A 72,089-nucleotide genomic window follows, 5' to 3' on the forward strand; every position below is an offset into this window, starting at 1 on the left:
AAACTTTGGAAAATCATAATTAAATAATTACTAGGCAAATGAGGTTGCATTTTGGCATGTGGCAAAGATATGGACATGAAAAGATGTCCAAGGAGTTTGAAGTCAATTGGGCAAAGGAAAATGGCACTTGCTTCACAATGTGCCATTTGGGGCAGAATAGGAAATGAATTATTGGGGAATTATTTTTGAACATGGCAATGAAAGGTTTTGCCATATTTGATCAATATGTGACCCAAACAATTTATGAGAATTATTTGGGAATTTTAGGAATGAGGGAAATATAGGTTGCTTCAGAACCTAGGGCAATTTGAGTTATTCCTTTAAAAAGGAATATTCCCAATAAAAGAATATTGGGATTTGGGCTAGGTTGAAAATGACAGGGTCTAGGGAAATATTTGGGAATGACAAGCCACTCTGGAAACAAAGAAGAGGGCATCTTCTTCACTTTCCAGACCACAAAGCCACGGAAAAAGAAAACTCAAGCAAAAACTTCAGAAAAACAAAAGAAAAAGAAAGGGCCAAAAATCAGGCTGTCACAAACCTTACCCCCTTAAAGAAATCTCATCCTCGAGATTTGGTTGCTCAGGGAACAAGTATGAAGATACTGACTTAAGGAAACCGTTTCCAACTCGGGTATCCTTTTTCTTATTTTTGTTCCGACTAAATTTTTATCTGACTGGCCCTGGGGTGGTTTGCTTTAATATATCCATATTCTGACAGATCTCACCTTGCTTGTTCATGCTTATACAGGCTCCAATTTCTTTTTAGATCTGCTGAATTAACTGACTGTGATTGATCCTCACGGCTGAAATATATGTCGGCCTCACAAATCCAAGAGTGATTTCCGCTGGTTGTGTCATCCGGCACTGACAATCTTTCATGAAGTGGCGATCAGATTTTTCTAGTGGACCCCCAAGATCTAACTCCTTGCATTGGGTTTCTCCACTAAATGCAGGTGCTTCGGATTCCAAACAGTGAGTTAAAACATAATCGTTTCCTGACAGATTCTAACTCATCGCAGAAGTTTCTGAATCATCTTAACCGGTTCCATTGTCGTGAGTATCGGATCCGTACCAAATATTTGATTGTCTCCTGTCGTGGCTAGCATAAGAGTTTGACCTGTAGTATAATATCTGCAGACTTGACTGACGGTGGTTCTGCACCACCCGGGTCTTGCAACAATTTTCATACCCACATCACTGGTCTTGCTCCTTCATTATCGTTTTCTTGGTCTGGATCCTTGGCTGAAAGAGCTGGGTCATATTTCTTCTTTGTATCACCATAGGTACGGTCGGTACAATTTTTCGGCAATCGTAGCCTATCCTCATTTTTCTAACAAGGTACCCCATTTAAATGGAAGTTTCAACTTCCCTCAAGTTCTGACTGATTCTTGCTTCTCACCAAAATGTTGCGGATCTGATTCTTGGGATTCGCTGCCATATGCTGTCAATTCTGAAGGAAATATGCCCTAGAGGCAATAATAAAGTATTATATATTTCCTTATATCATGATAAATGTTTATTATTCATGCTAGAATTTTATTAACCGGAAACATAATACATGTGTGAATACATAGACAAACAAAGTGTCACTAGTATGCCTCTACTTGACTAGCCCGTTAATCAAACATGGTTATGTTTCCTAGCCATAGACATGAGTTGTCATTTGATTAACGGGATCACCTCATTAGGAGAATGACGTGATTGACATGACCCATTACATTAGCTTAGCACCCGATCGTTTAGTATGTTGCTATTGCTTTCTTCATGACTTATACATGTTCCTATGACTATGAGATTATGCAACTCCCGTTTACCGGAGGAACACTTTGTGTGCTACCAAACGTCACAACGTAACTGGGTGATTATAAAGGTGCTCTACAGGTGTCTCCAAAGGTACTTGTTGGGTTGGCGTATTTCGAGATTAGGATTTGTCACTCCGATTGTCGGAGAGGTATCTCTGGGCCCACTCGGTAATGCACATCACTATAAGCCTTGCAAGCATTGTGACTAATGAGTTAGTTACGGGATGATGTATTACGGAACGAGTAAAGAGACTTGCCGGTAACGAGATTGAACTAGGTATCGAGATACCGACGATCGAATCTCGGGCAAGTAACATACCGATGACAAAGGGAACAACGTATGTTGTTATGCGGTCTGACCGATAAAGATCTTCGTAGAATATGTGGGAGCCAATATGGGCATCCAGGTCCCGCTATTGGTTATTGACCGGAGAGGTGTCTCGGTCATGTCTACATAGTTCTCGAACCCGAAGGGTCCGCACGCTTAACGTTACGATGACAGTTTTATTGAGTTTTGATGTACCGAAGGAGTTCGGAGTCCCGGATGAGATCGGAGACATGACGAGGAGTCTCGAAATGGCCGAGACGTAAAGATCGATATATTGGACGACTATATTCGGACTTCGGAAAGGTTCCGAGTGATTCGGGTATTTTTCGGAGTACCGGAGAGTTACGGGAATTCGTATTGGGCCTTAATGGGCCATACGGGAAAGGAGAGAAAGACCCCAAAGGGTGGCCGCACCCCTCCCCATGGGCTAGTCCGAATTGGACTAGGGAAGGGGGGCGCCCCCTTCCTTCTTTCTCCTTCCCCCTTCCCTTCTCCTACTCCCACAAGGAAAGGAGGAGTCCTACTCCCGGTGGGAGTAGGACTCCCCCCTTTGGCGCGCCTCTCCCTTGGCCGGCTGCCTCCTCCTTGCTCCTTTATATACGGGGGCAGGGGGGCACCCCATAGACACAACAATTGATCCTTGAGATCTCTTAGCCGTGTGCGGTGCACCCCTCCACCATATTACACCTCGATAATACCATTGCGGAGCTTAGGCGAAGCCCTGCGTCGGTGGAACATCATCATCGTCACCACGCCGTCGTGCTGACGAAACTCTCCCTCAACACTCGGCTGGATCGGAGTTCGAGGGACGTCATCGAGCTGAACGTGTGTAGAACTCGGAGGTGCCGTGCGTTCGGTACTTGATCGGTCGGATCGTGAAGACGTACGACTACATCAACCGCGTTGTGATAACGCTTCCGCTATCGGTCTACGAGGGTACGTGGACAACACTCTCCCCTCTCGTTGCTATGCATCACCATGATCTTGTGTGTGCGCAGGAATTTTTTTGAAATTACTACGTTCCCCAACAGTGGCATCCGAGCCTGGTTTTATGCGTTGATGCTATGCACGAGTAGAACACAAGTGAGTTGTGGGCGATATAAGTCATACTGCTTACCAGCATGTCATACTTTGGTTCAGCGGTATTGTGAGATGAAGCGTCCCGGACCGACATTACGCGTACGCTTACGCGAGACTGGTTTCACCGTTCGGAGCACTCGTTGCTTAAAGGTGACTGGCGGGTGTCTCTCTCACTTTAGTTGAACCGAGTGTGGCTACGCCCAGTCCTTGCGAAGGTTAAAACAGCACCAACTTGACAAACTATCGTTGTGGTTTTGATGCGTAGGTAAGAACGGTTCTTGCTAAGCCCGTAGCAGCCACGTAAAACATGCAACAACAAAGTAGAGGACGTCTAACTTGTTTTTGCAGGGCATGTTGTGATGTGATATGGTCAAGACATGATGTGATATAATGTGTTGTATGAGATGATCATGTTTTGTAACCGAGTTATCGGCAACTGGCAGGAGCCATATGGTTGTCGCTTTATTGTATGAAATGCAATCGCCATGTAATAGTTTTACTTTATCACTAAGCGGTAGCGATAGTCGTAAAAGCAATAAGTTGGCGAGACGACAACGATGCTACGATGGAGATCAAGGTGTCGCGCCGGTGACGATGGTGATCATGACGGTGCTTCGGAGATGGAGATCACAAGCACAAAATGATGATGGCCATATCATATCACTTATATTGATTGCATGTGATGTTAATCCTTTATGCATCTTATCTTGCTTTGTTTGACGGTAGCATTATAAGATGATCTCTCACTAAAATTTCAAGACAAAAGTGTTCTCCCTGAGTATGCACCGTTGCGAAAGTTCTTCGTGCTGAGACACTACGTGTTAATCGGGTGTGATAGGCTCTACGTTCAAATACAACGGGTGCAAAACAGTTGCACACGCGGAATACTCAGGTTAAACTTGACGAGCCTAGCATATGTACAGAAATGGCCTCGGAACACAGAGACCGAAAGGTCGAGCGTGAATCATATAGTAGATATGATCAACATAGTGATGTTCACCATTGAAACTACTCCATCTCACGTGTTAATCGGACATGGTTTAGTTGCTTTGGATCACGTAATCACTTAGATGATTAGAGAGATGTCTATCTAAGTGGGAGTTCTTAAGTAATATGATTAATTGAACTTAAATTTATCATGAACTTAGTCCTGATAGTATTTTGCAAATTATGTTATAGATCAATAGCTCGCGTTGTTGCTTCCCTGTGTTTATTTTTGATATGTTCCTAGAGAAAAATTATGTTGAAAGATGTTAGTAGCAATGATGCGGATTGGATCTGTGATCTGAGGATTATCCTCATTGCTGCACAGAAAAAATTATGTCCTTGATGCACCGCTAGGTGACAGACCTATTGCAGGAGCAGATGCAGACGTTATGAACGTTTGGCTAGCTCAATATGACTACTTGATAGTTTAGTGCACCATGCTTAACAGCTTAGAATCAGGAATTCAAAGACGTTTTGAACGTCATGGACCATATGAGATGTTCCAGGAGTTGAAGTTAATATTTCAAGCAAATACCCGAGTTGAGAGATATGAAGTCTCCAACAAGTTCTATAGCTAAAAGATGGAGGAGAATCGCTCAACTAGTGAGCATGTGCTCAGATTGTCTGGGTACTACAATCGCTTGAATCAAGTGGGAGTTAATCTTCCAGATAAAATAGTGATTGACAGAATTCTCTAGTCACCATCACCAAGTTAGTAGAACTTCGTGATGAACTATAGTATGCAAGGGATGACGAAAGTAATTCCCGAGCTCTTCGTGATGCTGAAATCGACGAAGGTAGAAATCAAGAAAAACATCAAGTGTTGGTGGTTGACGAGACCACTAGTTTCAAGAAAAGGGCAAAGGGAAGAAAGGGAACTTCAAGAAGAACGGCAAGCAAGTTGCTGCTCAAGTGAAGAAGCCTAAGTCTGGTCCTAAGCCTGAGACTAAGTGCTTGTACTGCAAAGGAACTGGTCACTGGAAGCGGAACTACCCCAACTATTTGGTGGATAAGAAGGATGGCAAAGTGAACAAAGGTATATTTGATATACAGATTATTGATGTGTACTTTACTAGTGTTTATAGCAACCCCTCGGTAATTGATACTGGTTCAGTTGCTAAAGAGTAGTAACTCGAAAATGGGAGTTGCAGAATAAACAGAGACTAGTAAAAGGCGAGGTGACGATATGTGTTGGAAGTAGTTCCAAAATTGATATGATCATCATCGCACACTCCCTGTACTTTCGGGATTAGTGTTGAAACTAAATAAGTGTTATTTGGTGTTTGCGTTGAGCATGAATATGATTTGATCATGTTTATTGCAATACGGTTATTCATTTAAGTTAGAGAACAATTGTTGTTCTGTTTACATGAATAAAACCTTCTATGGTCATACACACCAACGAAAATGGTTTGTTGGATCTCGATCGTAGTGATACACACATTCATAATATTGAAGCCAAAAGATGCAAAGTTAATAATGATAGTGCAACTTATTTGTGGCACTGCCATTTAGGTCATATTGGTGTAAAGCGCATGAAGAAACTCCATACTGATGGGATTTTGGAATCACTTGATTATGAATCACTTGATGCTTGCGAACCGTGCCTCATGGGCAAGATGACTAAAACGCCGTTCTCTGGAACTATGGAGAGAGCAACAAATTTGTTGGAAATCATACATACAGATGTATGTGGTCCGATGAATATTGAGGCTCGTAGCAGGTATCATTATTTTCTGACCTTCACAGATGATTTGAGCAGATATGGGTATATCTACTTAATGAAACAGAAGTCTGAAACATTTGAAAAGTTCATATAATTTCAGAGTGAAGCGAAAATCATCGTAACAAGAAAATAAAGTTTCTACGATTTGATCATGGAGAAGAGTATCTTAGTTACGAGTTTGGCCTTCAGTTAAAACAATGTGAAATAGTTTCACTACTCACGCCACCTGGAACACCACAGCATAATGGTGTGTCCGAAACGTCATAACCGTACTTTATTGGATATAGTGCAATCTATGATGTCTCTTACCAATTTACCACTATCGTTTTGGGGTTATGCATTAGAGACAGCTACATTCACGTTAAATAGGGCACCATCAAAATCCGTTGAGACGACGCCTTATGAACTGTGGTTTGGCAAGAAACCAAAGTTGTCGTTTCTTAAAGTTTGGGGTTGTGATGCTTATGTGAAAAAGTTTCATCCTGATAAGCTCAAACCCAAATCGGAGAAATGTATCTTCATAGGATACCCAAAGGAGACAGTTGGGTACACCTTCTATCACAGATCCGAAGGCAAGACATTCGTTGCTTAGTATGGATCCTTTCTGGAGAAGGAGTTTCTCTCGAAAGATGTGAGTGGGAGGAAAGTAGAACTTGATGAGGTAACTGTACCTGCTCCCTTATTGGAAAGTAGTTCATCACAGAAATCTGTTCCTGTGACTCCTACACCAATTAGTGAGGAAGTTAATGATGATGATCATGTAACTTCAGATCAAGTTACTACCAAACATCGTAGGTAAAGCAGAGTAAGATCCGCACCAGAGTGGTACAGTAATCCTCTTCTGGAGGTTATGTTACTAGACCATGTCGAACCTACGAACTATGAGGAAGCGATGATGAGCCCAGATTCCGCAAAATGGCTTGAGGCCATGAAATCTGAGATGAGATCCATGTACAAGAACAAAGTATGGACTTTGATTGACTTGCCCAATGATCGGCGAGTCATTGAGAATAAATGGATCTTCAAGAGGAAGACGGATGTTGATAGTAGTGTCACTATCTACAAAGCTAGAATTGTCGCAAAAAGGTTTTCGACAAGTTCAAGATGTTGACTACGATGGGAGTTTCTCACTCGTATCTATGCTTAAGTCTATCTGAATCATGTTAGCAATTGCCGCATTTTATGAAATATGGCAAATGGATAAACAAAACTACATTTCTTAATGGATTTATTAAAGAAGAGTTGTATATGATGCAACCAGAAGGTTTTGTCAATCCTAAAGGTGCTAACAAAATATGCAAGCTCCACCGATCCATCTATGGACTGGTGCAAGCATCTCGGAGTTGGAATATATACTTTGATAAGTTTATCAAAGAATATAGTGTTATACAGACTTGCGGTGAAGCCTGTATTTACAAGAAAGTGAGTGGGAGCACTACAACATTTCTGATAAGTATATGTGAATGACATATTGTTGATCAGAAATAATGTAGAATTATTCTGCAAAGCATAAAGGAGTGTTTGAAAGAAGTTTTTCAAAGATAGACCTCGGTGAAGCTGCTTACATATTGAGCATCAAGATCTATAGAGATAGATCAAAACGCTTGATAAGTTTTTTCAATGAGTACATACCTTAACAAGATTTTGAAGTAGTTCAAAATAGAACAGTCAAAGAAAGAGTTCTTGCCTGTGTTACAAGGTGTGAAATTGAGTAAGACTCAAAGCCCGACCACGGCAGAAGATAGAAAGAGAATGAAAGTCATTCCCTATGCCTTGGCCATAGGTTCTATAAAGTATGCCATGCTGTGTACCAGATCTATTGTATACCCTACACTGATTTTGGCAAGGGAGTACAATAGTGATCTAGGAGTAGATCACTGGACAACGGTCAAAATTATCCTTAGTGGAATAAGGATATGTTTCTCGATTATGGAAGTGATAAAAGGTTCGTCGTAAAGGGTTACGTCGATGCAAGTTTTGACACTAATCTAGATGACTCTAAGTCTCGGTCTAGATACATATTGAAAGTGGGAGCAATTAGCTAGAGTAGCTCCGTGCAGAGCATTGTAGACATAGAAATTTGCAAAATACTTACGGATCTGGATGTGACAGACCCGTTGACTAAAATTATCTCACAATCAAAACATGATCACACCTTAGTACTCTTTGGGTGTTAATCACATAGCGATGTGGACTAGATTATTGACTCTAGTAAACCCTTTGAGTGTTGGTCACATAGAGATGTGAACTATGGGTGTTAATCACATGGTGATGTGAATTATTGATGTTAAATCACATGGCGATGTGAACTAGATTATTGACTCTAGTGCAAGTGGGAGACTGAAGGAAATATGCCCTAGAGGCAATAATAAAGTATTATATATTTCCTTATATCATGATAAATGTTTATTATTCATGCTAGAATTGTATTAACCGGAAACATAATACATGTGTGAATACATAGACAAACAAAGTGTCACTAGTATGCCTCTACTTGACTAGCCCGTTAATCAAAGATGGTTATGTTTCCTAGCCATAGACATGAGTTGTCATTTGATTAACGGGATCACCTCATTAGGAGAATGACGTGATTGACATGACCCATTACATTAGCTTAGCACCCGATCGTTTAGTATGTTGCTATTGCTTTCTTCATGACTTATACATGTTCCTATGACTATGAGATTATGCAACTCCCGTTTACCGGAGGAACACTTTGTGTGCTACCAAACGTCACAACGTAACTGGGTGATTATAAAGGTGCTCTACAGGTGTCTCCAAAGGTACTTGTTGGGTTGGCGTATTTCGAGATTAGGATTTGTCACTCCGATTGTCGGAGAGGTATCTCTGGGCACACTCGGTAATGCACATCACTATAAGCCTTGCAAGCATTGTGACTAATGAGTTAGTTACGGGATGATGTATTACGGAACGAGTAAAGAGACTTGCCGGTAACGAGATTGAACTAGGTATCGAGATACCGACGATCGAATCTCGGGCAAGTAACATACCGATGACAAAGGGAACAACGTATGTTGTTATGCGGTCTGACCGATAAAGATCTTCGTAGAATATGTGGGAGCCAATATGGGCATCCAGGTCCCGCTATTGGTTATTGACCGGAGAGGTGTCTCGGTCATGTCTACATAGTTCTCGAACCCGAAGGGTCCGCACGCTTAACGTTACGATGACAGTTTTATTGAGTTTTGATGTACCGAAGGAGTTCGGAGTCCCGGATGAGATCGGGGACATGACGAGGAGTCTCGAAATGGCCGAGACGTAAAGATCGATATATTGGACGACTATATTCGGACTTCGGAAAGGTTCCGAGTGATTCGGGTATTTTTCGGAGTACCGGAGAGTTACGGGAATTCGTGTTGGGCCTTAATGGGCCATACGGGAAAGGAGAGAAAGACCCCAAAGGGTGGCCGCACCCCTCCCCATGGGCTAGTCCGAATTGGACTAGGGAAGGGGGGCGCCCCCTTCCTTCTTTCTCCTTCCCCCTTCCCTTCTCCTACTCCCACAAGGAAAGGAGGAGTCCTACTCCCGGTGGGAGTAGGACTCCCCCCTTTGGCGCGCCTCTCCCTTGGCCGGCTGCCTCCTCCTTGCTCCTTTATATACGGGGGCAGGGGGCACCCCATAGACACAACAATTGATCCTTGAGATCTCTTAGCCGTGTGCGGTGCCCCCTCCACCATATTACACCTCGATAATACCATTGCGGAGCTTAGGCGAAGCCCTGCGTCGGTGGAACATCATCATCGTCACCACGCCGTCGTGCTGATGAAACTCTCCCTCAACACTCGGCTGGATCGGAGTTCGAGGGACGTCATCGAGCTGAACGTGTGTAGAACTCGGAGGTGCCGTGCGTTCGGTACTTGATCGGTCGGATCGTGAAGACGTACGAGTACATCAACCGCGTTGTGATAACGCTTCCGCTGTCGGTCTACGAGGGTACGTGGACAACACTCTCCCCTCTCGTTGCTATGCATCACCATGATCTTGTGTGTGCGCAGGAATTTTTTTGAAATTACTACGTTCCCCAACAAATTCATAGCATACTACCTTGTACCAATGTCTTACTAAGGAAGATTGGCTGGCTTGTGCTTGAAACTTTCATCGGAAAGCTTGCTGAAGAAGACTGGGTATCGTGCTTTAGAAGCTTACCCCCTTAAAGACGTTGCTGGGGAAAAACTCAGTACCTTATGCTGGAATCTTTTGCTGTTGCTTACTGAAGAAGGCAGAGTACCTTGTACGGGAAATCATCCATGTATCATACTGAGGAAGATAGATGAATCTTGCCTTGAAAGCTTTTCGGGTATCTTGCGAGGAAAGATTGGGTTGCTTACACCAGAACCTTCTTATTGAGATATGCGGACCGATTTCCACATATATAACCATCTGAATATTTTTGCTATTGATTTCTTGCATGAAACGGGGTTTTGCAGGACTATCCTCCTTTCTGAGTACATGCCATATTTTTGCTTGCTTCCAGGTACATCGAGTTCCAAAATCATCCTCAATGAAAAATTAAACTTGTATCTGAGCCATACCTTTGATAATATTCTGTCAACCTTGCACACAATTTATCTTCTTGCTGATTTAATCATTTTGTTGTGATGAGTGCACGCTAATGCATACTTGATACTGACGGTCCATCCAGGATTTCTTTTCCATCCAGACAAGATATTCCCAATTTCACTGCAGTCAGCTGATAATTCCATTCTGTTTAGCTGAGTTTCCAAATATATGCATTTCTTGCTGACTCTTCGGGTCCAGTGCCGGCTGACGAGCAACTTTAATAGGGAAAAAATTTGTAACACCGAAGGCCCAAAGAAAGGAACAACAGAAACGACTAAAGCAAAAGCACACAAGCATTCCACTAATATAATTTATCAAGCAATCACCACATATTACTGCTACTCACACAATAATATGTATGCACACCTAAGCACACAAATTTCGTGGAATCTCCGGTACTACGATCTAGCATGCTGTGACGATGTGCACAAGGACGAATAAATGTGTGGAAGGATTGGTGTAAACAGCGCTACACCAAGTGCTAGCTTAGCCAGGTGGCAACCTGAACTAGCTCGAAGGTAAGGACGTACTCGGTAATCATGCAGTAGAACACGAAGTTTGCAGCCACATTATTATCAAGCGGGCGGAAAAAGATCCGTACTCATCCCAGAAATAGGATTGCGGGGGAAAACTGAGTGTCGGGTGGTAGGTGCGACATATGCCAACGGGTGGCTTATCATTGTGGGAGCCAGTAAAACATCGCCGGTGCCTGGAAACGGGATGAGGCGAAGACATGCACGCCGGCGGATCTTACCCAGGTTCGGGGCTCTCCGTGGAGATAACACCCCTAGTCCTGCTCTGCGGTGTCTCCGCATGATCACTAGATCAATACAAGTTGCTACAAGCGCTCCTTGAGCTGTTTGGATAGAGGAAGAGGAAGGGCAAGGCTAGCTCTCCTTTTCTCTCTAGGTGGTGTGTGGAATTCTATTAGATCAACCCTTTGCATGGGCGCCCTGGGGGGTTTATATAGGCCTACCCCCAGGGGTACAATGGTAATTCGGCTGGGCGCGGGTCCCCGCCGTCAGTGTCTAGGCTCGCCGGCTTCTCCGCCGGTCATTGGGGCCCGCCGACTGGTGGGTCCCGCCGGCTGCCGGCCTCTTGGCCGGCAGGCCGGCCCCACCGCTTGGGGGCTTTGTCGGCGGCTGGTTACTGTTGCCTCGCCTCTGATGACGAGGGCTTCGTCGAGGTAAGCGTGGCCACAGTGTCGCCGCCTTGCGAGCTCTCACTATAGCCTTACCTCATCTTGTCCCCTTAATGAGGCGCATGCTTCGAGGGAGGGAGGTAGCCGGCTATTGGAAGCCGGCCACACCCCTGGCCGACTAGGGGAGGCCAGGCCGCCTTCGGATGTCTCTCTGGCGAAGGGGCCCGCCGCCCACGGGCCGTACTGGCGCCTGTCGTGGGTGACATCGAGGCCAACATGGCTATAGTGCCACGCCGGACGGGGGATGGCTAGCCCGTACGGCGCCCTGTGGCCATGCCTGTTCCGGGATTCGGGGGTAGTGGGCTATACGGCGGCCACACCCCATCCTATCGCCGCCATGTGGGTACAGTCTTAGTGGGTGCAGTCTTGGCCGGCTTCTGGGAGTTGGCTTTCCTCGCGGCCGGCTCCTGGGAGCCGGCTTTCTTTATGGCCGGCTTCTGGGAGTCGGTCCTCTCAGGGCCGGCTCCCTGGAGTCGGCTGTCTCGTATCTTTCTTGGAGAAGGTTTCTGAGGCTGGGTCGCCCTCTGGGAGTGTGCCCTCGGCCGGGGAAGGCGATCCTACGCTTTGTATGCTTGAAGGCTCGAATGGCATGGTAATTTTTCGAAGAGCCAGGGGGAGTCGGTTAGGCTACCCGTGGCCATTTACTTCGACAGTAGTCCCCGAAGCTGGTTGGGCTTCGAGGCTGAGAGGAGGTCGAGAAGCTCGGTCAGCTTTTTATCTTGACGAGTTAGCAGCTAGGAGCCGGCTCCGATTGGGCGCGCCATCTTGGCGAATTTTTTTTAAAGTCGGAGGGCGGGAGTCTGTTGGCGCGTGTGCCGGGCTGTGGGTTGGCCGCTCGCCGCCTGCGAACCATGTGGCGTCCCTTGGCTGAAAAGAGCCTGCCAACCCACGCGCGCGACAAGACGTCGCCGCAGGCCGATGGCCCGCCACTCCTACGCCTAGGCCCAGGCGCGGATTCTTTGCGGCCCACAACTGTACGCATGTCTTCCGGCGGTGGTTTCCGTTACTCTGTTTAGGGCGTAATAATCGCGGGTCGTGGGGGAGTGGGTGCAGTTAATCCCACGTTCCTCCCCACGCCTCGCCTCCTCGGCTTCGCCGCACGAGGCTATAAGTAGGGGGAGGAGGGGAAGCGGCAGAGGCTCGCACGCTCCTCTCCTTTCCGCGATGTTCTTCCTCCTGCTTTCCCTCACAGCAGCGACTCGCCGCCGCGCCGTCCCACCAATCTTCACTCCGCCCCGCAGCTTTGCCGCCGCGAGGCCGTGCTTTCTCCGCCGCCGCACTCTTTCTTGCCAGCCTCTTGCCACCATGCAGTACGGCGGGGACTGGGACGGCTCCAACGTCCATATGGACCACATCGAGTTCCTCCGCAAGACGCGGCGGTTGCCCGGCGCGGACCAGGTGCGGGTCCGTCTCGCGCCTGCGAAGGAGATCACGCCGGAGCCGGAGGAAGGCGAGCGGGTAGTCTTCCGCTCGCATTTCCTGCGCGGCATCGGCTTGCCGGCGAGCGCTTTCTTCCGCTCCTTCCTCAACTTCTATCAACTCCAGGCGCACCACCTCACCCCAAACACGGTGGTGCTGCTGTCCGCTCACCTTGTGCGAAGGCTTCCTTGGCATTCTCCCCACCCTCGAGCTCTGGGGGGAGTTCTTCCAATCTAAGCTGGGCACCCACATGCAAGGCGTGCCGGCCCAGAGCGGCGCCTTCATCGCGATGCGGAGGCCGGCGGCCGGCAACCCCTTCCCCGTCATCACGTTAATCCAGTTGTTGAAGCGCTGGCAGAAGTCATATTTCTACGTGAAGAACGTCGCCCCACAAGGCGACTACGTCAACTTGCCGGCTTACGTAGCCGGCCCACCGGCTAGGAGGCGGCCCCTATGGTCCTATCGGGCCGTGACGCTGACGCCGGCTGGAGCCGCGGCCGTCGCCCGACTGCGGGTGATGATCCAGTCGAAGGGCCTGACTGGGTCCGACTTGCTGGCCGCGTTCGTTGCGCGCCGGGTGCTTCCGCTTCAGAGCCGCCCTCCCCTGATCTGTCAGATGAGCGGCCAGCTCGATCCGAGTCGGATGTGCACCAAGGACATGCCGCACGATGAGGTGGCCCACATGGTGAATTACCTTGCGAACTGCAAGCTCTCCGCAGAGTGGCGGTTTGGCAAGGAGCCATATTCCCGTGCACATCCTCCGCCCAAGGTATGTTCTCTTTTTCGTTTTCTTTTCTTAGTTTTGTCGCCGAATTCCTTCTGGCCGTCTCTGACCAGTCGGCACGCCTTGGCAGAGCCCTCTCCTTCGACCTGTAGCCGGGTCGGAGGCGGAGCGCCGATTCCTCCCCGACCGGGCGGAGCATGACCTGGAGGACCATGACTTGGGGGCGGCCGCCATGGATGACAACACCGAGGCGGGTGGCGGCGAAGCCGGCGGCGAAGCAGGCGGCTCCGGGCTTGGAGCCAGTTTCGACGGCTGGCCGGATGACGACGAGGCGGAAATCATCCCACGCCGCCAGCCGGCGTCCGGCCACGGCGCGGGTTCCTCCGCCGCGCCGCCTGCTCGGGGCGGCGGGCAGAAGCGCCGTGCCGCGTCGGGCTTGTTCAGGAGCCGGCCGAAGAAGCCCAAGGGCGGGGCAGCGGCGACCAGGCGGGATGAGGCGGCCGCGAAGGCGGTCCGCTTCCGCAAGGTGGTAAAGAAGCCGCAGATGGTGTCGGCGTAAGTGTATATTCCTTTGTACATTCTTTCTTCTTTTCTTGGTGATTCTGAATCCTTGCCGTTTCTCGAAAAATCAGGGCTCCGCTTTCGCTCAAGCGGGTTGCTGGCGCCTCCGTCGTTGGATCACCGGGGGGATCCGGGAGCACCCGCCGCGTGGACCCCCGCACCGAGCTTCAGGCGGCGATGGAGCGAAACGCGCGGGAGGCGCGGGAGGCGGAGGAGTTGAGGGCGGCTGCCGCCAAGGCGGCACAGGAGGAGGAGGCGGCGAAGGCGTGCGCTGACGCAGCGGCCAAGGCCCAAGCGGAGGCTGCGGCTGTGGCAACAGCGGAGGGGGCCTTGCTCGTCACCCCTCTGCGTGTCGCGGCGCTCGAGGTCCCAGAGCCCCCGCCAGAGGAAGCCGGCGGCGACCAGCCGGGATTGGAGAGGGAAGACGACGTCGTCGTCCCGGAGAGGGAGGCGGCACTCGCCCCGCCGACTGGGGCGGCTCAAGGCGGCCGGCCTAACATGCCGCCTGCGCAATCGGCTGGGGGCGAGCCGGCCGCGAGGACGGACCTGGTGGTCCGGTCGCCATCGCGCCAGTGCACGGGGAAGGCCGCATCGGACCCGCAGAAATCCGCGGGCCCCAGTTCGTCGGGCCAGGACGTGGAGGCGGCCAGCGCCAGCTCGGGGTGGACACCGGGTGGAGGGACGACTGTGGTGAACGTGGCAGCGCAGGACGTCCAGAACCGGCTTCAATCCCAGGCTGCGGCGCTGAGGAATTACAATGACGAGTTCCTTGCGACGTGGGCGGCCATTCGGGTTAGTCTTCCTATTTTTGCTTTTTTTGATCTTGGTTTCTTCCATGGGGGCGCGTTAGCGCACCCACTGGGTGTAGTCCCCGAGTTCCGAGTCGGCTGCTGAGCAGTCGGCTTGGAACTTCTTAGCGGGCTTTGTTTTGCTATCTTGTTCTCATTCGCTCCTCTGCCTGACTTTGTAGGACTATCACAACCTCCGCGCGGCTGCCTTCAACTCCCAGACTCGGGAGCTGACCCAGAAGAATGCTGACCTATCTGAGAGCCGGGGTAAGTGCTTCTTCTTTTATCTTACGTGGGGGCGCGTCAGCGCACCCACTGGGTGTAGTCCCCGAGATTCGGGCCGACTGCTGAGCAGTCGGGTCGGATCTTCCTTGACGACTTCTTCCTTATTGCTTCTTTCTTTTCTGCCATCCCTGTAGCGGCCAACGCCAGTCTGAGGGAGCAGCTGGGCGGGGCTCAGGCCGCCCTCCGTGTTAAGGAGGCCGAGTTTGATGCCTTGGCACAGGAGTGTGACCGCCTGGCCAAGAGGTTGGCCGACCAGGAGAAGAGCCACAAGGCGGCCCTGAAGGCGGTGCAGGACAGCGAGGCCGCCCTCCAAGCCGAGTATGAGATAGAGGCGGCCAGCTGGGCTGAAGCGAAGCAGACGCTGATCAACGGCTATGGCCAGATCGAAGACTTGGTTGACGGTAGGCCGCCTTCTTCTTCGTCCTTGCTTGCCACTTGCCGTTTGGCTCATTTTCTGACTTGGTGTTTTTCTCTTCTTTCTCTTTCTTTCTTGCGCAGAGTACTTCCCTGGCTACTCTACCGCCGCCAACCAGGTCGTCGAGGCCCACCGCGGGGCACGAAGGCAGGCTGGCACCGAGATCGCGCCGAACGCTCGCCGGTCGCTGGAGGAGCAGCTCTTGGCGATTCAGGCCCGCCTTCAGCGGGCTCATCGCATGCTCCGCCGGCTTCAGCGTGTTGGGGCGCAGGTGTTGGCCGCTCTCTGGCCTGGTGAGGTGATTCCCCGCACCCCCAGTCGGACTGCCGACTGGCTGGAGGTGGCGGTCGGCCGCTTCAAGGCCTGGAAGGCTTCTGTGGCTCGGTCCGACGCCAGGCAGGCACTGGAGTTCGCCAAGGCCTGGTATCCCGAGCTGAGTCTGGACCAGCTGGCCACCTGGCGGCAGGAGGCCGACACGGAGCTGGAGCCGGCGCGGCCGGCTATCATCCAGCGGGCTTCGGCGATTGCCGACTACACCGGCACCAGCGCCTTCGCTCCTGAGGTGGACGACAACGGTGTTGCCCAGGCAGAGGAGTGGTTCGGGCTGAACCCGGCAGACGGCGAGGACTCGGCGGAGGAGATGGACTCCAGCGACGAGGGCGAGGATGAGGAGGAGGAGGAGGGTGAAGACACCGCGCCAGATGGTGGAGCGGCTGGTCAGCCTCAGCTTGACCGTGCCTCCAGCAACAAGGCACGCGCGGGTGCACCGCCTGCAGCCGGCGATGATCAAGCCGAGACCCGCCAGCCGGCCACTCCTCCAGCCGGCGGCGCCGTCTCCACCGACCAGCCCGGCTCCCCTGCTGCGCCCATAGTCTAGTCTGCTGCCTCTACTTTCCCGTTTCACCATTCTTGGAATAGTATTTTGTTAAGTTTGCACAATTCCACCCACTGGGGGTGTATTCGAACTATATTGACTGCCGGCCTGTTGGGGGCCTTATGTGTAAATATAATTATGCATGCGTTTGGCTTTCCCTTGTTCTTTGCTTTTCATCCTTCCGCTGTTTCCTTTGCCGCCCTCCCTTGGTTGCCGCCTTCCCAGCCGGACAGCTGCTCTGCAATCTGTGGCTGGGGAAGTGCTTGGGAGGGCAAGTAATCTAGCTTTGTTGGATTATAGCGAAGTGATTGGGAGGCCGGCCAGCCGGCTGTTTTGACAGCCGGTAGGCGTGGTTGGAGGCCATCTTTGCGTTATATAAGTTCGTTGGTCCTTAGCCGTTTTTCGTGTGGGCATCCTTTCTGCCTTTGGCTCTTGCCAGTCGGACAGTCGGTTCTTCGAGCTGCGACTTTCGACAAGAGAGGGCTCGGGTGCCGGCACACTACTTGTCTGACTTCAGGTAGAACTTTTAATATAACTTAAGGCGGCCAGTCCCCGGGCCGACTAGTCGAACCCGGTGCCAGACAAAAAATCAAATGTAATAATACATTCATGAGTATGACACTCGTCATTCATAGATAAAGGAGGGCAGTTCCCGAGTGTGCCTCGGGGGGCCCGTTTGTCTCATATTAAAAAAAGGTAGCATGATACATACTGCTTTCAACTGTAAAATCTTCTCAGGAGGTTTGCGTTCCATGGTCGCTGCGACTCCTTGCCGGAATCATCCCTCTTGCGTGCTCTTGGTTTTTGTGCGTCGATCAAGTAGTAGGAGTCGTTGCCTAGTGCCTTGCTGATGACGAAAGGGCCTTCCCAAGGGGCCGAGAGCTTGTGCTGGCCAGCTGTTCGCTGGATCAGCCGAAGCACAAGGTCGCCCTCTTGGAAGGATCTTGGCTTGACCTTCCGGTTGTGGTAACGGCGCAAACCCTGCTGGTAGATGCCGGACCAGCTGGGTGCTAACAGCCGGCCTTCTTCCAGCAGGTCGACGCCGTCCTCTCGCGCTTCCTTGGCCTCCGCCTCCGTGTACATGGTGACCCGAGGCGAGTCGAACTCGATGTCAGTCGGGATGACAGCCTCGGCACCATATACAAGGAAGAACGGAGTGAAGCCGGTTGACTTGTTTGGGGTAGTACGCAGACTCCAGAGGACAGCCGGCAGCTCGTCGAGCCAGCAGCCGGCCGAGCGCTCCAGTGGTACGACCAGGCGGGGCTTGATGCCAGAGAGGATGAGGCCGTTTGCTCGCTCGACCTGGCCGTTTGACTGTGGGTGGGAAACGGACGCTAAGTCCAGTCGGATGCCTTGTGTCGCGCAGAAACGTGCCAGTGCTCCTTTGGCAAAGTTTGTGCCGTTGTCGGTGATGATGCTGTGCGTCACGCCATACCGAGTAGTGATGTCGACAATAAATGTCACGGCAGTCGGCCCGTTCAGCTTCTTGATCGGCTTCACTTCGATCCACTTGGTAAACTTGTCCATGACGACAAGCAGATGTGTCAAGACGCCGCGGGCTGTCTTGAATGGGCCCACCATGTCCAGCCCCCAGATGGCAAAGGGCCAGGTGAGGGGGATGGTCTTGGGTGCGGAAGCTGGCAGGTGTTGTTTGGAACTGAAGACATGGCATCCTTTGCAGCATTTGACTATCTCTTTGGCATCTCCCAAAGCAGTCGGCCAGAAGAAACCGTGGCGGAAGGCTTTGGCCATAAGTGATCTTGAGGCTGCGTGGTGGCCGCATTCGCCTTGGTGGATATCCTTGAGGATTGCTACACCCCTTTCTGGCTCGACGCAGCGCTGGAAGACCCCAGTGACGCTGCGCTTGACAAGTTCTCTGTTTATTATTGCATATGCTCCGGCTCGGCGTTGCACTAGTCTTGCCGAGATCTCATCAGTCGGTAGCTCTCTGTTGACTAGGAAGTTGAGGATGGGCTGGGCCCATGATGGAGCTGTGACTTCTTCTACTGTTAGTACGGCCACTGTAACTCGGGTGGGTGGGTTGGGTGGTGGAGGGTTGGAGTCGGCCACCGCTTCTTGTGTCGCTGCAATCCCCTGGCCGACTGCTGTAGTCTCTGGGCCGGGTTCTGAAGTCCCCGAGCCGGGTGCGACTACGGCAGTCCCCGGGCCGCTTGTCGAAGTCCCCGAGCAGCCTGCTGGGTTCCTCCAGTCGGATCCGGCTGCATCGGGGGCGGGTGGTACGAAGATAGAGTCCGATTCTGGAGACGGCTTGATAGATGGTTTGAGGAGGCGCTGGAGAGAGACACCGGTTGGTATAGCCTGTCGGGTGGAGCGATCCGTACCAGGGCTTCTGCTTGGTCGTTGCCGGCCCGTGGCACGTGAAGGAACTCGCACCCTTCGAAGTACCCACTGATCTGCTGGACGAGGAATCGATAGCTCGCCATGTTTGCATCCTTGGCGTCCCAGTCGCCAGATGACTGCTGGACTGTTGGGGAACGTAGCAATAATTCAAAATTTTCCTACGTGTCACCAAGATCAGTCTATGGATTAACTAGCAACGAGAGAGAGGGAGTGCATCTTCATACCCTTGAAGATCGCTAAGCGGAAGCGTTACAAGAACGCGGTTGATGGACTCGTACTCGCGGCGATTCAAATCGCGGAAGATCCGATCTAGCGCCGAACGGACGGCGCCTCCGCGTTCAACACACGTACAGCCTGGGGACGTCTCCTCCTTCTTGATCCAGCAAGGGGAGAGGAGAAGTTGAGGGAGAACTCCAGCAGCACGACGACATGGTGGCAATGGAGCTCGTGGTTCTCCGGCAGAGCTTCGCTAAGCACTACGGAGGAGAAGGAGGAGGTGTATGAGGAGGGAGGGCTGCGCCAGGGAAGAGGTGCAGCTGCCCTCCCACCCCTCCACTATATATAGGGGCAAGGGGAGAGGGGAGGCGCCCTAGGGTTTCCCCTAGGGGTGGCGGCCAACCAGATTGGATCTCCCTAGGGAAAATCCTAGGGAGACTTGGCCCCCAAGCCAAGCAGGTGGAGGCTTGCCTCCCAAGCCTGGTGGAGGCGCCCCACCTCCCCAAGTAACGTGGGAAAGGGTGTGGGGGGCGCACCACCCCTTAGTGGGCTGGTTTGCCCCTTCCCCTTTGGCCCATGAGGCCCTCCAACACTTCCCGGGGCTCCCGAAACACCTTTCGGTCATGCTGGCCATAGCCTGGTACCCCCGGAACACTTTCGGACTCCAATACCCTTCGTCCAATATATCGATCTTCACCGCCGGACCATTCCGGAACTCCTCCTGATGTCCGGGATCTCATCCGGCACTCCAAACAACCTTCGGTAACCACATACTATTTCCCATAACAACTCTAGCGTCACCGAACCTTAAGTGTGTAGATCCTACGGGTTCGGGAACCATGCAGACATGACCGAGACACCTCTCCGGCCAATAACCAATAGCGGGATCTGGATACCCATATTGGCTCCCACATGTTCCACGATGATCTCATCGGATGAACCACAATGTCGGCGATTCAATCAATCCCGTATATAATTCCCTTTGTCTATCGGTATGTTACTTGCCCGAGATTCGATCGTCGGTATCCCAATACCTCGTTCAATCTCGTTACCCGCAAGTCACTTTACTCGTTCTGTAATGCATGATCCCGTGGCTAACTCATTAGTCACATTGAGCTCATTATGATGATGCATTACCGAGTGGGCCCAGAGATACCTCTCCGTCATACGGAGTGACAAATCCCAGTCTCGATTCGTGCCAACCCAACAGACACTTTCGGAGATACCTGTAGTGCACCTTTATAGCCACCCAGTTACATTGTGACGTTTGATACACCCAAAGCATTCCTACGGTATCTGAGAGTTGCACAATCTCATGGTCTAAGGAAATGATACTTGACATTAGAAAAGCTCTAGCAAACGAACTACACGATCTTGTGCTATGCTTAGGATTGGGTCTTGTCCATCACATCATTCTCCTAATGATGTGATCCCGTTATCAATGACATCCAATGTCCATGGTCAGGAAACCATAACCATCTATTGATCAACGAGCTAGTCAACTAGAGGCTTACTAGGGACATGTTGTGGTCTATGTATTCACACATGTATTACAGTTTCCAGTTAATACAATTATAGCATGAACAATAGACAATCATCATGAACAAGGAAATACAATAATAACCATTTTATTATTGCCTCTAGGGCATATTTCCAACAGTGTCCCACTTGCACTAGAGTCAATAATCTAGTTCACATCACCATGTGATTAACACTCAAAGTTCACGTCGCCATGTGACTAATACCCAAGAGTTTACTAGAGTCAATAATCTAGTTCACATCACCATGTGATTAACACTCAATGAGTTCTAGGGTTTGATCATGTTATGCTTACGAGAGAGGTTTTAGTCAACGAGTCTGCAACATTCAGATCCGTGTGTGCTTTACAAAACTCTATGTCATCTTGTAGATGCAGCTACCACGCACTACTTGGAGCTGTTCCAAATAACTGCTCTACTATACGAATCCGGTTTACTACTCAGAGTCATCCGGATTAGTGTCAAAGTTTGCATCGTCGTAACCCTTTACGACAAACTCTTTTACCACCTCCATAATCGAGAAAATTCCTTAGTCCACTAGTTACTAAGGATAAGTTCGACCGCTGTCATGTGATCCATTCCAGGATCACTATTGTACCCCTTGACTAACTCATGGCAAGGCACACTTCAGGTGCGGTACACAGCATAACATATTGTAGAGCCTACGTCTAAAGCATAGGGGACGACCTTCGTCCTTTCTCTCTCTTCTGTCGTGGTCAGGTCTTGAGTCTTACTCAATACTCACACCCTGTAACATAGCCAAGAACTCCTTCTTTGCTGATCTATTTTGAACTCCTTCAAAATCTTGTCACGGTATGTATTCATTTGAAAGTACTATTAAGCGTTTTTGATCTATCCTTATAGATCTTGATGCTCAATGTTCAAGTAGCTTAATCCAGGTTTTCCATTGAAAAACACTTTTCAAATAACCCTGTATGCTTTCCAGAAATTCTACATCATTTCTGATCAACAATATGTTAACAACATATACTCATCAAAAATTCTATAGTGCTCCCACTCACTTCTTTGGAAATACAAGTTTCTCATAAACTTTGTAAAAACCCAAAATCTTTGATCAACTCATCAAAGCGTACATTCCAACTCCGAGATGCTTACTCCAGTCCTTAGAAGGATTGCTGGAGCTTTGCATACTTGTTAGCATCTTTCAGGATTGACAAAACCATCTGGTTGTATCACATACAACCTTTTCTCAATAAAATCGTCGAGGAAACAATGTTTTGACATCCTATCTGCAAGATTTCATAAATAATGCAGTAACTGCTAATATAGTTCCAACAGACTCTTAGCATCGCTACGAGTGAGAAAATCTCATCGTAGTCAACTCCTTGAACTTGTCGGAAAACATCTTAACGACAAGTCGAGCTTTCTCAATGGTGATACTTACCATCATTGTCTGTCTTCCCTGTTAAAATCCATCTGCACCCAACAGCCTTACGACCATCAAGTAGTTCTTCCAAAGTCTATACTTTGTTTTCATACATGGATCCTCTCGGTTTTATGGCCTTAAGCCATTCGTCGGAATCCAGGCCCACCATCGCTTCTCCATAGCTCGCAGGTTCATTGTTGTCTAGCAACATGACTTCCAAGACATGATTACGTACCACTCTGAAGTAGTACACATCCTTGTCGTCCTACGAGGTTTGGTAGTGACTTGATCCGAAGTTTCATGATCACTATCATAAGCTTCCACTTCAATTGGTGTAGGTGCCACGGGATCAACTTCTTGTGCCCTGCTACACACTAGTTGAAGTGACGGTTCAATAACCTCATCAAGTCTCCACCATCCTCCCACTCAATTCTTTCGAGAGAAACTTTTCCTCGAGAAAGGAACCGTTTCTAGAAACAATCACTTTTGCTTCTAGATCTGAAATAGGATGTATACCCAACTGTTTTGGGTATTCTATGAAGATGCATTTATCCGCTTTGGGTTCGAGCTTATCAGCCTGAAACTTTTTCACATAAGCGTCACAGCCCCAAACTTTTAATAAACGACAGCTTAGGTTTCTTAAACCATATTTCACACGGTGTCATCTCAACGTAATTACGTGGTGCCCTATTAAAGTGAATGCGCTTGTCTCTAATGCCTAACCCATAAACGATAGTGTAATTCGATAAGAGACATCATGGTATGCACTATATCCAATAGGGTGCAGTTATGATGTTCGGACACACCATCACACTATAGTGTTCCAGGCGGTATTAGTCGTGAAACAATTTCCACAATTTCTCAATTGTGTGCCAAACTCGTAACTCAGATATTCATCTCTATGATCATATCATAGACATTTTTATCCTCTTGTCACGACGATCTTCAACTTCACTCTGAAATTACTTGAACCTTTCAATAATTCAGACTTGTGTTTCATCAAGTAAATATACTTAGCATCTACTCAAATCATCTGTGAAGTAAGAACATAACGATATCCACTGCGTGCCTCAGCACTCATTGGACTGCACACATCAAAATGTATTACCTCCAACAAGTTGCTCTCTTGTTCCATCTCACTGAAAACGAGGCCTTTTAGTCATCTTGCCCATGTGGTATGATTTGCATGTCTCAAGTGATTCAAAATCAAGTGAGTCCAAATGATCCATCTGTATGGACTTTCTTCATGCATATATACTAATAGACATGGTTCGCATGTCTCAATCTTTTCAAAAACGAGTGAGTCAAAATATCCATCAACATGGAGCTTCTTCATGCGTTTTATACCAATATGAATTAAGTGGCAGTGCCACAAGTATGTGGTACTATCTTATATCTTTTGGCATGAACATGTGTATCACTACGATCGAGATTCAACAAACCATTCATTTTAAGTGCAAGACCATTGAAGGTATTATTCAAATAGACAGAGTAACCATTATTCTCTTTAAATGAATAACCGTATTGCAATAAACATAATCCAATCATGTCTATGCTCAACGCAAACACCAAATAACTTTAGGTTTAACACCAATCTCGATGGTAGAGGGAGCATGCGATGCTTGATCACATCAACCTTGGAAACACTTCCAACACATATCGTCATCTCACCTTTAGCTAGTCTCCGTTTATTCCGTATCCTTTTATTTCGAGTTACCAACACTTAGCAACCGAACCGGTATCTAATACCCTAGTGCTACTAGGAGTACTAGTAAAGTACACATTAATATAATGTATATCCAATATAATTCTGTTGACCTTGTCTGCCTTCTCATCTACCAAGTATCTAGGGTAGTTCTGCTTCAGTGACCGTTCCCCTCATTACAGAAGCACTTAGTCTCGGGTTTGGGTTCAACCTTGGGTTTCTTCACTAGAGCAGCAACTGATTTGCCGTTTCATGAAGTATCCCTTCTTTCCCTTGCCCTTCTTGAAACTAGTGGTTTTACTAACCATCAACAATTGATGCTCCTACTTGATTTATAATTTCGCGGTGTCAAACATCGCGAGTTTCTCAAGGATCATCATGTCTATCCCTGATATGTTATAGTTCATCACGAAGCTCTAATAGCTTGGTGGCAGTGACTATGGAGAACCATCACTATCTCATCTGGAAGATTAACTCCCACTCGATTCAAGCGATTGTAGTACTCAGACAGTCTGAGCACATGCTCAACGATTGAGCTTTTCTCCCTTAGTTTGCAGGTTAAGAAACTTGTCAGAGGTCTCATACCTCTTGACGTGGGCACTAGTCTGAAATCCCAATTTCAGTCTTTGGAACATCTCATATTATTTGCGACGTTTCAAAAACGTCTTTGGTGCCACAATTTTAAACCGTTAGCATTACGCACTGAACTATCACGTAGTCATCAAAACGTGTATGTCAGATGTTTCGCAACATCTACAGACGACGCTCGAGGTTCAGCACACCGAGCGGTGCATTAAGGACATAAGCCTTCTGTGCAACAATGAGGACAATCCTTAGTATACGGACCCAGTCCGCATAATTGCTACTGTCAACTTTCAACTAAATTTTCTCTAGGAACATATCTTAAACAGTAGAACTAAAGCGTAAGCTATGACATAATTTGCAAAGACCTTTTGACTATGTTCATGATAATTAAGTTCATCTGATTATTTAATGAAGTCCCACTTAGATAGACATCCCTCTAGTCATCTAAGTGATACATGATCCGAATCGACTAGACCGTGTCCGATCATCACGTGAGACGGACTAGTCATCAACGGTGAACATCTCCATGTTGATCGTATCTACTATACGACTCATGTTCGACCTTTCGGTCTCTTGTGTTCCGAGGCCATGTCTGTACATGCTAGGCTCGTCAAGTCAACCTAAGTGTTTCGCATGTGTAAATCTGGCTTACACCCGTTGTATGCGAACGTTAGAATCTATCACACCCGATCATCACGTGGTGCTTCGAAACAACGAACCTTCGCAACGGTGCACAGTTAGGGGGAACACATCTCTTGAAATTTTAGTGAGGGATCATCTATTTATGCTACAATCGTTCTAAGAAAATAAGATGTAAACATGACAAACATCACATGCAAATCATAAAGTGACATGATATGGCCAATATCATATTGCGCCTTTTGATCTCCATCTTTGAGGCGCGGCATGATCACCTTCGTCACCGGCATGACACCATGATCTCCATCATCATGATCTCCATCATTGTGTCTTCATGAAGTTGTCTCGCCAAATATTACTTCTACTACTACGGCTAACGGTTAGCAATAAAGTAAAGTAATTACATGGCGTTTTTCATTGACACGCAGGTCATACAATAAATTAAGACAACTCCTATGGCTCCTGCCGGTTGTCATACTCATCGACATGCGAGTCGTGATTCCTATTACAAGAACATGATCAATCTCATACATCACATATATAATTCATCACATCCTTTTGGCCATATCACATCACATAGCATACCCTGCAAAAACAAGTTAGACGTCCTCTAATTGTTGTTGCATGTTTTACGTGGCTGCTATGGGTTTCTAGCAAGAACGTTTCTTACCTACGCAAAAGCCACAACGGTGATATGCCAATTGCTATTTACCCTTCATAAGGACCCTCTTCATCGAATCCGATCCGACTAAAGTGGGAGAGACAGACACCCGCTAGCCACCTTATGCATCAAGTGCATGTCAGTTGGTGGAACCTGTCTCACGTAAGAGTACGTGTAAGGTCGGTCCGGGCCGCTTCATCCCACAATGCCGCCGAATCAAGATAAGACTAGTAACGGCAAGCAAATTGAACAAATCATCGCCCACAACTACTATGTGTTCTACTCGTGCATAGAATCTACGCATAGACCTAGCTCATGATGCCACTGTTGGGGAACGTAGCAATAATTCAAAATTTTCCTACGTGTCACCAAGATCAATCTATGGATTAACTAGCAACGAGAGAGAGGGAGTGCATCTTCATACCCTTGAAGATCGCTAAGCGGAAGCGTTACAAGAACGCGGTTGATGGAGTCGTACTCGCGGCGATTCAAATCGCGGAAGATCCGATCTAGCGCCGAACGGACGACGCCTCCGCGTTCAACACACGTACAGCCTGGGGACGTCTCCTCCTTCTTGATCCAGCAAGGGGAGAGGAGAAGTTGAGGGAGAACTCCAGCAGCATGACGGCATGGTGGCAATGGAGCTCGTAGTTCTCCGGCAGAGCTTCGCTAAGCACTACGCAGGAGAAGGAGGAGGTGTATGAGGAGGGAGGGCTGCGCCAGGGAAGAGGTGCAACTGCCCTCCCACCCCTCCACTATATATAGGGGCAAGGGGAGAGGGGAGGCGCCCTAGGGTTTCCCCTAGGGGCGGCGGCCAAGCAGATTGGATCTCCCTAGGGAAAATCCTAGGGAGACTTGCCCCCCAAGCCAAGCAGGTGGAGGCTTGCCTCCCAAGCCAGGTGGAGGCCCCCCACCTCCCCAAGTAACGTGGGAAAGGGTGTGGGGGGCGCACCACCCCTCAGTGGGCTGGTTTGCCCCTTCCCCTTTGGCCCATGAGGCCCTCCAACACTTCCCGGGGCTCCCGAAACACCTTTCGGTCATGCTGGCCATAGCCTGGAACCCCCGGAACACTTCCGGACTCCAATACCCTTCGTCCAATATATCGATCTTCACCGCCGGACCATTCCGGAACTCCTCTTGATGTCCGGGATCTCATCCGGGACTCCGAACAACCTTCGGTAACCACATACTATTTCCCATAACAACTCTAGCGTCACCGAACCTTAAGTGTGTAGACCCTACGGGTTCGGGAACCATGCAGACATGACCGAGACACCTCTCCGGCCAATAACCAATAGCGGGATCTGGATACCCATATTGGCTTCCACATGTTCCACGATGATCTCATCGGATGAACCACGATGTCGGGGATTCAATCAATCCTGTATACAATTCCCTTTGTCTATCGGTATGTTACTTGCCCGAGATTCGATCGTCGGTATCCCAATACCTCGTTCAATCTCGTTACCGGCAAGTTACTTTACTCGTTCTGTAACGCATGATCCCGTGGTTAACTCATTAGTCACATTGAGCTCATTATGATGATGCATTACCGAGTGGGCCCAGAGATACCTCTCCATCATACGGAGTGACAAATCCCAGTCTCGATTCGTGCCAACCCAACAGACACTTTCAGAGATACCTGTAGTGCACCTTTATAGCCACCCAGTTACGTTGTGACGTTTGATACACCCAAAGCATTCCTACGGTATCTGGGAGTTGCACAATCTCATGGTCTAAGGAAATGATACTTGACATTAGAAAAGCTCTAGCAAACGAACTACACGATCTTGTGCTATGCTTAGGATTGGGTCTTGTCCATCACATCATTCTCCTAATGATGTGCTCCCGTTATCAATGACATCCAATGTCCATGGTCAGGAAACCATAACCATCTATTGATCAACGAGCTAGTCAACTAGAGGCTTACTAGGGACATGTTGTGGTCTATGTATTCACGCATGTATTACGGTTTCCAGTTAATACAATTATAGCATGAACAATAGACAATCATCATGAACAAGGAAATACAATAATAACCATTTTATTATTGCCTCTAGGGCATATTTCCAACATGGACCACCAAGTTTGATTCGCCATAACATAGGATCCGGCATATGCCGAGCTCTTTGCCTAGCCGGAGCCCGTATATGAGCGCCTCGTATTTAGCCACGCTGTTGGAGACGGCAAAGTGGATTTGCAGCGTGTATCTGAGCTTGTCGCCTTTGGGAGAGGTGAGGACGATGCTGGCTCCCAAGCCGGTGCGCATCTTGGACCCATCAAAGTGCATCCGCCAATGAGTAGAGTCAGGTGCCGGCGGTAGGTACTGGGTCTCGGCCGAGTCGACGAGGAAGTCGGCCAATGCTTGGGACTTGATGGCAGTACGGGGCTGGTAGAAGATTGTGTAAGGTGCAAGCGCAATGGCCCATTCAGCCACCCGGCCGGATGCATCCCGGCTGCCTATGATCTCGGCAAGCGGGGCGGTGCATACGACCGTGATGGGATGCTCTTAAAAGTAGGGCTTCAGCTTCTTGGCGGCGAGGTACACTCCATAGCACATCTTCTAGTAGTGTGGGTAGTTTTGCTTTGAGCTGGATAGTACTTCGCTTAGATAATATACCGGCCTCTGGACTAGCTGGGCTCGGCCTTTTTCTGGGCGCTGGACCACGACGACTGTACTGACCACTCGGCTAGTTGCAGCAATGTAGAGGAGCATGGGCTCCTTCTCAGTCGGCGCCGCCAGGACAGGTGGAGTGGTCAGCATCTTCTTCAACTCATGGAAGGCTTGGTCTGCTTGGTCATTCCACTCGAAATGAGTGGATTTCTTCATGTGTCGGTACAGGGGGAGAGCCTTCTCTCCTAGCCGGCTGATAAAGTGGTTTAGGGAGGCCAGGCACCCGGTGAACTTCTGTACGCCTCGCAACTTGGTGGGAATCTCCATTCTCTCAATGGCCTTGATCTTCATAGGGTTGCACTCAATGCCGCGTTCGGAGACCAGAAAGCCTAGAAGCTGGCCGGCTGGTACTCCGAACACGCATTTCTCGGGGTTGAGCTTGATCTGGAATCGGCGCAAGTTGGCAAATGTTTCTTTGAGGTCTTCCAGCAGGGTGCCGCGCTTTTCTGTCTTCACCACAATATCGTCTACATAGACGTGGGCATTTCTGCCGAGTTGCTTGAGGAGGCATTTCTGCATGCAACGCTGAAAAGTGGCACCGGCATTCCTCAAGCCGAATGTCATAGTCAGGTAACAGAAAGCTCCGAATGGTGTGATGAAGGCGGTCTGCTGGGTCCGACTTAATCTGGTGGTATCCTGAGTAGGCATCCAAGAAACTCAACAGCTCGCATCCGGCTGTGGAGTCTATTACTTGATCAATCCGTGGCAGAGCAAACGGATCTTTGGGGCAGGCCTTGTTGAGGCTAGTGTAGTCTATACACATACGCCATTTGTTGTTCTTCTTCAACACCAAGACTGGGTTGGCAAGCCACTCTGGGAAAAACACTTCCATAATAAAGCCGGCGGCAAGGAGCCTGGCTATCTCTTCTCCTACGATTCTTCTCTTCTCTTCGGACAGTCGGCGGAGAGGCTGCTTGACCGGCTTTGCGTCCGCTGGGACGTGTAACTTGTGCTTTGCAAAATCCTTCGGAACACCCGGCATGTCCTTTGGGGACCAGGCAAAGGTGTCTCGATTCTCACAGAGGAAGTTGACGAGCTCGCCTTCCTATTTACTGTCCAGGTTTGCACCAATGACTGCAAACCTCTCCGGGTTCTCCGGGTCCAGAGGTATTTTCTTCGTCTCCTTGGCCGGCTGGAAGGAGCCCTGCGCATCATATTCCTTGGGGTTGGGGAACAAAGCCGGCTGTTTGCCGGCCATGACCACAACTCGCTCCAGCATCTTCTTCTCTTCTGCCACTACGAGGGACTCGGCCAGCCGGCTGCTGGCTGTAGCACACTCGATGGACTTTTTGTAGTCGCCGCCTATAGTGATGATCCCCTTCGAGCTCGGCATCTTCATCTTCAGGTAGGCGTAGTGTGGCACAACCATGAACTTGGCCAGAGCAGGTCGGCCAAGCAAGGCGTGGTAAGGGCTTTCCAGATCCACTACCTCGAACCAGATTGCATCTCGGCGAAAGTGATCCTTGTCTCTGAAGAGAACATCCATCTTGATCTTGCCGATCGAGGAACAGGACATGCCGGGTACGATGCCATGGAAAACGGTCCGGCTTGGCATGAGCTGCTTCGCCTTGAGGTTCAACTTCTCCATGGTGTCGCGGTACAGTATGTTGATACTGCTTCCGCCATCAATCAGAACGCGGGAGAATCGGGCAGCCCGCCTCTCTGTTGCGAGGGTGACATCCAACACCAATGCGTAGGAGCCAGGGGACGGCATCACCTCTGGGTGATCGGCCCGGCTCCAATTGATAGGCCTTTCAGACCAATGCATGAACTCGGGGTTGCTGGAGGCGAATGCGTTGACCTCTTGGTGCTGTCGGCGCCGGCTGCGCTTGTCTTCAGCCTAGCTCGTGAAGACGACGTAGGCGGCGTGCTCATCAGGGAACTCATCTTGAATGGCTCCGACTGTTGGTCGAGCAGCCGGCTGCTGGGGGGCTGGAGGCGGAGGCGGCACCAGCCCCTCGCCCTTGGAGATCCGGGTGAGCCAGTGGCACTTTTGGGTCGTGTGGTTGGATGGCTTCGCGCTGCTGTGGAACTTGCAAGGGGCATCGAGAGTCTGCTCGTAGGAGAAGGCCGGCTGCCAGGACGGCCTGCCGCCCTTCTTCTTGGGAGCGGGCCGCTCTTCGGGCTGCTCGTCTTCGACTGTGGCCACCTGCCGACTGGTGGAAGGCGGCATAGGGGCCTTGCGCTTGTGGTCGTTCTGGTAGGGGCGCCGATTGGAGTCGCCAGCCGGCGTCTTAGGAGCCGGAGCGAGCACCTTCCCAGAGGCGTCCACTCGGAGCTCGGTCTTCATCGAGGAGTCGGCTGTGGCGTACTTGTCTGCAATGACCAGCAGCTCGTCGAGGGTAGCCGGCTCATCGCAGAGGAGTCGGTGCTTGAGGAGGGTGCCCTCTCGGCACCAGGCGGTGAAGTATTCGATGGCCTGCACCTCGTGCACCCCTTCGCAGGAGTTGCGGAGCTCGTCCCACCGCGTGAGGTAGTCGCGGGTCGATTCGCTAGGCCCTTAGACGCATAAGGAGAGGTGGCGGGGCTTGGGAGGCCGCTTGTAAGTGCTGGTGAAGTTGCGGACGAAGACTTCCGTGAAGTCCAGCCAGCTGTTGGCGCTGTAGGGCTTGAGGCTGTTGAGCCAGGTGCGTGCCGTGCCTTGCAGCATGAGAGGGACGTACTTCACTGCTACGCGCCTGTTGCCGTTCGCTATACTGACGGCGGTAGAGTAGTCGATGAGCCAATCTTCTGGCTTCACAGAGCCGTTGTACTTGGGCGTGTCTCTGGGGAGCGAGAACCCTTTGGGGAAGGGCTCGTCACGGATGCGGGGGCCAAAGCATGGCGGGCCGACTTCGTCTTCTTCTTCTAGCGCCAGGGATCGAGCTAGGCGGTCGATCCGGTGGCGGGCGTCTGTAACACCCCGGATGTAACTTTCCATATTTGTAACTCCAACTCTTGCCATTTTCGGCTATGTGTTATGATATTCCCTCCATGGTTGGGTTTTGTTTTTCGTTTTGCATTTTGTTCATGTCATGCATCTCATATCATGTCATCATGTGCATCTCTTTTGCATATGTGTTCGTCTCATGCATCCGAGCATTTTCCCCGTTGTCCGTTTTGCAATCCGGCACTCCCACGTGCACCGGCGCACCCCTCTTGCCTCTTTTCGTGAGTGGGTGTTAAACGTTCTCGGAATGGACCGAGGTTTGCCAAGTGGCCTTGGTGTACCACCGGTCGACCACCTGTCAAGTTTCGTTCCATTTGGAGGTCGTTTGATACTCCAACGGTTAACCGGGTAACCGGAAAGTTCCTTTTGTGTGTTGCAGCAAACCCCCTCCAAACAGCCCAAAGCTCATCTAAGTCACTTCCATGCTCTAGGTCGTTCGATCACGATCGTGTGGGCGAAAACCGTGCTCCATTTGGAGTCTCCTAGCTCCCTCTGCCTATAAAAACACCTCCCCCTCCGAAATTTCGGGCAAAACCACCCCTAAACCTAGATCAAATCGCCCCGCCGCCACCGGACACGTCCGCCGCCGCCGGACGCTTCCGCCGCCGCCGCCCGCAGCCAGTCCCGTGGAGCCACGTGGCAGCCGCCGCCCGTACGCCGCCGAAGCCCGCCAGGCCCGGGGCCGGCCCCCGCGGCCCGGTCGCCCGGCGCGCCGTCGCCCGCCTCGTCCCGTGCGGGACCCCGCCCGGCGCCGCCGCCCTCTGCCGCCATCGCCGCCTCGTCGCCGGCCGGCGCCTCGCTGCCCCGACGTCGTCTCCGGCGCTCCGCCACCCGTCCGTGCCCGCGCCTCCTCGCCGAGCTCCTCCGTCCGGCCTCCTCCCACGGCCCCGTGCTCCTCCTCCCCGGCCGCGACGCCGCCGAGCTCCCCCCGCCGCGCCGTCCCTTTCTCTGGCGAGCTCGGATCCGCGCCCGATCCAGATCCCACCGGAGGTTGACTTCTTCCACTCCCCGTTTTTCTCTAAGCCCCGTAATATTTCACAATATGTGGCTCTGTTCATTGCATCATAACTCTCTACATATAGCTCCGTTTTGTGCGTGTAATATATAAAAATGTTCGGCTCGAGATGCTCTTCATTTTGTTCCATTGTGCCATGTTCATTTGAGTCCATCTTGATTCTCAAATCTCTGGTGCAAGAGTGCTATATGGTGTTAACTGCTGTTACTTATCAGATCTTGGTGATTTGTTATTTTTGTTGCTATTGATGTGTGCATCTTATGGGTATGAGCCCTACATGTGTTTTGATGTATGCCATGCCATCTTTGCAGAGGTGTATGCCATGTATTTTTGTGATCTATGTGGTGACTAGCACAAGCATGCAAACTAGGCTTCGTGATGTTTCTGATTTCAGGGACTTCGGATTTTGCCAAGTCTTTGTCTGCTGTTATTTTGCTGCCATGTATCCATGTGTCTACACAGAGATCCATGCTCTTTTTATTGATGTTCAGTAAGGATGTTTTGTAGATATGGTTATGATCTATCCATCCATGCCCCTGTTTGCAATTATGGAGTGCCATAGCATGTCTTAATCTTGCTCTACTTTTGCTATCAAATGTTCCTGGCAGATTGTTTACGTGTTATTCAATTTTGCCAAGCTTGTTGTAGTTGATCCTTTCATGCTTTGAACTTCCTCTTGCCATGGTTAGCTTCATAAACATGCCATCTTGCTGTAGGTATGCTTGTTTTGTCATACATTGCTTTGTGGTGAGTGAATCAAGCTCACCAAGATGCCTTCATAATTCTGTTTCTGCCATGCTCTGTTTTCTGCCAAGTCTGAAACCTGTTAACGAAACTTGCTATGTTTACATGGGTGCCATCATATCTTCTGATCCTTTTGGGCTCATGGTCAGTAAGGGTCTTTTGTTCTAGTTATCTAGTAGATTCATGCCATGCCTTGTTTTACTATGTTAAGTTCCTGTAGCATGTGTTTTTCTTGCTCTCAACATTGCTACCTGATGCTGTTTCTGCCATGTCCAGTAATTTCACCAAGTCTGTGAACCTGATATCTTTTGCACTTTTGCCATGCTTGTTTGAGCCTGTTATGTTGTGATCTAGCCGTAGCTCAGTGTTCATCTTTTGTCAAGCATCTCCTGTAGATTACCTACCATATGCTTTGTTGCTATGTTGGAGTGCTGTAGCATTGTTACTTGTTGCATTCTAAGTGCTATCATGCTGTTAATCGCAGAACAGTGTCATTCTTGTTTTGCTTGCCATTTGCAAACCGTGCATCCGTTTCCGGTGATCTTTATATCGATTTCGACCGTAATCATCTCAGCTTTCCAGTGGCATACTTGGTTTGCCAAGTTACTGCCTTGTTCATCCTTTTGCTTCCGGAGCACGCATACGCATCGCATACCACATCTCGCATATCATACATGTTTTGCATCATGTTGCTTGTGCATTTCCCGTGATTGATTGTGGTTCCTTTGCTTGTATTCTTGCTGTGGGTAGAGCCGGGAGATGAGTTCGTGAACGAGGAACCTGTTGAGTACGCTTACGAGGATCAAGCTTTCGACAACTCTGAGAACCTTGCAGGCAAGATGACCGTACCCTCGAAATCACTTCTATCTTTGCTTTGCTAGTTGTTCGTTCTATTGCCATGCTGCGCTACCTACCACTTGCTATATCATGCCTCCCATATTTCAATCTTAATCCTCTAACCATCCTTTCCTAGCAAACCGTTGTTTGGTTAAGTTACCGCTTTTGCTCAGCCCTTCTTATAGTGTTGCTAGTTGCAGGTGAAGTTGAAGTTGGTTCCATGTTGGAACATGGATATTTTGGAATATCACAATATCTCTTATTTAATTAATGCATCATATATTTGGTAAAGGGTGGAAGGCTTGGCCTTATGCCTAGTGTTTTGTTCCACTCTTGCCGCCCTAGTTTGCGTCATACCGGTATTATGTTCCTTGAGTTTGCGTTCCTTACGCGGTTGGGTGATTTATGGGACCCCCTTGACAGTTCGCCTTGAATAAAACTACTCTAGCAAGGCCCAACCTTGGTTTTACCATTTGCCACCTAAGCCTTTCCCTTGGGTTTTCGCGAGCCCGAGGGTCATCTTTATTTAAACCCCCGGGCCAGTGTTCCTCTGAGTGCTGTTCCAAACTAGAGCACCGTGCGGGACCGTCCCTTGGCAACTTGGGTTACGTTGGTACCTGTACGCTTCGCTTATCCGGTGTGCCCTGAGAACGAGATATGTGCAGCTCCTATCGGGATTTGTCGGCACATCGGGCGGCTTTGCTGGTCTTGTTTTACCATTGTCGAAATGTCTGCTAAACCGGGATTCCGAGACTGATCGGGTCTTCTGGGGAGAAGGTTTATCCTTCGTTGACCGTGAGAGCTTATGATGGGCTAAGTTGGGACACCCCTGCAGGGTTTTATCTTTCGAAAGCCGTGCCCGCGGTTATAAGGCAGATGGGAATTTGTTAATGTCCGGTTGTAGAGAACTTGTCACTTGACTTAATTAAAATACATCAACCGTGTGTGTAGCCGTGATGGTCTCTTCTCGGCGGAGTCCGGGAAGTGAACACGGTTTGAGTTATGCATGAACGTAAGTAGTTTCAGGATCACTTCTTTATCATTTCTAGCTTCGCGACCATTGCGTTGCTTCTCTTCTCGCTCTCATTTGCGTATGTTAGCCACCATATATGCTTAGTACTTGCTGCAGCTCCACCTCATTACACCAACCTTTCCTATAAGCTTAAATAGTCTTGATCTCGCGGGTGTGAGATTGCTGAGTCCTCGTGACTCACAGATTCTACCAAAACAGTTGCAGGTGCCGACGATGCCAGTGCAGATGACGCAACCGAGCTCAAGTGGGAGTTCGATGAGGAACGTGGTCGTTACTATGTTTCTTTTCCTGATGATCAGTAGTGGAGCCCAGTTGGGACGATCGGGGATCTAGCATTTGGGGTTATCTTATTTTCATTTGGATTTTGACCGTAGTCGGTCTATGTGTGGATTTCGGATGATGTATGAATTAATTTATGTATTGTGTGAAGTGGCGATTGTAAGCCAACTCTCGTTATCCCATTCTTGTTCATTACATGGGATTGTGTGAAGATGACCCTTCTTGCGACAAAACCACAATGCGGTTATGCCTCTAAGTCGTGCCTCGACACGTGGGAGATATAGCCGCATCGTGGGCGTTACAAGTTGGTAATCAGAGCCATCCCCGACTTAGGAGCCCCTGCTTGATCGAATCGCTAGCGTTGTTGAGTCTAGAACAAAAATGTTTTGAGTCTTAGGATTATATATATCGGAGAGTAGGATTCTTTTTATTCCTCAGTCCCTTCGTCGCTCTGGTGAGGCCTCCTGATGTAGAAGTTTTGACTCTTCTCTCCTCAAATTTCACTAAAAAAAATTTTAGGATCACGCGGATATCTTGGAATCGTTCCGATGGTTTTGTGACGAGAACATTGTTCTTGGTGCCTCCTGACATTTAGGGGTTGTGGCAGTGTCCCGGGGAGTTGAGCTCCGAGGTGTTGTCGTCACAATTTTATCGTTGCAGTTCTGGAATACCTGAGTTTCGCCGACATCGAAAATCTCTTTTATGCAGTTGTTGGTGAGATCACCTCGACGCCACCCAGTACTGGGGCGGGAGTTCGGGAGTATTGCCATAACTCGTATAACGGATGCTTTTCGAAGGTTGAGGTACACGATTTCCGAAGGTTTCTTGGTTATGTGTTGACGGATGGATACAGCTGGATCTAGGGATTGCTAGTTTGGGTGATATATTTTGTGTCCCCTGTATCCCCAACACCAGATTGCATAACCAGAAAGTTTCGGGAGTTTATAGGTGGGATTCATGTAGCTTTTAGCATTTCTTCCCGCAGATATTTGGTTTGTGATTGGGTAATCCTTACCATTAATTTGTTCCACTCGTACCTTTTTATTTTATTCATCAATCTCTTATCAAGTGGCTTCTCACTTTAATGGAAGTGTGACGATTTACTATGGAATTCATTCGTTCATTCTCGTTCGAATGTGAAGACTATATGTAGCAATTTCTATCCGTTGATTCAACTTGTCTATTTGTCTATCAAGATGCTAACGGATATCACCCTCTTCAGGATGGCTCCGCCAACGCGTCAGAATCCGGAACGCAATGAAGGGAGTCAGGCGAACCCTCCGCCACCACCTTCGCCTCCGGAGGCATGGCAAGCTATCATGGTAGCCACCAACGCCAATGCTCAGATGATTTTGCAACTCTTGCAAGAACGCACCCAAGGGCAAGGCAATCAAGGAAATCAAGGCCAAGGCAACAATCAGCCTCATTTCGCTACCCTCAACCAGTTTCTCGCAAATCAGCCCAAGTCTTTCAGCTACTGTGCCGAGGCCACAGACGCCGATGATTGGCTCGTGGACATCAACAAGCATTTTGAATGTAGCAATGTCAGGCCTAAGGATTTTGTCAAGTTCGCTTCTTTTCAACTCAAGGATCAAGCTGCCGAGTGGTATCAACAATACAAAGATTCCAGAGGAGGTCGTGTGATTACCTGGGATGATTTCCGCCGAGACTTCAAAGCTCACCACATTCCACAAAGTGTTGTTGAGAGCAAGCGTGAGGAGTTCCGCAATCTCAAGCAAGGCAGCATGTCCGTGTACCAATACAATACTCAGTTTCAGAAACTCGCTTGCTTCGCTAAGCAAGACGTTCCTGATGAAAAGAGCATGATCTATCAATTCAGAGGTGGCCTCAGAGAAGATCTGCAATTACCTCTTGTGCTTTTTGAGCCGACCAAGTATGATGATTTCTACAATATGGCACTGAAGCAAGAGGCTACTCAGCTCAAGTGTGAGGCTTCTAAGAAGAGAGTCAGGACGCAGTTTAGTCTTCTTCCTCACTAGTGGCTGCTAAGCAACAGAAGTTCTGGTTGCCTCCTCCTCCTCCGTTTCGTCAGCCTTACCAGCAGAAGAACAAAGGTGGCCATGGATCTTCCCACCCACCCAACCCTGGCTATCAGAACAAGTCTCAGAATCAAGCTTCAAAGTCGAATGCTCCTTATCATCGTCCACTCTCAGAGGTGACTTGCAACAAGTGTCAGCAGAAAGGTCACTATGCTAACAAATGCTTCAACCAAAGGCGCCTTCCGCCTCCTCCTCCTGTGAGATCTTCCAGCAATGCAGTGGTCAAGCATAATCCCAAGTCTGCAAAGGTGAACATGATGAATGCAGCTCAAGCGGAGGAATCTACTGATGTGATAATAGGTAATCTCTCAGTTAATGATATTCCTGCAAAAGTTCTTTTTGATACTGGTGCATCGCTTTGTTTCATGTCAAGATCGTTCTTTGCAAAGAATGATTTTACTTGGTCTTACCTGGATAAACCATTGGGTGTTGTTTCTCCGGGGAAGTCAATGAGAGCCAACTCGATGGTTCCGAATGTCGGTATCAAGATGGGCGACTATAAATTTCTGGCCAAACCAATTGTTCTTGGTGACTCGGATATTGATCTAATTCTCGGGATGGACTGGCTTTCTAAGCATAAAGCTCAACTTGATTGTGCTGCCAGGGAAATTCAATTGACACATTCTTCTGAGTATGTTATCATCTATGCCGCTCATGATGAAACCATTCGGTTGTTTTCTCTCAATGAGAAGGGCGAGTTGGATGCTATCTCTCAAATTCCAGTCGTTTGTGAGTACCAAGATGTCTTTCCAGAAGAGATTCCGGGTATGCCTCCTCACCGGCCAGTTGAGTTCGTTATCGATCTAGAGCCTGGCACGGAACCCGTTTGCAAGCGTCCATACAAGCTTTGACCCAAGGAGCTGAAGGAATTGAAGAAACAACTCGATGAACAAGAGCATCTGGGTTTGATCAGACCGAGTTCATCTCCATGGGGTTGTGGTGTTCTTTTTGTCCAGAAGAAGGATGGCACGGACCGACTTTGTGTCGACTACCGTCCATTGAACAAGAAGACTATCAAGAACAAGTATCCGCTTCCCAACATCAATGAGCTATTCGAGCAACTCAAAGGTGCCAAAGTATTCTCCAAGCTTGACCTTCGTATGGGTTATCATCAGATTCGCATTCGTGAAGAGGATATTCCCAAGACGGCATTCAGAACAAGCTTTGGTTCTTATGAATATACTGTCATGTCTTTCGGCCTTGTCAATGCTCCTCCAACATTCTCTCGGATGATGAATTTCATCTTCAATCCCTATACCAATGAATTCGTCCTGGTGTATCTCGATGATATATTGGTCTTCTCCAAGAATAAGAAGGATCATGCCAAACATTTGCGATTGGTGCTCGACAAGCTCAGAGAGTATCAATTTTATGCGAAGTTTTCCAAATGTGAGTTTTGGCTTGATGAAGTTCTTTACCTTGGTCATATCATCTCGGCTAAGGGCATCGCTGTTAATCCCGAGAAGGTGTCCGCAATTGTGAATTGGGAACCTCCTCAGAATGTCAAGCAGCTCCGCAGTTTTCTTGGTCTTGCAAGCTATTGCCGAAGATTCGTTGAGAATTTCTCTAAGATTGCAAAGCCTCTTTCCAACCTCCTCCAGAAGCATGTGAAGTATGTCTGGACGCCTGAGTGTGACGTTGCTTTCAACACTCTCAAAGAGAAACTCGTCACAGCTCCTATCTTAACTCCTCCTGACGAATCCAAGCCATTTGAAGTTTTCTGTGATGCTTCTCTTCAAGGTCTCGGTGCTGTGTTAATGCAAGAGAAGAAAGTTGTGGCCTATACCTCTCATCAGTTGAAGCCCAACGAAAAGAACTACCCCACTCACGATCTTGAGTTGGCGGCAGTTGTCCATGCATTAATCACATGGAGACATCTCTTGTTGGGAAGGAAAGTGGACATATTCACCGATCACAAGAGTCTCAAGTACATCTTCACTCAGCCCAACCTCAATCTCAGGCAGACTCGATGGGTCGAAATGATTCAAGAGTACAATCCGAGTATTGAATATACTCCAGGCAAAGCCAATGCCATTGCAGATGCTTTGAGCAGGAAGGCTTATTGCAACAGCTTAATTCTCAAGCCATTCCAACCGGATCTTTGTGAAGCTTTCCGCAAGCTGAATCTCCAAGTTATTCCTCAAGTCTTTCTTGCCAACCTCATAGTCTCTCCTACTTTGGAAGATCAAATTCGTGAGGCACAACTTCTGGATGCCATGGTGAAGAAGGTGAAACGTGGTATTGATAAGGGTCTTTCCAAATACAAGTGCTATCGCATTGATGACAGAGACACTTTATTCTTCGAGGACCGGATTGTGGTTCCTAAAGGTGATTTAAGGAAAGTCATTATGAACGAGGCGCACAATTCTCTTCTTTCCATTCATCCTGGAAGTATGAAGATGTACCATGACCTCAAGCAGTCGTATTGGTGGACTCGAATGAAGCGAGAAATCGCGCAATTCGTGAACGAATGTGATGTCTGTCGAAGGGTGAAAGCAGAACACCAACGACCAGCTGGTCTCCTCCAACCTCTTGCTATCCCAGAATGGAAGTTTGATCATATCGAAATGGACTTCGTGACCGGATTTCCCAAGTCCAAGCGCGGAAATGATGATATCTTCGTTGTCATTGACAAGCTCACTAAAGTGGCTCATTTCCTTCCAATCAAAGAATCTATCACAACAGCTCAGTTGGTAGAGCTATACACCTCCAAGATTGTCTCCTTGCACGGCATTCCACAATTGATTTCTTCAGATCGTGGAAGCATCTTCACTTCTAAGTTCTGGGACTCCTTCCAGAAGGCCATGGGTACCAACATTCGCTTCAGCACAGCTTTCCATCCTCAAACTAGTGGCCAAGTCGAGCGAGTAAATCAAATCCTTGAAGATATGCTTAGGGCTTGTGTCATTTCCTTTGGCATGAAGTGGGAAGATTGTCTTCCATATGCCGAATTCTCCTACAACAACAGCTTCCAAGCGAGTTCGGGCAAGGCCCCATTCGAGATTCTATATGGCAGAAAGTGCCGTACTCCTCTCAATTGGTCAGAGACTGGTGAACGCCAACTTCTTGGCAATGACTTAATCACAGAGGCTGAAGAAATGTGTAAAGTCATCCGTGAAAATCTCAAAGCCGCGCAATCGCGCCAGAAGAGTTACTATGATAGTAAGCACCGTGATTTGGCTTTCGAGATCGGAGACCATGTCTACCTCCGCGTCTCTCCAATGAAAGGCACTTGTCGCTTCGGTATCAAAGGGAAGCTTGCCCCTAGATACGTGGGTCCTTTCAAGATCATTGGCAAAAGAGGCGACCTCGCCTATCAACTTGAGCTTCCCTCCAACTTCGCGAACTTGCACGATGTGTTCCACGTGTCACAGCTTCGCAAGTGCTTCAAGACTCCTGAGAGCACCATCAACTTCGAAGATATTGACCTCCAAGAAGATCTGTCTTATCATGAGCACCCCGTTGCTATTCTTGAAGAAACTGAGCGCAAGACCCGCAACAAGTCAATCAAATTCCGCAAAGTGAAGTGGTCGCACCATTCCGACCGAGAAGCCACCTGGGAACGCGAGGACCACCTCCGTTCCGAATGTCTAGATTTCTTTCAGTCCTAGATCTCGGGACGAGATCCTCTCGTAGTGGTGGAGTGTTGTAACACCCCGGATGTAACTTTCCATATTTGTAACTCCAACTCTTGCCATTTTTGGCTATGTGTTATGATATTCCCTCCGTGGTTGGGTTTTGTTTTTCGTTTTGCATTTTGTTCATGTCATGCATCTCATATCATGTCATCATGTGCATCTCTTTTGCATACGTGTTCGTCTCATGCATCCGAGCATTTTCCCCGTTGTCCGTTTTGCAATCCGGCACTCTCACGTGCACCGGCGCACCCCTCTTGTCTCTTTTCGTGAGCGGGTGGTAAACGTTCTCGGAATGGACCGAGGTTTGCCAAGTGGCCTTGGTGTACCACCGGTAGACCACCTGTCAAGTTTCATTCCATTTGGAGGTCGTTTGATACTCCAACGGTTAACCGGGTAACCGAAAAGTTCCTTTTGTCTGTTGCAGCAAACCCCCCTCCAAACAGCCCAAAACCCATCTAAGTCACTACCATGCTCTAGGTCGTTCGATCACGATCGTGTGGGCGAAAACCGTGCTCCATTTGGAGTCTCCTAGCTCCCTCTGCCTATAAAAACACCTCCCCCTCCGAAATTTCGGGCAAAACCACCCCTAACCCTAGATCAAATCGCCCCGCCGCCACCGGACACGTCCGCCGCCGCCGGACGCTTCAGCCGCCGCCGCCCGCAGCCAGTCCCGTGGTGCCATGTGGCAGCCGCCACCCGTACGCCGCCGAAGCCCGCCAGGCCCGGGGCCGGCCCCCGCGGCCCGGTCGCCCGGCGCGCCGCCGCCCGCCTCCTCCCGTGCGGGACCCCGCCCGGCGCCGCCGCCCTCCGCCGCCATCGCCGCCTCGTCGCCGGCCGGCGCCTCGCCGCCCCGACGTCGTCTCCGGCGCTCCGCCGCCCGTCCGCGCCCGTCCGTGCCCGCGCCTCCTCGCCGAGCTCCTCCGTCCGGCCTCCTCCCGCGGCCCCGTGCACCTCCTCCCCGGCCGCGACGCCGCCGAGCTCCCCCCGCCGCGCCGTCCCTTTCTCTGGCGAGCTCTGATCCGTGCCCGATCCAGATCCCACCGGAGGTTGACTTCTTCCACTCCCCGTTTTTCTCTAAGCCCCGTAATATTTCACAATATGTGGCTCTGTTCATTGCATCATAACTCTCTGCATATAGCTCTGTTTTGTGCGTGTAATATATCAAAACGTTCGTCTCGAGATGCTCTTCATTTTGTTCCATTGTGCCATGTTCATTTGAGTCCATATTGATTCTCAAATCTCTAGTGCAAGAGTGTTATATGGTGTTAACTGCTGTTACTTATCAGATCTTGGTGATTTGTTATTTTTGTTGCTATTGATGTGTGCATCTTATGGGCATGAGCCCTACATGTGTTTTGATGTATGCCATGCCATCTTTGCAGAGGTGTATGCCATATATTTTTGTGATCTATGTGGTGACTAGCACAAGCATGCAAACTAGGCTTCGTGATGTTTCTGATTTCAGGGACTTCGGATTTTGCCGTCTTTGTCTGCTGTTATTTTGTTGCCATGTATCCATGTGTCTACACAGAGATCCATGCTCTTTTTATTGATGTTCAGTAAGGATGTTTTGTAGATATGGTTATGATCTATCCATCCATGCCACTGTTTGCAATTATGGAGTGCCATAGCATGTCTTAATCTTGCTCTACTTTTGCTATCAAATGTTCCTGGCAGATTGTTTACGTGTTATTCAATTTTGCCAAGCTTGTTGTAGTTGATCCTTTCATGCTTTGAACTTCCTCTTGCCATGGTTAGCTTCATAAACATGCCATCTTGCTGTAGGTATGCTTGTTTTGTCACGCATTGCTTTGTGGTGAATGAATCAAGCTCACCAAGATGCCATCATAATTCTGTTTCTGCCATGCTCTGTTTTCTGCCAAGTTTGAAACCTGTTAACGAAACTTGCTATGTTTACATGGGTGCCATCATATCTTCTGATCCTTTTGGGCTCATGGTCAGTAAGGGTCTTTTGTTCTAGGTATCTAGTAGATTCATGAAATGCCTTGTTTTGCTATGTTAAGTTCCTGTAGCATGTGTTTTTCTTGCTCTGAACATTGCTACCTGATGCTGTTTCTGCCATGTCCAGTAATTTCACCAAGTCTGTGAACCTGATATCTTTTGCACTTTTGCCATGCTTGTTTGAGTCTGTTATGTTGTGATCTAGCCGTAGCTCAGTGTTCATCTTTTGTCAAGCATCTCCTGTAGATTACCTGCCATATGCTTTGTTGCTATGTTGGAGTGCTGTAGCATTGTTACTTGTTGCATTCTAAGTGCTATCATGCTGTTAATCGCAGAATAGTGTCATTTTTGTTTTGCTTGCCATTTGCAAACCGTGCATCCGTTTCCGGTGATCTTTATATTGATTTCGACCGAAATCATCTCAGCTTTCCAGTGGCATACTTGGTTTGGCAAGTTACTGCCTTGTTCATCCTTTTGCTTCCGGAGCACGCATACGCATCGCATACCACATCTCGCATATCATACATGTTTTGCATCATGTTGCTTGTGCATTTCCCGTGATTGATTGTGATTCCTTTGCTTGTATTCTTGCTGTGGGTAGAGCCGGGAGACGAGTTCGTGAACGAGGAACCTGCTGAGTACGCTTACGAGGATCAAGCTTTCGACAACTCTGAGAACCTTGCAGGCAAGATGACCGTACCCTCGAAATCACTTCTATCTTTGCTTTGCTAGTTGTTCGTTCTATTGCCATGCTGCGCTACCTACCACTTGCTATATCATGCCTCCCATATTGCCATGTTAATCCTCTAACCATCCTTTCCTAGCAAACCGTTGTTTGGCTAAGTTACCGCTTTTGCTCAGCCCTTCTTATAGTGTTGCTAGTTGCAGGTGAAGTTGAAGTTGGTTCCATGTTGGAACATGGATATTTTGGAATATCACAATATCTCTTATTTAATTAATGCATCTATATATTTGGTAAAGGGTGGAAGGTTTGGCCTTATGCCTAGTCTTTTGTTCCACTCTTGCCGCCCTAGTTTCCGTCATACCGGTATTATGTTCCTTGAGTTTGCGTTCCTTACGCAGTTGGGTGATTTATGGGACCCCCTTGACAGTTCGCCTTCAATAAAAATCCTCCAGCAAGGCCCAACCTTGGTTTTATCATTTGCCACCTAAGCCTTTTCCCTTGGGTTTTCGCGAGCCCGAGGGTCATCTTTATTTAAACCCCCGGGCCAGTGTTCCTCTGAGTGCTGGTCCAAACTAGAGCACCGTGCGGGACCATCCCTTGGCAACTTGGGTTACGTTGGTACCTGTACGCTTCGCTTATCCGATGTGCCCTGAGAACGAGATATGTGCAGCTCCTATCGGGATTTGTCGGCACATCGGGCGGCTTTGCTGGTCTTGTTTTACCATTGTCGAAATGTCTGCTAAACCGAGATTCCGAGACTGATCGGGTCTTCTGGGGAGAAGGTTTATCCTTCGTTGACCGTGAGAGCTTATGATGGGCTAAGTTGGGACACCCCTGCAGGGTTTTATCTTTCAAAAGCCGTGCCCGCGGTTATGAGGCAGATGGGAATTTGTTAATGTCCGGTTGTATAGAACTTGTCACTTGACTTAATTAAAATACATCAACCGTGTGTGTAGCCGTGATGGTCTCTTCTCGGCGGAGTCCGGGAAGTGAACACGGTTTGAGTTATGCATGAACGTAAGTAGTTTCAGGATCACTTCTTTATCATTTCTAGCTTCACGACCATTGCGTTGCTTCTCTTCTCGCTCTCATTTGCGTATGTTAGCCACCATATATGCTTAGTGCTTGCTGCAGCTCCACCTCATTACACCAACCTTTCCTTTAAGCTTAAATAGTCTTGATCTCGCGGGTGTGAGATTGCTGAGTCCTCGTGACTCAAAGATTCTACCAAAACAATTGCAGGTGCCGACGATGCCAGTGCAGATGACGCAGCCGAGCTCAAGTGGGAGTTCGATGAGGAACATGGTCGTTACTATGTTTCTTTTCCTGATGATCAGTAGTGGAGCCCAGTTGGGACGATCGGGGATCTAGCATTTGGGGTTATCTTATTTTCATTTGGATTTTGACCGTAGTCAGTCTATGTGTGGATTTTGGATGATGTATGAATTAATTTATGTATTGTGTGAAGTGGCGATTGTAAGCCAACTCTCGATCCCATTCTTGTTCATTACATGGGATTGTGTGAAGATGACCCTTCTTGCGACAAAACCACAATGCGGTTATGCCTCTAAGTCGTGCCTCGACACATGGGAGATATAGCCGCATCGTGGGCGTTACAGCGTCGTTCTCGGCGACTCCCTCGCGGCGGCCTAGTCGGCCACCGAGAGTCAGATGCGTGACAGGCGGCAGGGTGGGACATCTCTCTCCACAAGGCGGGGGAGGAGGCGGATTGCCCTGGCACTCCACCGCTCGGGGGCGGCCTTCCGCGTCGTGCTCGATGGTGATTCGAGTCCGGCTGCGGCTAGCAGCCGGCTCCTTGTCCTTCCTTGCGCGGGCGCCGCTCGCAGTCGACGACCGGGATGTCACGGCGTGCTCTCGGCGTGGGGGAGGACTCTCAGCACAGGCGCCGACTTCATGCCATTCTACGGCCGCATCGATCAGCTGCTGGATGCGCCTTGTCATGTAGGGGAGCTGATCAGCCCCCAGCCCATCTAGCTCTTCTGCGGCCGCCTGAGCAGCTCGCAGACTATCGAGCGGTGTGGCGTAAACGGGGTGGTCCGCCCCCAGCATGCTGGTGATGGCCGCGCCGCGCTTCTTGACGAGGCCGACTCGGCTCGGCCCGCCATGAGGTGGCGTACCAAAGGCGGCGCGGTCGACTTCGCGCTGGTGGGCCACAGTGAGGCGTCTCATGGAGGCTATCTTCTGGCCCTCCGCGATGAGGGCGAGACGACGTGCCTCCAGGGTCTCGGCATTGGCATCGGCCGGGATGGGGACAGACAAGTCATGCATCGCCGCCTGTAGGGCGTCGTGGGCGCTCTCGCCTGAGTCGGCGACGTGGCTGATGACCAGCACCTCAGTGACAGCGCTGCTGCCGCTGTCAGCTCGAGGGAGAGGGTCGTCGAAGACTACCACGTCGGAGGGGTAGGCGTCGAACGATGCCGTGTCGGAGTTGACAAGCATCGGGTCGGTGGAGCCGACCGACTCCAAGTCTATAGCAAGCTCGCTGGAGACGTGAAGCTGGTCGAGGAGGCTGACGAGGCGGCTCTCGGGGTAGTCTGTGCCCGCGTCGGACGCGGGCTCGTCGGAGATGCGAGTCTTGCCAAAAAGATCGGCGAGGCAGCTTGCCGCGCAGGCGTCGTCGACGCCTTGCAGCGCGTCGGGGCAAGCGCCGTCGGGCGTAGCAGGCTGGCTTCTCTCGCGGGGGAGAAAAAGGGTTCCCGTCCATAACAGGTCTCCGGACGACGGTGCACCTGGCCCCACGGTGGGTGCCAAATGTCGGGTGGTAGGTGCGACATATGCCAACGGGTGTCTTATCATTGTGGGAGCCAGTAAAACATCGCCGGTGCCTGGAAATGGGATGAGGCGAAGACATGCACGCCGGCGGATCTTACCCAGGTTCGGGGCTCTCCGTGGAGATAACACCCCTAGTCCTGCTCTGGGGGTCTCCTTGAGCGCTCCTTGAGCTGTTTGGATAGAGGAAGAGGAAGGGCAAGGCTAGCTCTCCTTTTCTCTCTAGGTGGTGTGTGGAATTCTATTAGATCAACCCTTTGCATGGGCGCCCAGGGGGTTTATATAGGCCTGCCCCCAGGGGTACAATGGTAATTCAGCTGGGCGCGGGTCCCCGCCGTCAGTGTCTAGGCTCGCCGGCTTCTCCGCCGGTCATTGGGCCCGCCGACTGGTGGGTCCCGCCGGCTGCCGGCCTCCTGGCCGGCAGGCCGGCCCCGCCGCTTGGGGGCTTTGTCGGCGGCTGGTTACTGTTGCCTCGCCTCTGATGAGGAGGGCTTTGTCGAGGTAAGCATGGCCACAGTGTCGCCGCCTTGCGAGCTCTCACTGTAGCCTTACCTCGTCTTGTCCCCTTAATGAGGCGCATGCTTCGAGGGAGGGAGGTAGCCGGCTATTGGAAGCCGGCCACACCCCTGGCCGACTAGGGGAGGCCAGGCCGCCTTCGGATGTCTCTCTGGCGAAGGGGCCTGCCGCCCACGGGCCGTACTGGTGCCTGTGGTGGGTGACATCAAGGCCAACATGGCTACAGTGCCACGCCGAACGGGGGATGGCTGGCCCGTACGGCGCCCTGTGGCCATGCCTGTTCCGGGATTCGGCGGTAGTGGGTTGTACGGCGGCCACACCCCATCCTATCATCGCCATGTGGGTACAGTCTTAGTGGGCGCAGTCTTGGCCGGCTTCTGGGAGCTGGCTTTCCTCGCGGCCGGCTCCTGGGAGCCGGCTTTCTTTATGGCCGGCTTCTGGGAGTCGGTCCTCTCAGGGCCGGCTCCCTGGAGTCGGCTGTCTCGTATCTTTCTTGGAGAAGGTTTCTGAGGCTGGGTCGCCCTCTGGGAGTCGGCCCTCGGCCGGGGGAAGGCGATCCTACGCTTTGTATGCTTGAAGGCTCGAATGGCCTGGTAATTTTTCGAAGAGCCAGGGGGAGTCAGTTAGGCTACCCGTGGCCATTTACTCCGACACTGAGGCTGCTGACATTGCCCTTTCTTGATAACTAAGATCATTAAGGGTTGCCAACACGACAGAATAAAAGAACGATCCGGGATAGACACATGTCCATCACCGAAATGATAGACGGCACTGAAAGAAAGACATCGGCGCGATGCCTGAGCACCATGTTTGCAAATAGTGTCGGGATCACTTGGCATCACTCTGCTGGGACAGAAATGACACCAAACACCGAAAGAAAAAGGAGCTAGAGAAATGCAAAGGTTGAGCTGTAGTGGATCCGAACCGAGGCCAGCTACACTCACCAGATAAACCGTTAGCGACTAAATAATGATCTACATGCATGCTATGCGACAAACAAATGCAGCAATCAAGTGCAACAACCAACTGGGGTCTATACTACCGCTTTCTAACGTCCACGCAGGCTAAGGCATCCTATAGCCAGACCTGCTCTAATACCAAGCGCTGTGGCACCCCGGCTCAAAGAAAACCGGAACGCCCCGTATTCCAGCCCAGAGATCGAGGAGAAGTCTTCTAGAATACGGCACTGCTTAGCATAGAACAAACCAGCTTTCTATTATATCACGAATATGAATACAAGGTCTCCGATATTACAATGAATAACATCGGCACGGCGACACTACGCCATCCTCAGTTGCTCTATGCAAGCAGCAGAACAACTCGAAGCAGCGGAATAACTCTAGCAGCGGAACAACGATGACGGTGGTGAACTCCAATCCGCGGGGACTCTGGCTGGAACGCTTATCCTAGCTTGCAAACAAAGAATCCATGGCAAACAAGCATGCAATCTAGGCACGACCTACAAGCTAGCATGACACGCCAGGTCAGTACATTGAATGTACTTGCAAGCTCACAATTAACCAGAAGCATTCAAGACAAACAACAGCATGGCAATTACAGGTTAAGCAGGAATTAACATGAGATCCTCATAACAACATGACCTTAACAACATGACACCCAAAGTAATACTCCCAAAATAATACCAGGTACCATCATGAAAATAATCATAATAGCCACTAATAATCCAAAGGCAACATGAACACGATACAGCTAGAACAACATGAGCATAGCATGAGCATATGAGTCTGACGATACTAGCATGCAACATGAATGACACTATATGCATTATTTATTTTGCTCGGGTTACTACGTAACCATCACATGCCTCACTTACCAACCTCGGACATCACACGATTATCTCAGGATCAAATCAAGCTTGGTATAAACAATACCGTAGTAATCATTAAATGACCACAAGGAGCTTGATCTTTACCCATGATTCTCGCACAACATCGCGAATATACAATAACTCGGTATCCTCGATACCACCGTGATCCTTCCGGCGATCACAACCACGACCAACACTTGGTCTCAAACCGTGATCCTTACGGCGATCACAACCACGACCAATATTTGGCCCGTGATCCTTACGGCGATCACAACCAACTTATCTCATCATCAAACCGGGGTTGTTATTAATCAAGTTATTATTAATACTGTTGACTCACGGTGGGACCGACACGAACTGGGCCCTTATCCGCGGGCGCGGCTATCGATAGATTTAATATACACTCTGCAGAGGTTAGCACACTGTACCCACACCACGGAACCCATGGCCTCGCACTCCCATTCGGGTGGACCAACGACGTTCCGACAAAACCGATCTACTGTCGTGACATTCTCCCGGCCACTCCGACCAAATCCCCAACGGGCTAGTCCTGGGTGGCCCCGTGTCTACCAAAGACACCCCGACCACCGTTGTGGTCAAAACACTCCCACTCGGGGACCGGATCCATAAAACTAAAAACAACGAGCACACAAGGTTATGTCTGCCTACCTGATCAGGGTAAGCACGCCCATAACCTTCCCTCGTGGGAGGCACCGGCGAGATGCACGACAATAGACCCAGTTAGGACCTCCCCATAAGGTAAGCGTGGTTGCACTGGTCAGTTTCAATATGGTGGCACCATGACTCAGCCAACAGTTGTTCAACTTCAATTTAATCCGGTTAAACTTGAATGCAATATGCTGAGCCATGATAAAGTAACATGATGCATTTACAATGCATGATCATGATATCAACATAATCATGAGGGTACAACATAACTATCCACCATATCAACAATGAATCATATCCAACTGAACATGGCATAATGACGAGCATAAATATTACAAGTGCAACACTACTCATAACATAACATGACCACTAGCATCAACAATAAATACCATGCAAGAACATATCAACAGTGCTATCATGCAAGCATTTAACCAACTGGATGCAATAGAACATGTATAAGAACAGTACTCGGGATAGATAGCTATCATGCACCGAAGACCATCACCAACATCAACATGTACTACTAGCAAGCATAAGCATATGAAGGAACACTAGCAATGTAACGCCCAGAGACCGACGCTCCAGACGCCTTCCATATATTTCGTGATCGCCGTGTGTTTCTTTTGCTTGCTCTATTTATTTTGCATTGCATCATGTCAGCATGCCATCATGTCATTTAATTTTTAAAACTCAACTAAATAAATTGTATGGATCTTCGATCCATTTAAATCGAGGGAAATGCACATGGTGATTTCTCTTTACATCATTTAAAATCTCCCAATATTATTAGGGAGCTATATTAAAATATTCCATTCTTTGGGAACCACCATTACACACGTGCAAAATTAATCCTATGCCTTTTCTGCTTCGAGTCGATCTCTCTAACCTTGCCAATAATTCTTTTCCCATTTATCGAGGCTCTTCCTAGATTCCCAACATTTTTGGACTCTTCAATACCTTGAACTTATTCAAACCATTTGAATTAAATTCAAATGGATTTGAATTTAGATCTTTCAATCATGGCCTTTTCTATTTTCTCGGAATAAGCACATCTTTGTGAGTCCGGGAAAATTATCCGCACGCTCAAATTCTTTCCCTGACCCCCTCTCCCTTTTTCTTCTCTCTAATGCTTTTCTTTTTAAAGGAATTAAGACAGAGGGAGAAGAGAGCCAAGCCCAGCTGGACCTCCCAGTAGCCCAACCAAATCGGCCCAAGGCCCAGCCGACCCCTCTAACCCTAGCCGCCAGGAGACCGATCCCCTCCTCTCGCTCGCTCCCTCTCGTCCTCCCACTACCGTCGCCACCCACATGCATTGCCAGGGACAAGAGCTCCCCCTCGCCCGCTCTTCCTCCTGCCATCGCCGCGTCCTCCCTCTCCTCCATGTCCGCGCGTTGCCCGGAGCCTCCTTCCTCCTCAAGCTCGTATGGCGAACGTCGGCCTCCTCCTGTGCGCCTCCACCCTGGTTCCAGCCGTGAGGACCCCGCGCACGACCTCCTCCCGCCGCTCTTGGTGCCGCGCCACTGGACCTCCCCGTCGCCCTCGTCGACGACCAGCGCTGCCCCTGCAGCCTCCCCTCCTCCGCGTCGTCGCCTCCCAATGGCGCCGCGCCCGGCCTCCCGCACCACTACCATCTCCAGCCGCGGCCGGCTTTTACGCTGCCCTCCTGTGCTCCGTCTCCGTTGCGCCAAGGCACCCCGGCCATCTCCTGCTCCTCGCTGGCCTTTGCTGTGCGCGCCGCCGCTTCCCTGCTTCAGGCCAAGGCCGACACCGGCCACTCCTTCTAGCCGCGGCTCGGCCATGCACCATCAACCAGCAGCTCGAGCTGCCTCCATGCATCTCCGGTGACCTCCTGAGGCAGAGCCGTGCAAGTCCCTCGATGCCCCTTCAGTTCATCAAGATCGCCAAGTCCAGTGATGCGCCAAGTTCCTCTCCGATGCGTGTACGGCTACCGTTTCTCTGGTTTTGCCAAGTACAACGATGAACCGAGTACCTCTACACACGACATCGGACGTCTACGAACCGTGTACGACTACCGTCGCCAATATAGCAAGTACCTCTACCGTCGTCGTGTACCACTACTTCCACTACCGTCGCCAAGTTCGACTACCGCACGGTTACGCCAAGTTCATCTACGAAACGTGTACAACTACTTCCTTCGACGAACGCGTTCTGCCCCGAATGCATGCTTCGAAGGTATAACCCCGAGACGACACCGTGAACGAATGCATGTGTGTTGTATGAGATGTTCGTGTTAGCACCGTGTCCGAATTGTCACTCGTTTCCATTCCACTATCTCGTGGGAACCCGGTTGCCGGGATCTCCCCACCATCTTGCATGACACGCTCACGCCACGCTTCCTTTTGCACCGGTATCTCCGTGAGCTACCGGAACCGATATGTTGTCGTGGCATCATTTTCGGATTCGTTGTCGTGGCACCCCTCTCTTCCACCACGGTGACAAATGCTTCATAACATGCTCATGTCAATATTTTCATTAAATTGCATAAAAACTTGCATTGTCATCCGCATCATGATAACAACATTTAAAAATGTTTCTTATTGTTGTTTGCTTTAAATTGCTAAATGACATATGGGGATTTTCCAGAATTGTTGTTTGTTGTTCCGGCCTCATTTAAACTTGCCTAAATAGTTAGTCTACTTATGCTTCACCTCTTGCCATGTTAATCAACATTTAATATTGTTGGGTACATAACCGAGAGTTAACTAAATAATTAAATGTGGTGTTTCTGCAATATGCAACTTGTTGCATATTGAGCTTCACTTAATTTGTAGTATTGTTTGTGCATTTTGCCATGCCATGCTCATTAAATCGGACATGCATCATACCTGATTGTGCATCATGTCATGTGTATGTGGTGGTTGTTTACTATGTTGTTTCCTTCTTTCCGGTTGCGCTTCTCCTTGATAGTTCCAATTACGTTGCGATTGTGAGGATTCGTTCGACTACGTCCGTTGGTCTTCTTCATGGACTCGTTCTTCTTCCTTGCGGTATCTCAGGCAAGATGACCATACCCTCGAAATCACTTCTATCTTTGCTTGCTAGTTGTTCGCTCTATCGCTATGTTGCGCTACCTACCACTTGCTATATCATGCCTCCCATATTGCCATGTCAAGCCTCTAACCCACCTTTCCTAGCAAACCGTTGTTTGGCTATGTTTCCGCTATTGCTCAGCCCCTCTTATAGCGTTGCTAGTTGCAGGTGAAGATGAAGATTGCTCCATGTTGGAATATGTTTATGTTGGGATATCACAATATCTCTTATATTATTAATGCATCTATATACTTGGTAAAGGGTGGAAGGCTCGGCCTTATGACTGGTGTTTTGTTCCACTCTTTCCGCCCTAGTTTCCGTCATACCGGTGTTATGTTCCTTGATTTTGTGTTCCTTACGCGGTTGAGTGATTTATGGGACCCCCTTGACAGTTCGCCTTGAATAAAACTCCTCCAGCAAGGCCCAACCTTGGTTTTACCATTTGCTACCACCTATCCCCTTTTCCCTTGGGTTCTGCAGACTCAAGGGTCATCTTTATTTTAGACCCCCCCGGGCCAGTGCTCCTTCGAGTGTTGGTCCGAACCGAGCAGCCTGCGGGGCCACCTCGGGGAAACTCGAGGTCTGGTTTTACTCGTAGCTTGACTTATCCGGTGTGCCCTGAGAACGAGATATGTGCAGCTCCTATCGGGATTTGTCGGCACATCGGGCGGCTTTAATAGTCTTGTTTTACCATTGTTGAAATGTCTTGTAAACTGGGATTCCGAGACTGATCGGGTCTTCCCGGGAGAAGGTTTATCCTTCGTTGACCATGAGAGCTTATAATGGGCTAAGTTGGGACACCCCTGCAGGGTATTATCTTTTGAAAGCCGTGCCCGCGGTTATGTGGCAGATGGGAATTTGTTAATATCCGGTTGTAGAGAATTTGACACTCGACTTAATTAAAATGCATGAACCGTGTGTGTAGCCGTGATGGTCTCTTTTCGGCGGAGTCCGGGAAGTGAACACGGTTTTTGAGTTATGTTTGATGTAAGTAGGAGTTCAGGATCACTTCTTGATCATTGCTAGCTTCACGACCGTTCCGTTGCTTCTCTTCTCGCTCTTATTTGCGTATGTTAGCCACCATATATGCTTAGTGCTTGCTGCAGCTCCACCTCACTACCCCTTTCCTACCCTTAAGCTTAAATAGTCTTGATCTCGCGGGTGTGAGATTGCCGAGTCCTCGTGACTCACAGATACTTCCAAACAGTTGCAGGTGTCGAGGATACCAGTGCAGTTGACGCAACCGAGCTTAGTGGGAGCTCGATGAAGCTCTTGTTCGTTGTGTTGTTTCGTTTCTTGATGATCAGTAGTGGAGCCCAGTTGGGATGATCGGGGATCTAGCATTTGGGGTTGTCTTCTTTTCTTTTGGTTCCGTAGTCGGACCTATGTGTGTACTCTGATTGATGTATGAATTTATTTATGTATTGTGTGAAGTGGCGATCGTAAGCCAACTCTTTATCCCACTCTTGTTCATTACATGGGATTGTGTGAAGATGACCTTTCTTGCGACAAAACCACAATGCGGTTATGCCTCTAAGTCGTGCCTCGACACGTGGGAGGTATAGCCGCATCGTGGGTGTTACAAGCAACTAGCAGGGCATGACAACTAGGTGCATGACAACATAGCAAGAAAGTAAGCACTAACCCAAAAGCATTACCAAAACAACGATAACCATCTTTTAAACAAGCAAATATTTATTCAATATTCAAGTTGAAAACCATGGCACTGCATGACTATCATGCAAGTGGGTATTGTGGCTTGCCTGGGGGTGAAGAAGGCACCGGGGAGAAGTGCGGTGAAGCCGCGGAAAGATTTGCCGGAAACAGTTCTCTCTCGGAGGGGCTGTTTACGTGCAAGGGCAAAAAGGTCATTTTCACAGTGTCAAACCATAGTGAAAATGAGACCAACAGAACGGGCTCGACGAAACGAAGAAGTGGGCTTTGGATTCACCTCATTTGGAGTTGTGGTTAAAAAGATATGAGGGGTTGAACTTCAGGGACTTTTCTGCAAAAATATCATCACAAACAAGTCCCTAAGTGGATAAGACAGAGGCGCAAAGTTAGAAATATGCTTTCTGATTAAGAAAACACATTCTGGGCTGAAACAGAGAGGAAATACGCTTTCAGTAAAAGAAAGCGTACTTTGAGCTGAAGTAGAGGGAAAATTCACTTTCCCGAAGGTGAAAACGTACTCAACGGAGTACGCCTCCACTTAATCAAGTCAGCCGAGGCGGGACCAAGGCGTGTGACGCTGACGTGCGGGTCCCACGGGCGGTGGGGCCCGTCACTTATCCAGCTACGCATGCGGGGTCAACGCCTACCCGCCGACAGGTGGGGCCACTAGGAGATGGGGCCCGCCAGGCTCCTGTCTTCTTCCTCCTCCTCGCTGCGCCCCGATGGAAACAGAGGAGGGAGGCAGGGAGGAGACCAGCGATGGGGCGGGCAGCTCCGGCCGTCCCAGGCTCAGGCGAGAGCACCGGCCGGTTTGGGGTGGAGTGTCGCGCCCACCCAGATGAAAAAAGAGCGCCGGGGAGAACCAGGGGCGACGGGGCTCACGGCGACAGGGAGGCAGCAGAGAGCGGCGGCCGTTCTCGGGGCACGGCCCTAGGGGTGCTCCGGCGAGGTGGAGAGAGGGTAGGGAGGTTCGCCGGACTCCGGGGAAACCGAGGGTGGTGGCTAGGGGAAGAGTAGGGCTCTGGTGGCCGCGAATTTAGGATGAGGAGGCCCGCGGCCATGGCGGTAATGGTGGAGCAGGAGAGCTCCAGAGGCTCAGGCGGATGGATGGGGAGGTTGCTGGGAGTGAGGGGGGCTGGTGGTGAGGTCGAACGGCCTCGGGGTGGGCTTATATAGCCGCGGGGCGCGGTGCCGCGCTGTCGTCGCCGCGGACACGCGGCCGGCGCGCGCGGACGCGTGTGCACGCGCATTAGCTTGGGGAAGGCGACGGAGAGGGAACGGAGGAAGGGCAGGGCTCACGGAGACGAGGCCGAGCTCGTGGACAAGAGGAGAAGAGGCCGAACGCCATAAATGCCCGGTCGGCTACAGGCTTCCCGTGGGCGCGCGGCGACGAGAGCTGACGGAGGGGCTGACGGAGGGGAAGAGGGCTCCATGAGGACGGCGACGATGCAGGCCAGCCGTTGGACATGCTCATGAGCGCGAAGGCGACGAGAGGGAGAGGGGCCCGAGCAAGATGACACCCTGGACGCGGCCAACGCCAGCAGAGCGCGCGCATTGCATGCCAAAGCTCGTGATCACCGCGTGCACTGGTGCACACAGTGGCACACGGCCGGCCAAACAATGTCTGGGGCTTGTCCTTCCTGGGGATGTTGCAACTGTGGTGGTAGTTTGGTTAAAAGTGACATGGTTAAATGGCAGTTAACACCTGGAGTTTACTTCAGTAAACTTGATCGTGTACTGCTGCTCAACAGGGAGGTGATTGGGTCAAATGGAGTTGTCTGGGAGGTTGAGGTAAAGAAGGACTTACATCCTGGTAACTATGGAGGATTTGGATCAAGATTTAACTGAGTTGCTTTGCAACTGCCAAATATGGTCCAGAATCAAGATTTGGATGATGCACTCTGATGAAGCATCAACTTGAGCTCAAATTGGGCAAGGCAGAGTCATTTGGTCCTATGAAGATGCTCAAAAAGTCTCATACCAATTGGCCAAGCCAAACTGGTACTTGCTTCACAAACATCTCCTCTGGACAGAAACTTGCAAAAATTCTAGAGACATAATGGCTTGATGAAACATGCCCAAAATGGGTGGAGGTAAGTTATAAGGACAATAGAAGGCCTAGAAAAATTGGCAGCCATAATGGAGCAAGATAAAATATACTTGCTTCACAAACTGAAATTTTGACCAGAAACTAAGAATTGAGGCTGAGCTCACATGGAGGCATGACATGAGCTCTACTTTGGTGGAGGGCTATGATATGATGATATGAAGGATCTTGCAAAATGGCAACTCATTTGGATATTCCTAGCTTGTACCTCCTTAACAAAGCTTCTTTCTGGACAGAAACTTTGGAAAATCATAATTAAATAATTACTAGGCAAATGAGGTTGCATTTTGGCATGTGGCAAAGATATGGACATGAAAACATGTCCAAGGAGTTTGAGGTCGATTGGGCAAAGGAAAATGGCACTTGCTTCACAATGTGCCATTTGGGGCAGAATAGGAAATGAATTATTGGGAAATTATTTTTGAACATGGCAATGAAAGGTTTTGCCATATTTGATCAAGATATGAGCCAAACAATTTATGAGAATTATTTGGGAATTTTAGGAATGAGGGAAATATAGGTTGCTACACAACCTAGGGCAATTTGAGTTATTCCTTTAAAAAGGAATATTCCTAATAAAGAATATTGGGATTTGGGCTAGGATGAAAATGACAGGGTCTAGGGAAAGATTTGGGAATGACAAGCCACTCTGGAAGCAAAGAAGAGGGCATCTTCTTCACTTTCCAGACCACAAAGCCATGGAAAAAGAAAACTCAAGCAAAAACCTCAGAAAAACAAAAGAAAAAGAAAGGGCCAAAAATCAGGCTGTCACATTAGCTCATGCATTTTTAAGATCAATTCAGCACGTTGTTTAGCATCAAAATTAACCTTCTCCGAAGATGGAAGAGGCAAAAATCAATAGGTGCACGAGGAAGGAAACCATACACAATTTCAAAAGGGCGCATCTTAGTAGTAGAATGCAATGAACGATTATAAGCAAATTCAATATGAGGCAAGCATTCTTCCCACATTTTCTTGTTATTCTTCAAAACAGCCCTAAGCATAGTAGACAATGTTCTATTGACTACTTCAGTTTGTCCATCGGTTTGGGGGTGACATGTAGTACTAAAAAGCAGTTTAGTCCCCGACTTAGCCCATAAACATCTCCAAAAGTGGCTAAGAAATTTAGTATCACGATCTGAAACAATTGTATTTGGCTCACCATGCAAGCGAATAATTTCACGAAAGAACAAATCAGCAACATTAACAGCATCATCGCTTTTATGACATGGTATAAAGTGTGCCATTTTTTAGAACCTATCCACAACAACAAATATGCTATCCCTCACCTTCTTTGTTCGAGGTAAACCTAAAACAAAGTCCATAGACATATCCTCCCAAGGAACACTACGTACAGGAAAAGGCATATATAAAACCATGAGGATTGAATCCTAACTTAGTTTTTGACATGTAGTGTAGCGAGCAGCAAAACGGTCAACATCCCATCTCATCTTTGGCCAAAAGAAATGTTAAGCAAGTATGTCCTCCGTCTTCTTCACGCCAAAGTGTCCCATTTAATCCTCCTCCATGTGCCTCCTGCAACAACAAAAGACGAATTGAGCTAGCTGGAATGCATAGCTTGTTAGCACGAAACACAAATCCATCGTTAACGACGAACTTGTTTCATGTTCTCCCTTCCTTACAATTCTGCAATACATCTTTAAATTCAACATCATGCAAATATTGATCTTTGATGGTCTCCAAACCAAATATTTTAAAGTCAAGTTGTGAAAGCATAGTATAACGACGAGACAATGCATCAGCAATAACATTTTCTTTACCCTTCTTGTGTTTAATGACATAAGGGAAAGTCTCAATGAATTCAACCCATTTAGCATGTCTACGGTTCAGTTTTGCCTGACTTTTAATGTGTTTCAAAGATTCATGATCAGAATGTATAACAAACTCTTTGGGCCATAAATAATGTTGCCATGTTTCTAAGTTCCGAACAAGAGCATATAATTCTTTATCGAGGTAATATCATCGGGAGTCATAGAACTTGCGTTGCATGTTTAGTTTGGTGCTAGAACTTCGAAAATACGGTTTTATGGTCATCTAACTTGTCTCAAGCGTGCAGATACAGTCACAATACATGTATGCGGGTGTATCCATGCGTAGGCCCCATTTGTCAGTGAGTGATGGCGTCCGGTGCGTCATATTTTACACAGAACACCCTCATATTTTTTTCTATTTGTGTAAAAAGTCAAACACAGTGACAAATGTTTTGCACAGAACCCCCTAACATTTTTTATTTACAACAAAAATCTGGCCACAGTCTTGCACGTATATAAGCGAAAATAAACACCAAAAAGGTGCGCCAGGATTCCAATCTGGATGCATTGTTTTAAGGCGCGATGGACTAGCCAATAGTAGTTTGACCTCCAGATTTTTTTCGAGAACTGTTTGAACTCCAGATGACAAATATTGATAATGAACATATGTTTTTTTAGAAGAGATAACAAATGTATGTGTACTAAAGAACTCATGTGGAGTTTAATTGGGATGCAGATACTGCGGCCCATTTTGCGAGACCTATTTTTGAAGGATATCTGTAAAATGTAAGTACTATAGTTATGCTCAAATATTTCTGTGTTAACAATATTATATATACAGATAATGATTAGTAAATAAAAACATTTAAATATAAACATGTGTATTGTATATAAAATATTTAGTACAACATAAGTAATATAAACCTTTGTATTATATATAAAATATTTAGGAAAACATAAGTAATAAACTTATGTACAAATATTTCTGCGTTAAATATACTATACATGCAAACAATGAGTAGTAAAAAAAAATTTAAACATAAACCTGTGTATTATATAAAAAATATTTAATTAATACGAACACCGAAAATGTTTATTAAATAAATATGTTTATTGAATCCAAAAAACACTTGCGGTTTATATTTAAATTATACAAAATGATGAATACAAAGATGTACTAAATATATATGAATATTCGGTTGCGTATAATTATTACTCACGACTTATATTCAAAATAATTATATAATTTAAATTTTAGCTAAGGTTTATTCACATTAACAGTTTAAATTTCAAACTATATAAACATTGTACTACAAATGTGCGTATAATTATTGAAACGTTTGTATAATTAAATTAATATTTTTGAATTGAAATTTTGAAAAACAAATATGTAGTGCACATTTATAAAACACATATATTTATATAATACTCAGGTTTATAAAATATTTTACCAAATATTTTTCATATAATACACAGGTTTATATTTATTTACTAATCATCGCATGTATGTATAATATTTTTAACACGCAAATATTTGACCATAACACTATTGCTTATGTTTTACTAAATATTATATATATAATACACAGGTTTATATTGAAATGTTTTTATTACTAATCATCGTCTATATGTATAATATGTTTTTTTCGAGAGTATGCGTAACTTTTTAACACACAAATATGTGGACATAACTTTATTACTTATGTTTTACATTTCTTTTAGTCTACTTACATTTTACAAAGATCTAAAAAAACAGCGCCTGCCAAATGAGCCGCAGTATCCGCAGCCATTTAATTTCCACCTGGATCCTCGTTTAATACGTATAGGTAAGTTGTTCATTACACATCCTCTGCTGAATTGTTGAGGTGGCTGGAGCGTCTCATGTTACAGTATGTGGTAGAGGGTTCGAATCTTACATTTTACGTATTATACGCCCGCATATGTGTATTGTGACCGTATCTGCACGCTTGAGTCAAGTTAGATGATCAGAAAACCGTATTTTCAAAGTTTTAGCACCAAACTGAACATGCGGCGCAAGTTCTATGACTCCCGATGATATTACCTCTTCTTTATCATAAGTAGAATAGTTCAAACTAGGCCCACTCAACTTTTAAAAAAAGTATGCAACAGGTTTGCCATCTTGTAATAACACACCTCCTAATCCAATTCCACTAGCATCACATTCAAGCTCAAAAGTCTTACTGAAATCAGGAAGTTGGAGTAAAGGAGCATGTGTCAACTTATCTTTCAATACCGTGAAGGCTTCTTCATGTGTGGTACCCCAAACAGAAGGCACATCCTTCTTTGTAAGCTCATTGAGAGGTGCAGCAATGGTGCTGAAATCTCTCACAAAACGCCTATAGAAACTAGCGAGTCCAAGAAAACTCCTCACTTGTGTTACCGTTTTGGGCTGCGGCCAACTCTCAATAGCTTCAATCTTGGCTTTATCAACTTCAATTCCCTATGGAGTAACAACATAGCCAAGAAAAGATACTCGGTCAGTGCAAAAGGTGCACTTCCCAAGGTTACCAAACAAACATGCATCACGTAAAGCAATAAAAACAACACGTAAATGTTCCAAATGTTCCTCCAGAGATCTGCTATAAATCAGTATATCATCAAAATAGACTACCACAAATCGTCCAATGAAAGGATGTAAAACTTCATTCATTAATCTCATGAAAGTACTAGGTGCATTAGTTAACCCAAAAGGCATGACTAATCACTCATATAATCCAAACTTAGTTTTAAATGTTCGAGCCTAGGAATAGGATGATGATAACGAATAGTAATATTATTAATGCCTCTACAATCAACACAGATACGCGATGTACCATCCTTTTTCGGCACTAGAATAATAGGAACAACACAAGGACTAACAGATTCACGTATATATACCCATAAAAATCATCATGGAGTTTTGTGGCATTTGGACTCCGTCTGGTATTGATTTTCTGCGATGTAAAAAACATGGAAAAACAACAACTGGCACTTGGCACTATGTCAATAGGTTAGTACCAAAAAATGATATAAAGTGACTATAAAATGATTATGAAACATCCAAGAGTGATAATAAAACAACATGGAACCATCAAAAATTATTGATACGTTGGAGACGTATCAGCATCCCCAACCTTAACTCCTACTCGTCCTCGAGTAGGTAAGTGATAAAAATAGAATTTTTGATGTGGAGTGATGTTCATCATGTCATATCATATTCTTGTCTTTATAGCATGGACATTTGGACTTTTATGTGATTCAAAGCAATAGTCTAGTTTTGACATAATAATTTAGATACTCAAGCATACCAACAAGCAACCATGTCTTTCAAAATATCAATGCTAAAATAAGTTATGCCTAGCCCATCACGCTCAAACATTGATCCATTCATGAAACACACTCGAATATTAGCTACACCCAATACTTAAGTACGATCATATTGCCTCCTAGTTGGTGCTTTTATGAGAGAAGATGGAGACTCAAATTTCAAAATAAAAATTGCATAAAGTAAAAGAAAGGCCCTTCGCAGATGGAAGTAGGGATTTGTAGAGGTGCCAGAGCTCAAAGCAAAAAATTAGAGATAAAAACATTTTGGGAGGTGTATCCATTCCACCAATGAAAACGACTCAGAGTTCCGAACACTTTCCATGCTAGATATGCCATAGGCGGTTCCCAAACAGAAAATAAAGTTTATTCCTTTTTCCACCATTCTTTCACTTTCCATGGCTAACCGTATCCACGGGTGCCCTCCATACCAACACTTTCCAAGGAATTTATTATTTGACAACATAAAGTAAATTCATTTTTGCATTTCGGGATTGGGCATCCCTAAAACTTTTGCCTTACTATCGTGCAATGACAAGTGAATAAACACTCATCTGGAGAATAACACATCCAACATGGAAAATATTAGCCACCCGTTACTGTTCCGTGAGCGAAACAAACACACAAAAGAGAAGTTTTTAAAAAATTAGAGATGGCACATGCAAATTTGCTTAGAACGGCAAAAGAATACCGCATATAGGTAGATATAGTGGACTCATGTGGCAAAACTGGTTTAAATGATTTTGGATGCACAAGTAGAGATCATACTTGGTACAAAATGAAGGCTAGCAAAAGATTGACACTACAAAAAAAGACACATCCGTGACATTTTGGGCCGAACGAATTTTTTTCTGTCATACATATGACACTTCTATGACGATAATTGTGATAAAACCCGGTATCATCATAGATGTGGTGGGTCCTACTTCTATGACAAAAAATCATGACAGAAAATGGGCTTTTCGTCCTGGGCGGGCCGGAGACGTAGCTGCATGACATTCTTTGGGCCGTCCATGACGGAAAAACCCGTGGTAGAAGCGAGGGGGAGGAAAATTTCGGGGAGTTCCCGGTTACGGTGGGAGGTCGGGGGCCGAGCGATGCGCGTTTCTCTCGTACACGTACGCGCGTGTGTGCGAGGCGTTGGCTCTAACTGAACCCGAGCGAGGCGTTGGGCTCTAACTGAACCCGAGCGAGGCGTTGGGCTCTAACTGAACCCGAGCGATTGCACTGCAGGCTACACGTTACTGAACCCGAGCGATCGATCGATGGCTGTTAACTGAACCCGATCAAGCGATTCCTTCGCTACTGCTGCTAACTGAAGCCGATCAATTGGATGAACAGTGAGCATTGCGGGGGGGGTGGATGAACAGTGAGCGGCGGCGTTGCCTCTGGATGAACAGGACCCCGTGGTGTGGTGGAGGGCTGGATGAACAGTAGACGGTGGAGGGGTGCCCGTGGAGGGGTGGTTGAACAGGACCCCATGGTGTGGAGGGCTGGATGAACAGTAGATGGGGGAGGGGTGGTTGAACAGTAGCCGGTGGAGTAGCGCGCGGTGGAGGCTGGATGAACAGGAGCCCGTGGAGGCTGGAGGAGGTCGACGGTAGCCCATGGAGGCTGGAGGAGGTCGACGGTGGAGATGAACAATATCCCGTGGAGTCCCGTTTTGTGGTACGCCACACCCCTCCCGATGAACAGGACCCCCGTTTCGACCATAGGAGGTCCGTTTCGTCCGTTTTGCGGTACGCCACACCCCTCCCGATCAACAGGACCTCCGTTTCGACCGTAGGAGGTCCGTTTCGTCCGTTTTGCGGTACGCCACACCCCTCCCGATCAACAGGACCCCCGTTTCGACCATAGGAGGTCCGTTTCCTCCGTTTTGCGGTACGCCACACCCCTCCCGATCAACAGGACCCCCTTCCGAGCGTAGGAGGTCCGTTTCCTCCGTTGTGCGGTACGCCAGGCCTCGTTTCCATCGCCTGTTCCGTCCAAGCCCTCCCGATGAACACGACCACGCATTCCGTTCCAACCCAGCCGGTTGGCTCCCACGCGTTCCGTTGCCTCCCGATGAACACGACGCATTCCGTTGCCTCCCCATGAACTCGACGCATTCCGTTGCCTCCCCATGAACACGACGACGACGCTGTTTCTCCATTCCGACCCAGCCATGTACACGAGCCCTGGCCATACGTATGCGCGAGTAGGCATTCGAGACCCCGCCCGTATGTACACATACGTGGTCGTATTTTCTTTCTTGCACCCTGGCCGCTGTACGTACGTGTACATGCTACGTGCGCGCCTCTACTACGACACGTACGCGCCTCTACTACGACACATGCACGCCTCTACATCCACCAGTATATATGTACGTACACGTTCGCGACCAGAATGACAACGCTACGTACGCTTCGACCAGGTGGGTCCCGACTGTCAGGCACTTCCTTGCCTGCGAAGATGTAGCTGGTGGGTTCCAGCAGTCAGGGGGCGAATCATTTTTTTTGCCCGGACGCACTTCCTTGCGTGCGAAGATGTAGTTGGTGGGTCCCAGCAGTCAGGGGAAACATTTTTCTCATGAAATACAGTGGCCCGTCCGGTGGGTCCCAGCTGTCAGGTGGAGGAATCATTATTTTCCGTGTAATAAGGAGGCACTTCCTTGCTGCGGCCGTGGACCCAGCTGTCAGCCTCTCCACGTACAGTCCACGTCCGATGGAAGTCGTTCCTTGACCACGTTGACCACGCCGCGCCGAGAGCACCAGGGCGGTGGACGACGGCGAGGCCTAGGAAGGGGACGACGGGGAGCCGGGGAAGACGCGGCAGTGGAAGCCCGCGCGGAGAGGAGTACGAGGGTTCACTGGTTCGGCTGCGGTGTGAGGCTGCCGTCGCCGCAGGGCCTGGCTAGCAGTGGGAATAGTAGGGGGCGGTGAGGCCTCCGCGGCAGCACAGCCGGCCACGGGAGGCAGGAGCATGCGGCACAACCGGCGCTGCTTTGGGCGGCTGGAGCAAGAAGACCAGAGGTTGAAGAAGCACTACGGCCGTTCGATGGACATCATACGGTCACTGGAGCTAGAATCGTTCATATTGACTAAAGTTGACAAAGGCCCCCGTCCCAGTCAACTTAGTAGGCCCACAAGTCAGCTTCCCACGATGGTGGGTCCCAGCTAGCAGGGGGAGTATTCATTTTTTTGTGCGTAATAAGGAGGCACTTCCGGTGGGTCCGAGCTGACAGCGGGGGGACCGTTTTTTTCACGAAATATGCTGGCCCGTCCGGTGGGTCCCAGCAGTCAGGGGTGAAACGTTTTTTTCACGAAATAAGGTGGCCCGTCCGGTGCGTCCCTGCTGTCAGGTGGAGGAATAATTATTTTGCACATAATAAGGAGGCACTTCCTTGCGGCCGCCTGGACCTAGCTGTCGGCCTCTCCACGTACAGTACTCTTCCGATGGAAGTCGGTCGTTGACCATGTTGACCACGCCGTGCTGAGAGCACCAGGGCGGTGGTCTGGACGACGTTGAGGCCTAGGAAGGGGATGACACGGAGCCGGGGAAGACGCAGCAGTGGAAGCCCGCGCGGAGAGGAGTACGAGGGTTCACTGGTTCGGCTGTGGTGTGAGGCTGCCATCGCCGCAGAATAACAGGGGGTGTGGGTGAGTAGAGGGATGGCTTGGCCAGCGGTGGGAGTAGTACGGGGCGGTGAGGCCTCCGCGGCATCACAGCCGGCCACGGGAGGCAGGAGCACGCGACACGACCGGCGCTGCTTTGGGCGGCTGGAGCAAGAAGACCAGAGGTTGAAGAAGCACTACGGCCGTTGGATGGACATCGTACGATCACTGCAGCTAGAATCGTTTATACTGACTAAGTTGACAAAGCCCTTGGTACGCGTCAACTTAGTAGGCCCACAGCTCGGATTGGGCAGAGAACATATAGCCCATTTTCGATTTGTAAGAATGTACAGCCCATTTTTTAATTCTAATGGAGTTTACTACAACCCATTTACAATTTGTTAAAAGTACAGCCCAACTTCTAGCTAGAACAATGATTAATAATTTCAAACAACCGCTCAAAACAGAATTCAAAAAAAAAATCCCGCATTTTGATGGGATCCGAAAAAATTTTATTCGAAATTTCTAGTTAGGTTAAATATAATTTCAAAATAAAGTTGTATTACGCTGAAATCCAACGAAATATTGCGCGTGCAACAAGTAATGAAATTAAAATTTTCAAATTCCAAAAATAATATATTTTTCAAACTAATTACGTGTTTGGTGCATAGTAACTGTCCAGTTATTATAATTACATCCCATTTATTATTTCTTAAAGTCCATTTTCTTGTTAAGCCTAATGCATACCTCCTAGGAAAGTTTGCAGCCCAGCGGGGCGGAGAATAACAAGTTGACCCGGATATTGTGTATAACTGTCGGCCCAGTTGCATTGCTGATGTTGAAAAAAGGCCTGTGTAGTACAGTACAACCTAACATGGTTACTCAGCCCACATTCAGCGACGCCGGAAAGGCCCAAACAAGGCTTCTGTACAACTTTTTGAAGTCACTAAGCTCAATTAATAACTTAAGAAAAAAGTTAGATTACAGTGGAACCTAATTAAAAGCTGTCACGAGCAAATAAATAATTCAACGGGTCCCATTTGTGCGTGTGCGCGTGTGTGTGCACGCGTGTGTGTGTGTGTGAGAGAGAGAGAGAGAGATAGAGAGAGAGACCCATCGGTCGATGCTCGTAAATACATCTTTCAGCCATCTGCATTGCTGATGCTCAGTAAAAACTTATAGAGTTGACACAATCATATAGAACATCATAGCACACTGAACTTGCATACAAAAATTTCACGCAGGCGGCACAATCAGGATGGAAGCAGTGGATCGCTACGGGAAGGGCTATGTTGAAACCAACGAAGTCGTACATAACGGTTCATCGTCTTTATCAATGACGGGGAAATATCTTGAATGTTGTGCAAAGAAAATAGACAGACAACACAATAAGTTCTGCTAGCACATTAAGTTGACGTACAACCCTTTCTAAAAAAAGTTCAGGTACAAAATTAGAACAGGTCACAATCAAATGTACTGGCATATCATTGCTTCACACCCATAGCTCGGATTTAACTAGTATCTGACAAGATTCAGTTGTTACCTCAAATTAGAGCACATCCAGGCAGCCAGCCCTGCCTCTTCTCCCAAAGAAGCAGTGGCCTCCGCCGCACGATGGAGTAGGCCCTGTGCCATCCATCGTTCCGAGCAACACGGGGAAAGTCTGACGTTGACTCCTGTAATGGACGTCGGCGATGGACCCTGGCACCAGCGGCGGCGGTAGGACTTCGATTGATGGATTGACCACTTCTTCGACATGCACGAACACTCGATACAGGTACATCCCTAACATGGTCCGGGGCGGCCTTGGTGGCGACGAATAGTACAACCCCGGTTCCTGCACCGGTATCTCAACACCAATCACCTTCGGTATGGTGGACGGCTTCTTCATCCATGCCATAACCATCAGAGCCCAGCTGTCTGGAGGAACAAACATACTTACGAGCTCACCTCCAAGGTCGTTGATAAGCTCGTTCATGGACTCGCTGTTCCAAGCACGTCGAGGCATGCCGTGGAAGGTAAGCTTTGTTAAAAACTCAAGCTCAGAGGGCACCGAGCCCCATCCTGGGTGCCACCGATCAAAGCTCACCAGCGCGCCATCGCAGAACAAACGCCGGGAAGATTCGAACACACGACTGTAGTCGAAAGTTGTCCCGAACCTGAAGAAGAAATCAGCCGGTGGCGGACAGACTTCGACGAGCAAGTCACTTATTTGGATGCCGTGCGCAATGCCAAGAGCTTTGACAAGGTCGCCCGGCGAGACGGAAGGCCGGTCGCCGTTGATGGTTACCATCAGCACTTTGCCGGCAAACTGGTCGTCAAGCGCCGCCATGCCACTGTTGAGCGGCAGCACGCAGCGACCGAAGGCAGGACGGACCTCAGGATCTCCGGCTCGGAGATCCATGTTGACCGGCGACATGATAGTGTGCTTGAGTATAGGGAGTACAGGAGGGGGATTTGGGGGAACTGGAGTAGGAATCGAGATTCCAGAGGTGGGGGAGGGGCGGGAGACTGGGGATGAAAAGGTAGCATGAATTTCGAGCACGCGCCAATATTCTCTCGGCGCGCAAGCGCGCGAAAACACCGGTGGTGCCCACATGTCGGCCTAAGAGTCCTTATTCTTTCTTTTTTGGAGAGCCCGACCTTTTTTTTCAAGATCTTTTGAGAGCCCGGCCTGAGAGTCATAATTGACCTGTTTGGCATTGCGTTACTACTCGGCCCATATTCAATGACACCTCACTGGCCCAAACAAGTGTACATCATCGAAAAGACACTGAGCTCAAATTATATAACTTGAAAAAAGGAGATATACTCTGAACACTGGAGAATGGTGATGCCCTCATTTAGCCCACCAGTAGTTCGAGACAATAAACAGTTCGAAACAACGATATATACAACATTCAAACACTGACTAGTGACTACTACTGACATAAACAACAAGACATGATAGTTCATAAGAAGTCTTGCTACACCACCAAAACGCACCCATCTGCAGCGCTCAGACTCTCGTGATCCAGACGAGAATGACATTCTAAACAGAAGCAACTATTACATAGTAAGAGTGACATAGACGAGGATTACCGAATGACAAGGAATATGCATAACAAAAGAAAGAACTACCCATCCAGAACCAGCAGCAAAGACAACAAAGTCATTCGAAGAGATGATCCAACACCATCATAATTTGCTGCCCCGCTTCAGCGACCAGTGATCCGGAGACACCAGTACTCCACCCTTTCGATGCAACAGCCCAATTACCTATCAACCTGAAGGCTTGAACCACGTCACTGCCTGTCGTAATTGAGACATCCAAGGATCAAAGTTAATCCGGATGCCTTTGTCATTCTCACCTTCTTTTGGCTGCAGGCTATATCGTTGACAATCAGGGGAGTTTGCTCCCGAACTCCTAGGGCTCGCCGTGTAGACACAGTTTTCCATAGCAAACAGAGCCTCTCTGCCATCAAGGTCCTTGCCAACGGTGATCTCCTGGTTAATCGGATAATTCAGTCTGAGAAACAGAGAGTGTGAACAAGGCTGTTTACCCGCCTCCAACTAAAAAATCCTAAAGGCCCCAACAAGCTGGTATCCTGCTCATAGACGTAACAGCCAATGTCCGGATACTCACGTATTACACGGTGCTTGTATACAGTGGGGTTTTTGCAATATAACTTTTCCGGCTCATGTGTCCGAATGATCATCAGTCTTTTGCCGTCGTCTGATCGAGCAAGGAACCAGTTGTGCTTCCCTGTTTTTGGCAAAGGTGGTGTGATTACAAAGGGCAGTAACTGTAGGGACACTGCATCATATAAAAAAGGACATGCATTGTTAATGTAAGATCAGCATTGTTCAGAGTATGAATAGGATAATGCAAGAAACAGCATTGATATGTCCCTGTTGGAACTGGGAGGAAAATACAGGGAAATGTATACTGGGTTTGAAAATATAGAAGTGCCATGCATGGTTATACTCATGTTATCTCGCAATCGATTCTTCACAGGAAACTACCATGTCACGCATGTTATGTACTCCCTCTGTTCCCAAATATTTGTCTTTCTAGGCATTTCAAATAGACACAACATACAGATGTATGTAGACATATTTTAGAGTGTAGATTCACTCATTTTGCTCCATATGTAGTCACTTGTTAAAATCTCTAGAAAGACAAATATTTGGGAACGGAGGGAGTAATCATGTTCTGTCCTCACAAACAAATTCTTCAAGGTAACTAACAGACCATGCATTGTTATATACTCATGTTCTGTGGGCAAAACTTTTGTGAGGATATTATTCTAGCCATTGATTGCTGAAGGGCGAATATAGGTATGTACACATGGTAAGCATTGCAGGATTTCACTACTTCCAAATATAGAGTTCTCCATGTGCACATTTACTTCCCTAATGTATGGTTAGATGAAACCAACAGTGTGGTGCATATTTCTACATCATGAAAATGAGGAAACTAACATGGCCATTGATACACACTCATATTTAGTAGTAGTATATAGATTTCTGTAAAATAAGGATAATATCCATATATTCCTAACCGTTTGATTATTCAGGGTACAAATTGGCTATAATGACATGGTCACAATCGCACGAATTAACTCATTCCAAATATAGCTGATTTACGGCGTCTCTAATACATTGCCATACTTCTACTCAAATTCTGCTCAAACAGGGATATGCCAATCATCACAAAAAGTTCAAACAGTGTCATGGCATCATCATTAACCTCAGACGGAAACAACTTACACGCGCCGTCCGAGCAATACGTGGTGCCATCTGCTTTGTCGATCGCGTAGATGATGCCATTGTGTTCAATAGCATCACAGAAGTGCGTATCAGCTTTGACGATGATCCACTGCGAGCCGAGTTGTCTCCAGCTAAAGAAGGCACCGGCATAAAGATAGGTGAGTCCGCGGTCGAACAAGGCAATTAGCTTGAAGTTTGCGTAATTCGCATGTCGTGTGGGCACTTGGCAGATTACAATCTTCTGCAAAACAAGGTCCGTCCAACTGACGTAGTAATCTAGATGACTTGGAGCGCGATGGTAATACTCTATATAATCCAACGGAGGAAGGATAATCTCATGGGAGGTCTGGAAGTTCACGAGCACCAAGTTTTTACCGTCTTCTCTGAAGGAAGCCATCCAGTGGGAGTTCATGCCGACCCAGTACATATCTGCCAAGAAGTTTCGGGCGATGGTGATCGGATCGATGTCGAGGGAAATGATGTACGGCGACCCACTACATACCTGCAAAGAAGTTTCGGCTAATGGAGATCGGATTGAAGTCGAGCGGCATCATGCACGCCTCTGTATCATGGTGAGCCAATCTCGCAAGACCAGATAGCAGCAAGCAGGGTGTCTTGAAAAGCTTAGGCCTCGCTTCGATGATGGCCGTGTGCATGTCCCTCGAGCATGCAGCCAGCCGCAGGGTGCTCAACATATCCATACACGAACAACAGAGGTCGAGGATGTCACTGGGGAGATTGCTCCAATCGCGGCTCATATGGATGTTGCGCGGTTCGCGTTCGGCCATGGTGGAGTTTGGAAGGGGGCTTGATTTACGGGGGAGAAGGATGTCAGTGCTGGAGCGGCTAGCGAAGGAATAGTGGTACTGGGGGAGGCGAGTGAGGCGATGATACACGGGGGCACAGTGAGATGGAGACGGAGATAGAGACGGAGAAGGAGATGGAGATGGAGTGGTGCTATGGGAGCAGAGAGGGAGACGAGGCGAGGCGCCAATGTGCTGTACAGCGGCGGTGACAGACTGCACAGTGCACAGGGTGAGGCTGACTTTGGTAACCCGAACACGCCGCCTGGACTAGTGTCAGGCGTAGGGTGTTGTCACTTCACGGTGAGGACCGGATGAATAGTATTTTGACCATCAAGTGTACCACAGTTGTACTACTACTACTACTACTAGTAGTAGGAACATGAGTACTCCAGTATTGTATCGCGGAAATAGGTCTCCTGTGCTAGCATGCATGTTCACTTCATCGTTCAGGTATCATCCATATTGCGAGCAGAACCAAATTCTCGTGCATGCCCAATCAACGCCCTGCTGCGATGCATGTAGTGGTCATTCTGGTGCATCAAGGACGGCATGCAGATCGTTCCACACTTGAGAAGAGGAAAAATGGAAAGGTAGAACGCGGCAGTAGAGGAAGAGAACGCTGGCTAACGAGGCTGGGAGGGGATCGAGCAGGAAGTTAATGCTCCACGCCTAAAGGTTTTGGGAAAACCGGATTTTCATCAGGTGACTTATACTCACCTAAACGGAGGGAGTATTCCTTAACCAGAGAATGTTGTGTGTCCCACTCACGCGCTCAAAAAAAAACTACGACACATTTTTTATCTGTTTGCATAGGTCCCACCTATCAGGAAGGATGGGCACGTACACGAACAGGTACGACTCATCAGTCTACCCGCATAGCCTTTTTGCTTAGTCTACCTAGCCGTCTAATCAACTGCCTGCACGCCACTTCTCCCATTTACTTCTCCATTGGGAACCGATTCTCCTCGGCTTCTTCACCTCCCCTTCGTCTTCATTTGCATCCAAACCCCACTGCGTTCACATTGTTTTAATCTCTTTAAATAATCATCTACTACTTGAGTTAGACTAGCATCTAATCCTAATTCTCCAAACCATAGCCCTCCGTTCCAGCGGTTCCAAATGGCGAAAGAGATCGAGATGCAGGCTTTTAGCGTCCAACATGTCCTAGTCGAAGGCTCGATGCGCATAGTTGTCACCGTCACCGTCCACCCAAGGGTTGTTCGGCAGTGGATCAACAATGTATCCAACTCCCTCGAAAAGCTAGAGACGAGGGTCATCGGTCTCGACGGAGAGTACACGGAGCGTGCCCCTGGGAAGATCCAGCGCGCCGCCGTCCTTCAGCTGTGCCTCGAAGATGATGTTTTGGTGTACCACATCATACACTCGCCCTCCATACCAGGTGAGCTTCATGATTTCTTGTCTCGGGAGGACGTATACTTCTGTGGGGCAGCCATCGAAGGGGACAAACAGAAGCTGGAGCCGTACA

This window comes from Aegilops tauschii, chromosome 4 (genome assembly GCF_002575655.3).
Source record: "Aegilops tauschii subsp. strangulata cultivar AL8/78 chromosome 4, Aet v6.0, whole genome shotgun sequence".
In the NCBI taxonomy this organism is placed as follows: domain Eukaryota; kingdom Viridiplantae; phylum Streptophyta; class Magnoliopsida; order Poales; family Poaceae; genus Aegilops; species Aegilops tauschii.